Consider the following 72,089-nt stretch of genomic DNA (forward strand, 5'->3'; position numbering starts at 1 on the left):
GTCTAATACACGTATATTGTCATATCATCAATTAATATGCGCGTCCGAAACAAATTGATAAAAAAGTATTCTATATAGTAAGGATCTGAAAACATACCTGCTGTAAATTGCGCACGATAATTATTAACACAAATTGAATGCCGTATGTCAACAGTTTCCATAAGCAGTTTGAGATTTTGCTTGCAAACAAATTCACTGTATTATCCACACCGAGGGATACTTACCCTGAAGAGTATCGATTTTTCGAAATGCTAATTTGTAAATTGCCTGAATTGACTTCGTAGAGGGCGGTCTGTCTAATCCGACATAATGGGTCAGTGCTCGCGTGACCAGAGTAGCGTTCGGTGCGGGGACAACAGCACCAGGTCGACGAGAAGATCCTGGGCTATGCGCGTTGCAGAAGCTCCTAAAACATCGATGGCTATCTCCCGCTTCGACGTCATATTAACTGACAGGGAACCTTGCATTATGTGGCGTTTTCCGAAGATAATGACATCATCATCAGAAAGACTTTGTACCATTTTCAATATATTCATAAAGCAACCAGATCGCTTCTCTCGCTCTATGTGAAAGACGTATGGAAGTAACTGAATGCTTTAGTCATAAATTATGCATCGTTATGCATTCACGAATAACATGACAATACCTACACTCTGCGTACATACGTACATACATGTACATGCATGCATACAGACAGACAGACAGACAGACAGACAGACATACACACATACATACATACAACACACACACACACACACACACACACACACACGCACACATACATACATACATACATACATACATACATACATACATACATACATACATACATACATACATACATACATACATACATACATACATACATACATACATACATACATACATACATACATACATACATACATACATACATACATACATTTTGTGTACGGGGACTGACTTAAGAGCTTGTTCTGAATCAATATTATGCGTATTGCAAAATGAAATCTAAATATAGCGGAGCTTTTAGTCATTTTCGTTCTCAAATATTGTTTCATGGCAATATATTTTCGCGTGACACAGGTTTTTTTATAATTTACAAAAAGAAAAATAATGGTGAACACAGAATTTTTATAGTTTTCCTTAAATTGGATTTTTTTTCAATTTTTACTTACGAGAGTGTTGATGCATCTGCATACAGGTCATGTTACTCTCGATGTCCATTTGAATTTCTGACAATGGAGTTCTCGGTATTGGGAACTGCAAGAAAAGTATTTCAAACCAATATGAAATGTTGAAAATGTGAATACTGTATACTCGAGATACACATGATACATGCTGTATTGAATCCAACAGAGACCATAATTATTGTAACTAATGAAGTCCCTTTGCCACCATTTGCAAATTTTGATCTTGTCCCAAAGTATATTTACCTATATATCGAAATCACACATCCGCCTGGTTGATTTCGTCAGAAGCCTGATATTCTTGTCAACTAATCAAGTACAACGTGGCACCTATTACTCGTTTTCGATCAATATATACATGAATACCTCCCCGACTATGTTATTTTCCTTTCTACCATACGAGTACAATTCAGTCAGCGTTGTGTTCCATAAAAATACGAAATAAATCTAGCTCAAACGAAGTACTGCTATTAGATGTTCAAGTCGAACTCCTTCCATGCACAGATGATAACTCTCACTCTCCAGAAAAGGTTTTGATACATTAAAAATGACTTACTGTGTCGACTTTTAGCGTATCCTCTTTCAGATCTAGCTCATTTTCGACGTGATAAAAGTCTTGAGTGTATTGCCCGATGTATTTTATTGTGCTCTCTGAGTTAGCATGCATGTCGGGACGAGGTGTTTCTGCGTCTGCGAGATATTTTCGAATGCATGTTATAGATTATAATCGCTTCATTTTCATTTTGTTCTGTGTGATTATGAATCGCCATGTCGATTGCAATTTTATATTAGTCTGTACTGGTCCTCTATTACCAGAGAATTTGTTGACCAATAACACATCGAAACAAAGTTTATAAACGCACAACTGACACACGATCGCTCCCAATCCAAAATATCAGTTTGTGTTAGCAAGGGCTGCTGTCATGGTAACTTTATCTTTTAAATCGAGAGCACACAATGTGTAGACTAATAATCATCCTTCAATACATTGTTCGAATAGCTGTCAATAATGGTGTTTTATCAAAACAAACCGTTAACTGTCGTGACAATTAAAAGTAGGTTTTTGTTATTTCAATCCTTCAATTACCTTTAGTGTTTTTGGTACTCTGGCCTTCACCTGTACTCGATTCCTTTGACCCCGCGCTTCCCCTAAGAAGAAGAAGGATTTAATATTGAGTCTCGTATATGCAATACCAGTTTTAGGTATTCACACCATTACATTTCCTCACTTTATCAAGCCTAAATCATGCACAAACTAAGTATTACTTACAAACTGTATATTATATATAAAGTGAGCAACTCTACAGAGCACCTTTTTCCACTACCAGCACCATTCAAACCCCTGTCCTAAACCTCGTTCTCAGGGCTCAATTACCTGTAACGACTGATGTGTTTTCCGGTGTGTCTCTCGGTTGGTCTGCCTGTCTCAGTCAGTCCGCCTGTCCGTCTTTGTCTGTCTGTCTGTGTCTGTCTGACAGTGTCTGTCTGTATATGTGCGTGCTACCTGTAAGGTTTTTTTTTTACTTCAGCTCCTAAATTCAATGAAAATATTGTCAATACAGCATGTTTGACTATAATGTCCAATGTCTGTTTGTCTGTTTATATATGTCTGCCTGTCTGTCTGTGTATGTGCGTGCTGCCTGTAAGTTTTTTTGCACTTCAGCTCCTAAATTCATATGAAAATGCTGTCAAAACAGCATGTATGACTGTAACGTCCAATAATGTTGTTGAAAACGGACTAGAATTTAGATAAAATAAAACTAAATTTAGCTATCACACCTTTGCCAATCATCTCCTCTTGGTGCCGTGAAATGTTCCCGTATGTTGATAGTATGCGGTAATTGCAGCGAATTTTCGTAGAAAATTTCCTGTCGACAAGAAACAGTGTTCGCAGTTGAGCAGGTTCATTAATAGGAGAGTAAGGAAGACATTAATGTATCTAGCAAGATGCGCTTCACGATCATGGCGCTTCGCGTTGTAAAGCTTGCAATATTTTGATGTTAAGGATTCACTTCTTGTCACAGTTTATCTTGTAAACCCCATTTTACTCTTTGCAGTTCAACAAATTACTTACTGCCATGTATTCATTAAAACTGTTGTCTTTTCGTTCTCATGAATGGTACGTACCTTATCGAGAGACGCGTTTGCACGCGGAACCACGTGACCGTACTTGGTCTTTCGAAACAGCAGACCCTGATCGACTTGCTTGACCGTGTATATCGCCTCGTGCCCACCTGAAATACATTATATATAAGAAACAAATGAAGAAACATCCGTTTATCATTGACGCAATAATCTCGACGCAGGCGAGAATACAATAATTACAAAGTTCGACATATTGCACAACTGCTACTAACGAATTGTACCCAAAAGCGTGGCAAATTCAATGTACCCGCCTGCGGATGGTTTATTGCCATTAAATTACATCTGTGTTTGTGTTTCCGGTATTTATCTGCGGTTTAAGCATCCAAAATGAGAAAAGAGAATAAAAATTGAACAACCATGCATCATCGATCACAAATTCAGCACCCGGAGCGAGTATTGACGATGCCATTGTTGGTGAGATGGCTATTTGGCACACGTAATTGGCAGTGATAGCGTACGTTGCGCAGACGACCAAAAGTCAAGTTACATCGCTGCCATTGCGAAGCGGATTCTAAATGTTTTATTAAAAGAGCGGGTTGTTTATCAGCTTTATCCCCTTGACCCACCTGATAAAAATACAATTATGGAAAAGTAAGAGCTAACATCGTTTAAATACTCAACGTCAACAAGAGTTCAATGCAAGAACAAGGGAATAAGGACTGCCCCTTGAATTAAGCACTCAAAAAAAATCTAAATTTGAAACTGATCTTTTAATCATCTCCATGTATTTGTATTTTATACTGTTATGGAAACGCTGTAGTCCCAGCAATAACCTTTTATGCCTGCTGAGAGACTCGTTTTTGTCACAGGTTCGTTACTATGTTACCGAAACCGGCGTAATCTCTCGTGCAATGAGATCGACACATTCTAGTGGCGTACTTGACACACCGATATAATATAACCCATCGCTGAGCGAGTAAAACGAGTATTTAAATATGATAAAAGATTATAGTACTTGTAGATAGGTAGCGTTTCCAAGGACATAGTAAAGATGAAATACTCGCAAAATAATTAAAATCAAATGTTTTATATGCACTTGCTTACTTGGATAGTTGGGGAGTGAGGGTAACGGCATGTAATGTGACATTAAACTGGTCCAATAATAATTTCCATTCAAGGTAACACATTACCATGTCCTTGAGACATTTGTATTTACAACTTTAAGTAGGAACATCCTGAACCACTGATAGTTTGTGGTGGTACCAGGTGTCCGGAATAGGTAAGCGTACCCTGCTAGCATGCTACACCCGTCAGGATTGGTCCCAAAATTGTCTAAATATTGTATGAAATGATACAGTAATCACTGTAATAATCATTTGAGTGACCGAGGTGTCAAACTGTTCATATAAAGAAATTATACCACCTTCATGGCCAGTTTCATTCACTCGATAGGACCATGGTACTCCTTTGGATAGGGTGCCCTCTGTCGAATGAAGCTTGGCAGAATAGGCCCCAATGAGCAGTTTCTTCACGATGATCACCCAGGCTTGGTCATTTTCAGGATAGTAGACGGTGTGGATCTCGCCGTAGTCAGAAAGTGTGAAAGAAAACCTGTAAAAGCGACGATTGTACAGGATTAAACATTTTAATTAATATTGTTTAGAAAGTTAAATGGTGTATTTTTCATCATTTATGGATCGATCGAGACTACTTCCTGAGTACTGTAGCTGCCATAATCATTTTACCTGAAAACGGAACTCATAATATATCAACTCTATGTCAAGGGTATGACAGCATATCAAGATGGAAAATAAAAATATAAACAACAGAATATCACTATTTAAGGTAGAACGCACATCGGGGACAGACATTCGGACTCTCAAACTTTTACAATTCTCTTCTGATATACCACATGTGGGGGTTCATTTTAAAGCTCTTGGTGAAAGAAAACTTTTTCATGGCTTAGTTTTTCGAAATTCGAAATTTTTTATTTTTCTCCATAGAGTTAACACAGGGATGGCGGCCATTTTGAATTTCTAATATCGGTAAATCTTGGGTAATTTGTTTCTCTAGTACCAAAATTTGCATGGTGACCCCCTATTTTTATTCTTGATTTTGAAAGAGAATGATTGAAAGATTCCTTGAGGAAAGTTAGAGCAAAAGTTTAAGTCTTTCACTTTCGAGGTGCATACCACCTTAAAGTTGATTCCAATGTGAAAACAAGTAAGGCAGAGTTGTAGAATCATAGAAAAAGAGTTATTTAAAATTTACCCTCATGTTCTGGTATTCACGACAGGTGTTCTTAATTTACAATAAAAAAAAATCTGACATTTTATACTCACCATTTAGAAAATTCGGTTATGTTGTTATATTTTCCGAGAGTCTCTGCGAATGGATGACGCCGAAGAAAACCAAAAATTAGTATCGCTAACGTAAATAGTCTTAGATCTATACGTGCAAATGATGGCAATAGACTGATAATAGTTCGAATTGAAAATTCAAAAGCTCTAAGAGCCAAACTGTTACCTTCAAAACATACATACAAGTGTTTATTATTATCTCTACTCGTTAAGTCAAATTAGGTCACGCGTACCTTCGTCTGCATTCGGTGAATGTAGGTAATACACGATACTTCTGATGAGTAATTGACAGTGCTGTCCTCGATCTGTATCTTCTAAAAGTTTTATACCAATCTAAACAAATAAACAAACACATCAAATGAACTTATCATTAAGAAGATTCTAGAAGTACCAGTGTACGTAGTATTATCTTTAGTTGAAAGTTAAGGTTGACGGCTATTTTCCCACCGTGACAATATGTGCACATATTGATTTACATAAAAGTGAAAAAAGGAAGACTAATTGTCCAGGTAATCTCTATGACAAGTGCATATTTAGGAAAGATGTGACAACTTGCGATGGAACTCATCTCACAAAGTGAAACCATTGTTTGTAGAACAAAAGGTTTTAAATGTTGATCGGACATAGAGTTCCCGCAGATTATCAGACGTGTTCCGACAGGGATGACCATTCAGAGAGGCAATACACCCAGTGCTGAATGCATGCAACCCCCTAAATTTCTGGATTCTTCAACCAGTGTCGGCACAAAAATATCCGTGCGGCCCCACAAGTTTAGCGTAATCTTATATCGTGGTTTGTATGGGGAAATTACCATCAGCGAGCACGGTTTATCTGTGCTCTGCAAAATCTCTACATTTGTTTTTGAGAAAAACCTAAGCATACAGATCCTTACAATATAGATTTTATGGACTTAACAAATAATGCCTATCTATACCTTAGAATTTATTATTCCTCTGGATGCAATATTTCTTCAAAAGAACCATATAAAAGGTGCATTTTTATCAACACACTACATGTAAGATATGTATTTATTCCCTGTTACAATTTTATAACAGCAGTAGATGAAACATTTTTAGCCATAAAAGATGGTACATATCCATAAACGACGTAACCCGTTTGAAGCTGTTACCGATTGTAATGGGAAACTGTTTTATTTAAAGTGTATCCATGGTTTTTTAGTGATATTCATCATATTGTTGATAATCTTTCATGCGTCGAGAACATTGCATGAAAGGAAACGAATCACAGTACGAAATCCGCAAAGTCTGTTATAATGGGCTTTGCGGCTTATTCGCAGAAGTCTTATTGCAAACAGTGGCTATTCATTTCAAACATCAAAGCTACCGTAAAGTCGAGTCTTGAAAATATGTGTCTTGTCACGATTCTCACGGTCTAACCATGGAAATGTTTAACTCTATTTTTTTGTTTTCTTATCAGTTATCTTCCATGGTTTCTTAGTTACATGTAAATAAACCGAACACAACAATTGATAAAAGTTAATACGATTATACAAACTGAATGCAGATGACAGGTGCAAAACATATTTGGAGCATTTTTCTGTCTACCTAAATATGAGAAATGATAATAAATCTACATTATCTGATTATACCCGGATATTTCAATCATCATTGCGGTACACAGGCCTTGGCAACTTCCTTATCTGGCAAGTTTCCATCGTTCTGTTTGCTTTAAAACAATGGACATATTCGTGCATCGCGGACACCAAGATATGCCCGGTTAAAATGGAATTGTTTTCATTGTAAGAGAAGATCCCAGGCGTCCAATAATTGTCATTAATATTGATAAAGCATCGATTGAACGCCTGGCTGGGGTAAAACAAATAAACAAAACCTATTAAAATATCACGCATAGAAGATTCCACTTTAGATTCTGGAGGCGAAGATAAATAATTTTAGTTACATATTGATACAGTCAATGCTTCCAAACACAATGGAAGGGCTGAGGGATGAGGCTTTGGGTGACAATCCCTATATTTTTGAATGCGCATTTTGAACACTACACGTACTTAAACTGAAAGCAATAATTTACATCCTTAGAAAATGGTAGAAATTTAAGTCCTCCAGCCGATATGAGAGGTCTTTTCCACTGCACTGTAGGTCGACATTTATGTGACAAGATTATTGTATTTCTTACTCAACACTTACAATAGTTCGTCGACTGTTCTCTACAGCCTTTAATTTGATACAATGTGTCAAATTGTGTGTAGAAAACAAAAGAATGTCGAAACAACGTTGTGAAGATCATATGTGATCACTTATCATCCAAAGGCACAGTGTGTAATATCACACTGTCGAAGAAACATACATTCAAATAGGTTCAATTTTTTTTCACATAGAAGAATATTTTTTCAAAATATTTCATACATTCTTTTGTATACTGCACACTTCCTGAATTTCGTTTTATTCGAATTCGATTTCAAGGTGACTGTAAAGGTTGAGTATTGCTCAAGACATTAATTTTGGCCCCTTCCCACAATACCTTCAACTGATATCGGGGTCGACAAAATCAGTGAACATACATATATAGTGATTTCTTTCGAGACCTAAGTATTGTGGAGGAAAAATTAAAAATTGATGTGATGTGATGGAAACCATGAAATTATGTTTTAGTATTCAAGCGCTATCTTTGACAGTGTACCGTGTTCCTCCAGGGAAAAATGGAAAACAGCTCAAGTATACATATTAATCGTTGTTGCCATGATATTGGAGGATGAAAAATGAGTTTTAGTGTAGAGTTAGATTTTAATAATACTGTTTTGTATTTGATCTTTACGAAGATTGGAATTAACAAGTCTTTGCAAATCATCACGATGATGCATGCAGTGGTAACATCTTAAGGCGCCGCGATTTCAGTGCCTTGTTTGAAAAATGTCACAAAATCCGACTGCCACATGAAGCGACATTGTCATGTGATGCTTATAATGATCAATATAATCAATAAACATTCCTCCCCAGGCATCGCTTGGCACATATCCAACACACTATTGTTGTGTTGATAGGTTACTTGATGTACCACTTTGTGTTTGGTACCGTACCACGAACCTTCATTTTCGTTTATACCATCACTACAGGTGAACTGTGAGAACCCTGTTGATGTTATCAGCAACATTCAGCAGAAAATCAACTACATGTTTCAAGATGTGTCCTTTTATCTCTAAGTCATAAGCTAGGACCCTGGGGAATGTAGAATAAGTCCACAGGGAAACAACCTCAAATATAGAGAAAACAACAAAGAACAGTCGCATTCATCCACGGTTTTTCGATTTGACTAATGATCGGTGTTGCGCAAGTTAACTGTCAAGTGGTAATGCCCTTTTTCATAACTTCTTACATATCTTTTTTGATGCCAACAGTCGATGTCTGACCTTGAAATTATGCGTGGATCGTGACCTTGTAGGGAAAAGAGCGCACCCCTAAGATGCAAAGTTTCAGGTCTAGAGACGACGGATTGTAAAGGACCTGACCGAGGGTGTGTCTCGTATCGAATAATTTGTCCATATTCCCTATCTAAGATTACAATAGTGCAAATGACAAACGTTCGATCTTCGAATCGAAACCCGAAATTCAGTTAGCAAGAACAATGCAAATGCTCTGTGAAGTCAATATTCTTTCGGGCCACTCATGAATGAAAAGTGAAATTCAATCATATTAATAAAATGAAGTGTTTAAAATATGTGACAAAAGACAATTCCACGTGTGATTTTTCAAATAGTGTAAATAAGACTGATCAAATGTATAATAAAATGAATGTTTTAATATTTAGTTACACGGATGCAATTGATGGGTGATCAACTAGCTATATCTAGCGCATAATACTCTTGAGAAACTGGCAAATATATTCTTGTAAACATAAATTTCCTAAAAAGCTGAAGTAGCGGCTTACATACTAGATATTGATTTCTATAATTTTGAAGAGTGTTTAAGTGTGTCATCTATATATATACAATGAATATCTCATAGTACAAGATCTTATTCTGGATGCAAAACTTAGAGATTGGAATTTGTGTTTCTGACTTATGCAGACGGTTATCATGTCGCAGCAATGATTTGGCTACATGCCCGTAGATCGATACATGTCCTTATATCCAAAGTTTACATTCCGATTTATGGGTAAAGAATATGTTCAAGGACAGTAGGTATGAACAAAGGTACTTAAAATATGGTTGGATCGATACTTATGTTACAAAGTGCTGGTGATTTGAGCCCAGTATCGATTTCTCATTTATCGTATCTATTACAATACTAAATGTCTAGATATAGGAAATACTATCTTTTGTTATCTTTTGTTATCTGTTATCTTGTTTTACGCGTTTCTGTACACGGAATACTTCATAGGTATTTTTCAAAAGATAAATCAGACGAGATCATGATCAGGATACCAGGCTGAGTGTTCTAAACAGCAGCAAGTTTCATCGCCAGGATGACTGAGTCAACTGTGCTGCTGAATACAGCAGATGAGAATCCAGAGAACTAAATGTATAAAGTCACTGCCAGTAGTATTATTACCCATTGTCCTTTGACGTATAACAACAGTGACGGAAAGGAAACTGAGGCAATACTGTCTGCTGTTTATGTTTCCTTATACGGCTATTCAGTGAATCACCACCTATATCATAGTAGGATTAATTGAATCCCTTGACAAATTATCACCCTTTAATTTGTCCAGCAAGTTCATTATAGGGATAATGGTTCAAAGTTGTCGTAATCACTATCTCTATTTTGGTTGTCTTTGTGTGCGTTGTAATTTAACTGTGATCCGATGATTTCATTTCACGCTTATGACATCATGATTTTGAAAAAACAACAACTTTACTTATACGTAATGAAAGTAACGGTACCCCACGAGACTCGTCATATTCTCAAAACTATGTAATCGTGTTTGATGATGAGTAAGAAGGGGTCATCACTTTGTGATATCAGATTGTCACTGACACCGTGACTACGTCAGTTACTTCAACAAGTCAAAATAGGTACGTATGGTTGCAATTAAGGTAGTCTACATCTCGAAAGTGCAAGACTTAAACTTTTGCTCAAACTTTCTCAACGAAGCTGTCAACTATTATCTTACCGAATAATGAATAAAAATCAGAGGTCACTGTCAAACGTTTTACACCAGAGAAACAAATTACCTAAGATATACCAATATTTGAAAGTCCAAAATGGCCACCATCCCTGTCTTAACTCTATGGGAAAACATAATTATAAATTTTCGAAAGTATATAGGGCATAATTGTCTCTTATTTCAAGAGCTTTAGAATTAACTCCCAGAAGCAGTATAAAGGAAGAGTTGTAAACATTTGAGAGTCTGAACATTTGTCCCCGAGTCGCATGCTACGTTTGAGTACTATCATATTTTTTTATTCTAAATGCAGCATTAATAAAGGTATATCTCCAACTTTGGACAGATGAGACTCGATCGATTGCGAAAAAAGTTTGGCTTAAAATATATACTTAACAATAAAAAATGCGCAATTATCTTAACCTTTTAATGCATTGTCGCACAGATCATCCATTGTCTAAAAAGGTGAACGCCATGGACATGTCAGGTCTATGTCAAGCACATAACACCAGAATATCAAAGATTGTATTCATTGTAAAGAGTTCAGTTCGTCCCCTTGTTACAATAATCAAATTTTACCGGGTAGTGTCGAATTTGTCAGCATTAAGTCAAGACGCGTGGCGAGTAGTCTCTTATTAACTTTATTTAACATCGATCTTCAACGTGGCGTTCAGAGTTGGAGCATTTTAAGTTCTAATTTTGCTACGCTTCAGGGTCACCTTTATTACTTTCAGGTACCAACAACTTAAACTTGATGGCTTACTTACCAAAATGTTAATATTACATTACCTCAGCCTTCACAGAGATAACTCCAGCTTTCTCGATGGCGGTTCTTGCTTTGTATTCATACTTGTACACGACGCCTGGCTTAAAACGTACCAGGTTTGAAGCGGCATGTTGTGGAGTAGCGACTATGGCGATCAGAAGGAAAAACAGAAGTGTTTCGGTCTTTGCCATGTTTCTTCTACAAGTCTTGCCGAAGACCCTCCAGATGGGCCACAAATACCCTTGTTTATATAGACTTTTGCAAAAATTGTCAGGTGTTGACAGCTAAATTAAAAGGCGGGGCCTCGTTAGAATAATCCATTCACTTTGGGTGAGTCCGTTGGCATTTAAGTCACTTTTCGGACGGTCGGGTTTGAGACCTGCTATAAGACTGAATTTCTAAAAGCGGTTTCTGGGATTAAATTTAATCATCTGCGAATTTAATTAATAATAAGACTATTCACTGTTGTCTTTCAAGTATTACGAATTTAGCCAGTTTGACAGATGAAATGGTTACAGCCACGATCGTCATCTTGTTTTCCTGATATACGTAATGACTGACCAATAGAAAAAGGCTGTCGAAAATGTCTTGAGTACATGTACAACCTTAAACCGCTTGCCTAAGTCAAACAATTTAGTTTCTGCATGTAGAAGAACGAAAGGTAAGTTGAGCAAAGTATGATCACGTTTTTCACTCACACATCCTGTCGCTGCCTAAAACGTGAAAGGTGACCCGTATCCCGCGAAGTAGGTTCTCCCTGTAAACAACCAAAATTTAGTTAAATATGAAACGAGAATGATAAGCTCTTGCGTAAATTGCACTTATACGACAGCATTGCGTAGAATTTTTGTATGCTACCTTGATACGAAAATTCCATAATTCGTGAATATTTCACTCAAAGAACGATATTTTTTCGCAATCAAAAAAATTAGGGAAAGCAGTGCAAATGTGAATAAGAGAAGAAATATTGGCTAAAATTTAAAGTACTGAATATTTAATGATACATTGCCACAATTGGTTGTGTAAAGAGATTTTTATAGTGGAAAGAGAAACGTTTTCTCTACTGATTTAAAATGTGTTCCACACAAGATATCCTGGCGAACATTTAAAGATCAGTCCGACACTCAGTCTCATAGGTGAATTCTGCCTTGATCATCGCAGTGAAATGTAGCACTCTAATTTCTGACATTCGTAGCAACGATTATGATTAAAGACAGGGCAGAGATAGCACGGAAGCAGACATCGTATTCTTGAAGCAATAAATTATTCTTACCGATGCGAGGAGATCACCATTTGGCTAATAACAATTTTTCTTTATCGATGGAAGCACTCTATTTGCAGACGTTCGTAGCAACGATTACGATAAGACAGGGCAGAGACAGCGCGGTAGCATAGATCGTTATCTTGAAGCAATAAATCATTCTAACCGATGTGTTGAGATGACCATTTTGTGAACAGCGTTTCTTTGACGATAGAAGCACTGTTTAACGGTCCGATAAAATTTCCCTTCAAACTAAATATTTCAGATTGAAAGTGTTTTAGTAAAATCATCTTAATCTCAGACAACAATTGAGACGTCACTGTTGTCTGAGGTGTAGTTACTAAAAAAAAGGTGGTTTATTTTGTGCAAGATAATACGTCAAGCTTACCTGATAAAAGTTAAACACAGACATCGGTTGTCATGTAGCAGCTGTAAACTCAAGGTGAGATGTAAAGCTTAGCAGAGCGGGCATTCCTCCTGCCAATGAAAATCTAAACTAGTAAACAAATCAGCTGGGTAGTAGAAATATGCAAACAGAATGCAGTGTCCAGGGGCGAAGAAATAATTACCGACGTGTTCATGCAGTTAGATGTGCATTTGGCTATCGCGTGTCTCAGGTTGACGCATGGTACTGTGCATATTACAAACAATGCTATGGAAGTAAATGAGGATATGAATAGGTGCATTGAATTTCTTAAATTACAGATGTAGTACTCTTTTGACCAAGACTTTTAATCGTGATAATAAACTTTGGTCGGGAGTTGAGTTTAAGATTATTGTTATTGGTGATTAGGAGCGAGGTCGTTCTAGCTTAAGGTATGCTGGTCATGTCAGTAGACAAATTGTGTCTCCAGAGTAGTTTGAATTGTGCAGTTCTGACAGTTAAAGTACTTATTTTACATATCAACGTTTGATTTTCCTTCCGGCAAAAATGCTATGTACGAATGTTTCCAAAACTTTGTGAACTTTCGCCATCACTTATAAAGTCTTAGAGAAGGTAGCATTAGCAAACCCGTAAAACATCAACGGTAGGGTCGTGCCTGTGGAAAGCACTGAGATGGGGTTGGAAGTTCTTTATTCAGATTCATTTCCATATTTAGTAATTTAGAGATAACTATTTCCAAAGTGCTCAATGAAATACATCAATGTAGGGATTCTCTGCGGATTATTAAAGAATGAGGGCCTTATGTAAATATTTGGTCCAAGAAAAGGATGACTTAATGTGACCAGCTTAAATTATACTGCTTTGGACATACATCGTGTGGGTACACTTTCAACAACGTTCTCCTTGATTTGATTTGCTTAATTAGACGTAATTTACTTTGTTAATACTTTGCGTTCTTTAACATAATTTACTTTGTTAATACTTTGCGTTCTGTAACAAATATGTGACAGTATGTTTCCCAATCTCTAAAATGGATGGTCCATATATTATATACTATTGCCTGAATACGTACTATTAGGTTTATGTGCCCTAGAGCAGGTGAAAATTTGCCCTGCGACTGGAGGGCAAATTGTCTCCTCTTGCGAGGGCACATAAACCCATGTATTCAGGCAATAATATGTTTATTACATGCCTCTTTTTAGTTAAGGCTATATGATATTTGGTTACTTTCAGGGCATTCTTCTGATTCTTAAACAATTTTAAGATTATCGACAAGCATTAATAAACATATTTAATAGTGCGCGCATGGATATTTTACATCTAGCGTTATTCGTCTACTTTGAACGCCGAAGGCCTTCGCCGGACCGGGCCATGACAGCCCTGCGCCCACATAGAACTTGGCGGGATGCAAACCGTCGATTTGACCCAGAAACGACGTTCTGCAACCCGTCTATTAGTTATGCGTAGTTTACTTTACTACTTTAATAGAAGATGCGCTTGGCTGTTCCAATTATACGGTTCCCGCCCGACAACGCCACTGTAGTCGACCACTGTCAACCTAATTACATATTTACGACATCACGTGGCTGTAGGGCTACATGAATCTTTGTGTGGGAATTGGAATGTATCTTTTTATTTTTTGTGTGTTCTGGTGTCAAGAATTTGTTTCTTGTTATATTCTTTGGCCCTGGAAAATGACTAGATTAAGATACATTTATCTCCTGAGTCGAAATTTCATGTGAAAATCCGAATTTCGGCAAGGAATTCGACTATTTCATGTTGTGTTCCATAAAGGATCATGAAAATGTCGTCTCTGAATCTGTACCCGAGAGCTATTTGTGTCTCGTACTGTTGGATGATTTTCCTTTCTAGAGCGTAGAATGTAATATCGGCTATTTCTGGGGATGATTGGGAGCCCATTGAGCCGCAAATTTGTTGATAGAAATTGTTGTCGATCGGAATTTGAATGTTTTCCCTTCGAGTATGTGTGTTTGCTTAGATAACATATACTCCGTGGGTGGCTTTTTTATTTTGGAAATTTGTTGTCTTTCATGTAATTATAAGGCTTTGCAGACGAGTTTAATTGCTTCATCGTGCATAGTGTTTGTGCACATAGACACAACGTCAAGTGCGACGAGAATTGTGTTGTTCGGAACTCGGACAGTTTCTGTTATCCGTATAAGGTCGGTTGAATCCCGTAGGTATGTTTTTTGTTTAGCGACGATCGGTTTAATGTAGTAGTTTATGAATTCAGAGATGTAAGTTGTGTGTAGGACTTGAACAACCGCTAATGATTGGTCTTCCTACATATGTTGCACTGGACGGGGGAGTTTTGTGTACTTTAGGTAATAAATACCACTGTGGTATTCGTGTAGTTTTATTTGTAGGATCAAGGTATTTGTATGTATCGAGATCAATGTATTCTTTATCGAACAATTCTGAAGCCAGATTGTGTACTTCCATTATGATGTTATCTTTCGTCGACGATGGCAATGCCTCTATCCTTGTGGAATGGTTTAGTCGTTATTTGTTTATTTTCGGGTAGCGTGCGGAGCGCTATTGTTTTAGACTTGCTCCAAGTCTATGGGCGTATTAATTTATCAAAAAATAATAAATTGAAGGACTGAACTTCAGCAGACTGTCGCACTAAATGGTAGGCTGTTTTGTAGATCGTTGGGTGAACGCCTTTGCCCAGCCAGTAACTCAGCTGCCGAGAAAAGCCAGGCGACTGGGGGCAGTCTACTATTGTTTCATCGCGTGATATGTTTCGTTCCCTGTTATTGACGGGAAGATTAACGATTGCTAGTTTTGTTGCTTCGAGATATTTTGGTGTTGTATGATGTTATTGGTTTCCAGTTTGATTTCAATTTCAATGTGTATGTTGTTTGGACTGTTTGTGTCTCATAATTTATCGAAGTCTAATTTTCCGTATGAAGCCGTTGATATCCCTCAGTGAGTATTTTTTGTTTGGACGTTGTGGTGCTGGAATGAATTTCAAGCCTTTGTTCAGAGCTCATATCTCTATGTGTGATGGGAGGTTCTTAACGAAAATTAAGTTTTTGTTAGCCTCTAGATCAATTTTTCGTGTCAGTTTAATTCGGGTGCGACTTTTTTCTGCTTCTTTGATTTCTCTGTTTTTGTCTTTTTATTGAACTTCCTTTTTCTGTAATTTATTTGACTACTCTTAAATAACTAAAATCACAGCACAAGGAGCAATACAAAATTATCGGAAGAGCCCTTTAAACCATCCACGTACAAGTTTCCAGAAAGGCATCAAGTACATCGGACTGAACCCACATGTGTGGAAAAACATCGGGAACAATAGAATTAGTTGACGGGCCATAATCCAAAACTGGTCAATTTTTGTATGGGCACAGGGCTGGAATAGTAACTATTAAAACCGGTCAGTAGATCGTTTACACGGCCCGCAAACTCCCCGGATGTTCCTATTCAAATCAATGCACTGATTCGCACTCACATCGAGGCATGCAATAATCTATGTCCCTTCTCTATATTGGCAAACACTGATCCTATTAATTTCCACACGATTGAATCTAATTTGGGATAATTGGATAGTAAAGTAATGTCTGTTTAATCTGCAAATGTAAGCTCATCTGCTTTTTCTTTAACATTATACACTTTATTTTATGAGTAATTTATAATATTGCAACAATCGGCTATACGGCACCCAACATTGTTGAAAAAAAAAATAAATAAAAATATGAAAATCCAATTATCCCAGATTAGTTCCAGTCGTGTTTTTTTCATCCAGCATCTTCAACGGCACGGATTAATTTCCAGTTCAGTGTAGTATTCACTTCACATTTGACTTTCCGATATAATAACAACAACGTTTGCTGGGTGTTTAGAAGATGTCAAAATACCATCTGTTCCCAGCATACCACAACTGGCATTTGTGCAGCTTTAAATCATAGACCGTAGCATAAGCTTTTCCTTCCTGTGTCATATCGCCATGAGCATTCTTTGTTCTGCGTCAGACGCAAGACGAAGTCGAGAGTCTAATTACATAGCACAAATGACGCTAATTCTGATATGCATATGTGATGCAATGAAGATTTGAATGTAGGTAATAATCGATAATGTGCCATGCCTAGAATTTTACAGGGCAGCCAGTTATATATTAATCGCACCTTAAACCCGTCCGTTTTGAAGTCCGTAACGCGGAATTGAGATTAATGTGTTTATACTGACTATTGCCATGTCAACGAGGGAAACACCACCAAAACACTGACAAGAGGTCACACCATGCATTCTCCCTCTTTGTGTAAGGGTTAAGACAAGAGGACTTTGCCCGAGGCTCTTCTTCGATGTCCATCCATCCATCTTTCGTCGCATGTGCTAAAAGTTAAAAATACTTTACCGGAATTACCGTTTGATACCAATCACTCCCTATCTAATTATGATACCAATCACGTCCCATCCAACTTCATATTTGTGTAGATGACACTGTAGATAAGGCAGACTATTTAAATCGAATACGCCTATACTAGGAGTATTTGGCGGATGTATCTACACCTACACACTGAACTATCTATGCTGATATTTTCTGGTGAACGTCACCATGATTCAGCAGCATGAGCACTGGTAAATGATAAACGTACACCAGGATATTGTTGACGGAAACAACATGATATTTACATATCTGGAGTCTTAATGCTTGTCGTAAGCTTTAAAAAATTGTTAATCTTTGGTGGAAAGGCACAATGAAGACTCATAAGACAAACAAAAGAAGGCTCTGTACACGTCAATAAATGATGTCTCTGGGTTCTACAAGTATGACAGTTTTACGCAGTGCATAAATCATAAGTGAAACAAAAGCTCATCCTTTTGAGAAAGTCTAATATTCAGTTTCATCTTCGCAGAGCCCGGAACAACCACAACCACGACACGTCGACGGGTGTGAGTGTCATGAAGGCCACGGTGCTGTCGCAGGCAGCCATCGGCACTATATTGTGCTTCACTTACTTTTTCATTTTACCTGCAGCAAATGCTCAAGAGTGAGTAGTTCCATGACTTTTCTTGACAAACGATTTGGATGACGCTGAATTTACTTTCACTTCACAGCTGTCCTACAAGGGACATTAGGTATTTGTAAGTCGTTCGCACCACGGGCAGTACATCCATCTTTATGATACAGGGTTGGTGAGGCCTAACAAAAAACATTTTGCAGCTGTTCCGATAACCCGACCTACCCTATTTTTTTACCTGCCGAACCTTAATTTTTCAGAGCTACGTAAACGCGGAAGTAAAAATCAAAGAAAGAAAAAACCGTTAAACCACACGTTCGTTACTTGGCATTTTATCTTTGCTTGAACGAGGATTTCTTTTATGGTTTTTTTATGTATGGTACATTTTTCTGGAAATGTTGTGGCCAGTGTTTGACCGCCCTGAACCCCTGATTAAAATTAATAAACACAACATATTCCATATGGTGTATTTTAACATAATACTGTACATTTGAAGGCTGTTGAAAACATATATACTGTAAACTTAATATTTTTGGACTAAAGATGCTATAACAGACCAAGCTGAGTGGGTGAAAATACGTCATGTTTTGGCTCAATACCGTTTTTTACTGACTTGGCTGACGGGGAAGTGATACAGTCTTGCAGGAAAAGGGTTAATGGATGTTTAAGAAAGAGGTATGCCTTATGTTTTGACTTCCGGCTAATTTTACTGCAAACTGCCATCGCAAAAGTGTGTATTAGGAGCATACGAATATTGTTCAAATATGAGTGCACTGAGTGCTCATATTTTCGGACAATACTATATTAAAAGGGAGAATTTACAATCCTGATTAAATTTTGCTATCTTCCACAGACCAGACTTGTGCCCTCTAAGACGTGACGTGTACGTGTCTTATCGCGTGTACTACATGGAGGCGGTAAGAGAGAAATACTATACAGACTGTGGATTTTGGTCATGGAAAGCCTGCACGGCTTACAGGTAAATGTAAATGCATAGTGGACCGTAAGCATTACAGACATCCAATAAAATTTGTCAACTTCAAGGACAACATATTTTTTTCAATTTTACCAGTAGCCAAGCTTACAGAAAGTTTTTAGGTATATTATCTAACTTGGAATACTTAAAAGTTTGGAAAATGCACAGTTTGAAAAAAGTTTTTGTATAACACAAAAGCGCTAACTATGAAAATGATATGTTAGTCAGAGATGATTTGTTCCGTTTGCGCACGTAGATGTCTCTTCATAATTTTCGTTTTTTGTTCCTTTTGTTTGTTTAAGTTGTTATACAACAATACCAAAAACTGGTTATTAGCTCACGTGTGTAAACACGTGGGCTAATGTCATAGCGATGTCTGTCTGTTTGTCCGTGTGTGTGTGTGTATGTTAGTGTATGTGTGTGTGTGTGTGTGTGTGTGTGTGTGTGTGTGTGTGTGTGTGTGTCTGTCTGTCTGACTGTTTACACGATAACTCAAAAACACCTGAACGGATTCAAGTCAGATTTGGTACACAGGTACCATATGCTACTTGCAAGAACTGATTAGATTTTGCTTAGTGTGGCTTGCATATTAATGAACTTATGCAATATCTTTTTTTTTCGTACAATGGTTTCCCTATGGAGACGGTAATGACAGTGTAGACATATATCAAGAAATACTGCACAAATTTCATGAAACTTTTCACAGATGACAGTCTCAGAACATTATGATGATACTGTGAGTGCCATGTCAATTATCTTCTCATTTGCATATTTAACGAACTTTTGTAATTAGTGAGATAACTCTGAAATTCCTGCACCAAACTTGATGACACTTGCAACAAATATTGATCTGATATATCTTAATGTACTTAGAAGCATCTGGCAGTGTCAAGTTAACAAATAGCTCATTTGCATATGTTATGAAGTTTTGTAATTAGTCATATAGCCCCGATATAACTTCACCAAATGTGATGAAATCTGCTGCAGATATTGATCTGACTGATATCTAACTGTAGTGTAAAGCATTTAGTAGTGTGAAATTAATTAAGGGTTCACTTGCATATCTCATGAACTTTGTAAATAGTGATATTACTCCAAAATTACAGCGGTAAATTTGATAAAACTTGCTACAGATGTTGATTTGATAAATATCAAATTGTACCGAGAAGCATTTGGCAGTGTCAAGTTAACAATAAGCTCATTTGCATATATTTCATGAAGTTTTATAATTAGTCATATAACTCCGAAATAACTGCATCAAACGTCATGAAAACTGCTGCATATACTGATCCGACAGATATCTAACTGTGTTGTAAAGCATTTAGTAGTGTAAAGTTAATTAAGGGTTCATTTGCATATTTAATAAAGTTTGTAATTAGGTATATAACTCTGAAATTACGTCACTAAATTTTGTGAAACGTGCGACAGAAATTGATTTGATAAATATTTAATTGTGCTATGAATCATTGAACAGTGTCAAGTTAATTAAGGGTTTATTTGCATATTTAATGAACTTTGTAATTAGTGACATTACTCTAAAATTACAGCACTAAATTAAATAAAACGTGCTACAAATGTTGATCTGATGGATATCTAATTGTCCCATGAAGCATTGAGCAGTGTCAAGTTAATTAACAGCTCATTTGCATATTAAATAAAGTTTTGTAATTAGTGATTAAACTCTTAGAGTACTGTGCGAAGTTGAAAAAACCTGCTACATTTAGTGATAACATATATCTTATTGTTCTGTGAAGGGATTAATGAACCTGTTGTAAAACACGTGAGCATATTCAGTTCATGTCTGGTATTACTCTATTGGAGTGCTCCCTGTAGGCACACGTGATCTTGAAAACTACCTTAAAGGTACCTCTCGTGCTGGTGACATGTGAAATATCACTGCGGCAGGACAATGTGGACGCAATTAATGTGTCGGTCATTTCCACGGTTGCTGCCTACGATATTTAAGGTATAATATTTATGAGAGATATTTTTCCAGTAAAGACAATCCAGAACGCATATCAACTAGCTGGTGACCTGTTCAGACAAAAATAAGTTACACATTACAAATGTACCAGACATAGCAAATGACAAACCTATAAGTGTGAGAATTCGATCCCCTTGTGCAAATTAAAATATTCCATACTCGTAGACATGAGGTTAACAATACGTATTATTATAAAAGGCATTTTTTGTTTGCAGATGGGGTTACAGAATCGCATCAAGATGGCAGTACCGTCTTGAAACGACTTACTATTTAGGCACATGTGAAGTTTTCTGTGACAGCGGGGGACCTGAATGTGGTAAGTAACCAGTGAGTTATGCGAATTTCGATGTTGATCGCAGCGTGGTTGCAGAAAAGAATTATGTGTAAAAATGCTCATTGGGATACGCTTCTGATAAACATCAGTTCATAATCGTTGTAATCATGTATATTGGTTGGCAAAATAGTCCAGTCTACATTTGTTTTCTGACTTGAAGACTGCAGCGAGCTTCCAAACTGTGACACGGGTCAACGACGTTGCACATCAAAGGACGATCAGTACTGTCTTAAATGTGAACATGACTATGGTGGCGATATGAAGGCATACGCTTTGCTCCCCCGAAACCAGAATGTGTATCCTTACATCGTCGAAGACGGTGTCTGTCAACGTAAGTGTTTTCTTTATACCGTTTGATTAATGTAAGAGTATATACGAGCATGGCTATGGTACCATATACCAATTCTGATTTCATTAACTCGCACTCTAATAGAGTGTTGTGAAGAAATATTACAGAATAGCAGCCCCAGTAAAGGTGATCGCATATATATCATATTATTCATACCAGAAGGTCAGAGAAACAGGCAAGCGAAAACTTGAAACATTTGTGAAATCCATGTATTTGACTGTTAGGTTTCATGAATATTAGCCAGTTATCTTTGGCCTTATCTCAGTCTCATTGACCCTATCCATAATGTCACACGGTACTATCTCGACTAAAATATTTTGTGATAGTTAGTCAAATCCTTCCCAAAATATTTGATTGCACGTTGAGAAAATCAATTTATATTGAAAAAAGGAATCTTCAAATCCTCTGGTCATGAGAAAACACACGATGATGATGTTAATCCATTATGTTTCATATCGTTTTCTGTGTACTTAACTAAACGCTGTGTTTGGTTAATGTCTTAGTTTTCGAAATATTAAATTTCATGTTATAAGCTCGATGCTCATGGATTTCGAGTGATGTATACTGTTATCCCGGAGAATGTCACCCAGATGGTCCTCCCAGCACGTGTAACTGTACTACTGGGTTTTCGGGCGACGGCTGTTTGACAAGTATGTAAAATCCTAAGATAAGATGTCACAAACGTTTTAGTTAATCTTTATTGCATATTTTCCGAACGAAAGGAGGTCCAACTCATTCATCGACGGTTTCGCCGTTGCTGATTAACAACAATGTACAATACAAACTCAGTGGGCCTCTGACATAAATGACTTTGCACGACACTTATGCACAGGACATATACCTTGGTAAAGGCACGTAGATAGAGAAAGAGAGAAAGAGGGACACAAGAGGTGGTCACAAGAGTTTAATTCGTGTTTGTCCGAAGCTATCTATTGTGTTTTATCTATCGTGTAAATAGGGTTAATTACACTCATCTAATAACTATTTCATTTCAAAAATCTGTTTTCCAGTTGACAATTACGCAGTTCCCCTCGAATGCTTCGCACAAGTCCAGCGCGTGGATGGAGAAAATGTCATCGACAGAGTAGAAGCCGAATGTATGAAATTACACGAGGAAACACAGTATGTGAACGACCCGGGCATGAATCGCATAAAAGTTGAGTGGACTACATACTTTCGTGGCGCGGAGCGTTATCCAACGATGCCTGTGTATGTACAAGATTTTAAAGTCGGGGTTATCTACTCGATGACGACCTTCCACTTGTTTTCTTCTGGTGAGTAAGGCTTAGTGTGTTTTCAATGTATTTCGGTAGTGCGATATTTCAATTTAGGTTTAGGCCAAGAAAAATTAAGAGTTTGTTTCTCATCCATGCGCGCGTCAATTCAGACCCGCCGCGTCAACCGTTTTTCTGCTCATGAGGAAATAAAATCGCAAAATACGCGACTATAGTGCATAACACAGTGCTCTTTAAAACAGAGGTGTAAACAAAATAACTGACACTAACATTCAGAATTGTGTACACATATGTCACTGTTATATTAGGCTATCAAAGCTGTGCATTGTTGCACTGTTGCTATACAAAAATACTAAAGCAACACTGTTGTGCATTTATCTCTGCGTGCATTGCTATGTTGTATTGCCCGTCCTTGTTGTTTGAAGAATTAAAAAATTGAGAAGAATAAAAAAGCCGCGTCATCGCATCATTTTTGCAATGTGTCTAGAACGAGAAACAAACTTAGTATTTTTCTTTGCCTTATAAGTAAAGCATAAATCATCTGATTATTCTAGAGCAAAAACTTTGTCTTAAAAGTATCTCGCTTTCTGTTCATTTGCAATGTAGTCGTAAATGGGAACACCTCACTCACCAACGGGAGTTTCTCAGCGACACAAAGGTGCAGAGCTTTAATGAACAATTCTGCTGATAACCCGTCGGTTGCAATCCCTGTGGATTGTCTGTTCTCTGAAGATACCGGATATCCATTCCAGAATGGAGATGTGTAAGTACTTCTTGTCAAATAATTCCCAAGTATCCAAAATACCATTCATTACCCTCTACAGAGCATGCGCGATGTTTTCATTTATTTTCAAACATGCAAGCCTATTTAACCGCATTGCAATTTTTAACCTCAAAGGTACTTTAACTCGATATGAGAAACCGATTGTGATACAAAAGGGCTGACAAAGATTTTACCAGTCGCATGCCGTACTTTAAGCACGCATTCTGAATTCGCTGTTTATATTCAACTGTGTTTTTATGTCTCCGTTGATTTCTTATATAGACCGCTTCGCTTTAAACGCAGCGGCGGTCGGTCGGTTTTTTACAAATCATATATCGGAACTTCATTTCAATCGATTGTTTAAAATATTTATCCGTGGAAAGAAGCAACAAAAATCTTTCTATGCAGTTTATTTACTTTGAAATAAAAAAGAATGAGCTAACGGGATAAGTAGCTTTTAATATTCCAGTACCTCACTAACTTGAAATTTATGATGAGATTGTCTGTGCATAATATAACAAGCCCTCCTTTGGTGACCCTCGGAAAGGCCGGCTGTGCAAGAGGGGTACGTAGAGTCAGGAAAGGCCGAAGGGCGTACTGTATCCGTACTAGTATAGTGCGCGCATAGACGAATTCCTTATATTTATCTGCGGGCCAAGCGAAGTGGTTAATTTTAGATACCAAAGGAAGCGTTTGCTTGAATGTGAAATTATGCGAAATTTGACGAGAAGAAAGAAAATTAATTCTTCATTGCCAAATTTTCCGTTGCAAATAACCGCCTACGTGCCATTAATCTCTACACTAATATTTAACCTTATGAAGAGATCAATTTCGTCTTTCAAAAATACTCTATCACCATAAAACATTTAACAGAACATTAAATATATTGTACGGACCAATGCTTACGGCTGGATTGCTTTTGGGTTCATCGATAGTTATTGGTAATTAGTTTAGGCTTCGCAGAGTCCGTGATGCCTCAAACTACATTGCGACACTCACAGGCTGCTTCACTGAAGAGGTCGGTGATTTTTGTAACGCGCTGCATTCTTCTCCGTTATTTGCAGTATATTGATCTGTTGAGGTGACGTTTCAGCAGTCGGTTTCTACAAAGATATATTAAATTGGTTCATATTGCAGCGTTACTCACTCAGTCTAAATCCCAAAGATAATTTCATCGTATTCACTTCTCGTCGTCATCCTGGTCTGTTCAATACTTGCTGTTCGTCTTAGTGGAGTTTGCTTGTACCGGTCAGATTCTTCCACAACGTATTACAATGTCGTTTGAAGTTCAAGGCCACACTTTCTGACATTGAACCGCATGTCTGTCTTCGCACTTTCGCTCGATTGCGCCTTTTCCAATTCAGAGCTTTCTTCTCTATACCCGGATTCTCTTCCATGTATTACAGTTCACTTCCGTCTTCCATCCAGATATTGCCATGCGAGAGGTAGAGGGATTGATATCCGGATGCTCAACCATGTATTACAATTCACAGTATTATCTTCCCTCGGGATGTTGCCATGTGAGAGCTCGAGGTCGCTAGGATACATGAACAGAGAAGGAGCTCTTGGCCTTTAAAGTTAACACCCATGCATTTCACACGCATAGAATTTACATGTCGTCTGGGATAGAGGTAGCGGTGACCTCTCTCTATCCCCCATGCTCATACTTGTGCTGCCCAAGGTCACTTTTTTTCGAAAATTGTTTTATACAAACCAATAAAAGGCGTGGTTTCGATCAAACGATAGATATGAATTAAGTATTACAAAACAAGACGTCCAATCACAGACATCAATGAAGCTGTTGTCTTTAACAGCAATGATAGTTAAACCTTATTATGACTCTTTTGCGAACTGATCACATGAAATACTCATTTTCCCTAATTAAGTGTTAATTATTTTCATCTTAATATCATTCCAACATGTGTTGTGACCAAACCTCAAAAACAGCCTTGTAAAAGGGAATTAAGTTCTTTTGACATTTACCAATAATATCGTGTTTGTCTATTTGCATGCTAATTAGTTAATAATTGAACTCTCGTTAGTTTAATGTATAATTTTACTGGTAACGATGACCACTTTGTCCATTAACCTTTGTGTGAGATAAACTACTTTTGTAATACTATATACCAACTGAACATTACTTAACTGTATTAGCCCTGTGTATCAACATACGGTATAGTAATCGAACGACTCTTCCTCTTCCAGACTCGTATTCAATATATCAATCAAGAACGGTGGTTACTTAGATACGGTAGGGTACCCTGATGTCAACCAGACTGATCGCACATACTACGAGGGACTGATATTTAACACCAGTGCTTCGTTCACCTTCGATTTTGAGGAACCGTATCACTGCTCTTTGGAAACTTCTTGTGATGCTTCCAGTCTCCTTGAACGAGGCCCACCATATACAAAAGAGGTAAAACCTAGCAAGAAATTCACCAATGTGTTACAAAGTTTACTATCTGTTAGATGTGCGATATATGCAGGCCAGTTATGGACGAAAATTTAATGCCTTTAAATATTACTAGAAAGCTACACGAAATACCCTATTGACATCGTAATCTGTTATTTTTTAGTGAATTTATATCTTATAACGCAACTTTACAGTTCATTGCGACGTAACATGACTCTTTTGATCGCATGTATGTGTGGTATTCGAGGAGAAAATGCAATATTTCATTAAAATTACGCTTTTTAGCCAACTATAGACATTTCTTGGTCTGGCTGGCTGGATGACATATCACAAGTCCACCATTACGAAATTCATGTACTACCAACTCAGTCCAACAATGGGCTATTGGCGTGCTCTGAGGACAGAGCCCTTGCAGAAAAATGGGAGAGCTTCGCGCCTGCGTCGAACTGTTCTGTGAATATCTCTGACCCTGGTGAGTATACTGATTACGAATTTCAGAGTTTAATGTCGACGGATCTCAACTAAGGCTAAGGATGCACTCCTCAAAGTTCGCTAATATATACTTTGGTGATATGTGAATTCTCTGAGCGGCTTTGCTATATTTAATGTTTGATGTGAATATTTACCAAGTCCTTGTCTAAGTGTAACTTGAATCTAACAAGATGAAATGTCCAGCTTCGACTGATTGTTTTATACGTTGGTTATATTTTTGGCTGATATGTTTTAGGAAATGGTTTAAATTTTGATATAACCTAGAAACACAACTCAACTAAAGAACTGATTAAAAAGTTGACTGGTTTTGTTATCACAATGCAATTTTAGGAGTATACTGTGTTCTCCTGACGGTGACAGATAAGGCGGGAAACCACGATAATGCGATGAGATACCTTATGTTTGACAACGTCAACACACCTCACATTGACGACACTGGTCACTATCCTATGAGAGTGGAATCGGCAGCTGAGAACACTAGCTACACATGGATTACTAGCGCTGAGTCAAAGGTATATGGTAGTATAAATTGTAAATTCGTGTTTTGCCCCGTAGAGACAATACATTCCTCACAAATATTTATAAAAACATCAAATTGTCGTTTGGTGCCTTTAGGGTAAGAGAGTGGGCAAACTGCCGTTGGATCGTATTGTCCTCAGATTTTATATGATTATGCGAAATATTTTACATTCATGCAGTTTGCTAAATGGTACATACGAAACTTTCATTATCACAGATTTATCTTCACGTTCCCTGAGAGCAACCTCATCTATTACAACAAATCTATACTCTGCCTACAGGATTTTTTTAGCCAAGCTTAACCATTGTCGGCTAAATTTATTTTAAAAGGTTGTATAAATTGCGTTACTTGTACATACCAGTATCACGTGCGTCAAAAGTACTGAAAGTGGTAGCCCAATGAGCATTCATTTATCGACATTGTTGATGAATTTACGGGAAAATATTTTTTTCTGTGTGGAATGACAAAAGTCAAAGAAATTCTTTTATGCAAACTGAGTTTTGTTTGGGCATAGAGTGTGGATCCTCAATTCCACATGTGAGGGAAATTGACACAAGAAAAATTTATCCACCGCCAATGGGTTCAAAAGCAATACGTCACACTCCTTAAGTAACCTCTATACATGCATCTTACGAGCTTGAGTATGAAACAATAACCTTCGACCTACGAATAGCAGTTTAGCTCCGTATAACGTACCTAGTAAAATTCAGCCGAGTCCAAGAGTCTCTTTACTGTTGAATAGATGACAGAAAATCTGTGTTCTCATGATCAGTCAACAAAACTGTTTCCGTCCGATTCTATTTGAGATCAGCAAGGTATTTGTATGAGCAATTAATCTTTTTTCACTGTTGTTATCAGTGTATTTTACTGACTACTGTTCACTTTGTTCGTAGGTCCAAGTCCAATGGTATCAACACTTTCAAAACGAGTTTCACAAAGTTAATGGCAAACTGGATGCAATTGGTGATTACTCTCTTGATATATTACCGGCATATGACGAGCTGACGGGTCAGCCACCAGATACTAGGTCACGTGAAGCTATACCAAACGCCCATGGAATCGTCAAATTCGAGGTTGCTTTCGGGGTTGACCAAGAGGGAGGGGAATCATTGACGGGTGCAACAACATGGTCAGTTGTGGACGATGTTGAGGTAGGACATTTTTACCAAGAAGTGCAGTATTTAAATAAAGAGACCCAATGTTAAAACATTATGAATACGTCAATTTGACAAAACACAGTGCTGGTATCATTAATAATCTAGCTTTTTCACTGCACCCTCTGTACAGGCAGAAAAGGTCGATCTGGAAATTTCTCATCAAGACGGCGATACTATCAGAATCTGGATAAACGGCTATGATGTAATGGGAAACACCGTTATAGATAATGTCACCGTACACTCAGATTCTACCCCGCCTGAAATTGGTGAGATGTACCTGACTCGAGATGGAGTTGACTACCTCGCAGTACACAATTCAGAAGATCTGTATGAAATGACGTAAGTGTACATGTCTTTTTAGGTCTATGGTATATTTCATAGACTGTGACAGTGCTGTCGAATTGGTTTGACGTTTATAGTTTCTCCACACGTAATACTGGATCTTTTCACTGCAAAGTCGTCTTGTTATTTCGTGTTTGAGTAAGTGTTCGTTCATTCTGTACAGACACATCTATGTCTGTTTCTCATTAATTGGCGTGGTTGGCGATGTTCAAGTGTGCTCTTCAAGATGAATCTATACCCAATTAATCCTGTAATAATTTGGATTTTGTTTGCTACAGAGTGGTGTTCGACTCCTTTGATGATCACAGTGGTCTCTCACTTGTCCACTGGGAGTTATTCGACATGGATGACACCACGTTGATACATGGTGAAGGACACCTACCTGTTGTCAGGCCGGTAAGCATATTCACACACGACACTCTTTAGATTTGCCAATCACATACAGTTTATTTCGCCAAATTGAGTTAAAATGGCCACACTTTCATTATGCCGGAAGAGCTGAATCCAAAAAGGATTACGCTGGATTCATTTTTTGATTATATTAAAATACTTAGGAATCCTGGGGGAATCCATTATGCATTCTAGTGCTGGATTCCCAGTTCTGGATGTTGAGGGACTCCTCATGGATTCTACTGTATATTGGACGAGTCCATTTCAATGGATTCTGCGATAGATCTGTGGATACAGAATATTTCAAATGGTGTTTGTGGGCGCGGAATGTTGTAGCAGAGTGAATAAGATAAGAACGTACCTTTTTTGCCATTTATAGTTACCATTTGTTTCAAAGTCGATAATAGTGTAGAAGACGAAGAATTCCCCTTGTCTTAATGCAACTCATAAGGTGCACATTGAATAAGCCTGATTCTGCAATTATAGATATCTCAAATACATTTATTTTTTAAATAATCTATATGATATCGTTTAAGGAAGCGAACGACTGCAACCCTCCTGAATGTTCATGCATTCCCATGGGTGAGTGTTACTACAGAAATTTCACCATCGAAATGAACAAAGAACTGATGTCCATACCGACTGGAACGCATGACTATGATTATATATTTTCGGTAACTGTGACCAATAGGGCGATGTTGAAGACAACTCGTCAGTTCCAGGTATGTCACGGAAAATAAGCACAAATACATCAACATCATATGAAAGTAATAGATATCTTCGCGATCGATTGTTACCACAGTTTACTTTCATTCATTTTAAGTCTAACCACATTTTCGATCTCACTTACACTTGTTTTCCCCAGGGGCATATGTAGACACACTTTGTATAGATAAAAAACAATTTCAAACCTATACAAAGACAAGCTCTCCTTTGGCCAAAGACTCTCAAAGGCAAGAAGAAATTATAGAAATTACCTTACTCAAGAGTCATAGCAGAGATAATATTACAACCATGACAACTCAATATTGCCACCTTCTATATGCTTGGTTACCTTTATCAGCATGAAAACGCTGCGTCGTATCATCTTGTTTCAGATAACAGTCGACAACAGCCCGCCTCATGAGGGCAGTGTTCATGACAGTTTACCAAATTATCCAGATATAGACTTCCAACAAAGTTTTGAGATATTTGCATCATGGGACGGCTTCTTTGACAGAGAGAGTGGCATAATGTTATACGTCTACTACTTTGGAACTGACTGCTTATATGACAACGAACTCATGTTTCCGGTCCAAGAACCAGTAAGTAGTTACAGCTCGAATATTTTGATCATTGCACTGTCTTCAAGTTAGCAATCCAGTCCTAGCTTGTGTATAGCAAAATGTTCACGACAAACTTTGTCAATGTTAACCCCTTTACGTCTCCCAGTTTAAAATGATCCATGTTTATAGTATATTTTTCCTCGACAGTTGCTATGAAACCCATGTCAGAGGTCACGATGACATTAATATTCAAAGGGGTCAATGGTCTTTGCTATTATTTTTACCTCCATTGGTATTTGTAAGGAATTGCAAGCGCATCATTATTCATCTATTTATTGATTTATTTATTTATTTCACAATTCAACAGGCTCTGGGGACAATGTCAAACTTTGACAAATACACACAAGACAAAAAAACAAACAAAACATTGTCACTGATATGAGTTCAATTAAATAGCTACATGAGATGGGAACGTTATGCACTGAATATTGCAACATCGACAAAATTTCAAGCCACTGATTTTGGACAATCGGTGGAGGTTACCATTGTAAACATTCAAACTGTCAGTTTTATTTCTCGAATAATAAATAATTGATTCATAAACGTGCTATTGATGATACTACTTTTGAGATAATAATTACATCTACAAAAGTCAGCAGCAATGACTTTATGCAAGCTTTCCAACAGCAATGTTGCTTATTCAGAGAGTCACGTAAGTGAACATGATTTGCATACCTAAAATTTACTAACATACGTGCCCCCCGACAAAGTAATCATCATAACTTGATTAATTTCCAGTTATTCACTACCACATCAACGCAAGCTGATTGGACAGCGCCCTCTCCGGGTCGGTATCACTGCACGGTTATCGCCTACAACCGAGCGATGGCGCCCTCTAATCCTGTATGTTCGGACGGAGTGACCGTCGATGTCAGCGAACCATTCGTCACTGACGTTGTTATTGATGATGTATACGTACGGCCTGGGTTAGTGAATGACGGTGATGGCACAGTCTGGTTTATTGATGAAAACAGGTACAGACAGGAAGTACAGAATGCATCACAGGCTTGCATGTAAGTTAAACTGAACTATTCCGACATTTAATTGGCTTCAAACGACAATTAAATTGTAATAAACTAAAACAGCAAAGAATAAGAATTGTGCAGCACTATAGTTTTACTGTATAGTAAACACACATCTCAAACTAAATGTAGAAATAATATCATGATAAATGCCTTTCTGTCTCTATATCCATTTTCAACATCTTCACTTTCTTGTTTAAAGGAATGCGTCGCGGTTTGCAGCTGACTTTGAGTTGTATCCACGTTCAGAAGAAAATCCTTCCACAACTCTTGATGATTCTGAATGTTTATTAATTGGACCTTTATCTACTCATGCGTTTTTGAGAAAAGAAAATCACGTAAGTGATGAAGCCTTACATACTGTGAACATCAAATGTCTTGAAATATGTTCTCTACTACTCAACAATGTACTCTACGAATATTTCTTAGTAACAAATAAGGCACATACTTTTCATTTATCCTTTTCAAATATAACCAGCTCTGCCAAAACACTCACTTATTCTTTCAGTTAACTTTAAAATGGCACGGCGAGGACGCAGAAAGTGGTATCTTCGATTATGAAGTTGGTCTGAGTAGTGCGCCCTCAGGGTTGATTCCTGATATCCTACCATTCACATCAACCAAGTCCCACCCTGCTTTTCTGACGTATCATCCCAATCTTGGAGAAGGGGTTGAATTCTATGTCGTCATCAAAGCCATCAATAGAGCAGAATTAGTCGCAAACGAGGTAAATACTACCGCGATATGAAGATAAAAATCAGCTCCGGTAGAAGATTAATAATAATTATAAGGGGAATGCGGTTATATCCGCACCCGAGCTTCGGTCATGTTAAAACTATTTTAAATTTACAATTGGCCACCGACCATCAGGTCAGGAAACGGAAACTGCGGTTTCTATGAGAAACAGCGGTATCTTGGATCTAGTGGCGAAACATTTTAATCATAACAAGAAAATATCATAATATATTCCGAGGAATTTGGATTAAGTTATGTTACATTTACCAAGTGCATTGATTTTCGTGGAAGAAACCATTGTCGAGGGGAATAATAAAAAATACTAAATGCACACATTTATGACAAGATGCTTGCAATAAACCACTGCAGTATCCTAAGTTCACTTATCGATTAAACAAGAATTAAATACTGGAAAATACAACAAATTAATAAATGGCTATGGCTAATGGAGTTCTTTGATGGTATACTTTAAACTAGTTCGTAGGACCTTTGATTGTCGAAGTGACGCCACCTGAGTTCGATGGTGAAATCACAGTAACATTAGAAGACGATGGTCACGGAAAGAGTAACCTAGTTGCTCGTTGGAGCCAAGACGCTTTTTATGATGACGATGATTTAGATCCATTGGAGGATTATCAAGTTGCCGTTGGTAGGTTGCTATAACTGTTTCGATGCAAATTTTTATGTCTACTATGTCTTCCTGATGAAACACAACATGTGTTCCGTAGCGGAATTTTCTGTGCTGCTAAATGGTCTCCGACCGTTAAAAGGCAATGTTAGAATGCCTCTTGCAATTTGAACAAGGGTCCGTGGGTCAGATGAGCCAGGCATTTCTCGTATTAACATATTTCCCAAGGTGCAATGCGAAATGCAGTTACCTGCATTGTCACGGATCGTCATTCTGAAATTGACAAGTTAGCTTGTGCCGTTAAAACAGCAAGGCATCCATTTTTTACATGGAGAAAATAATATTTCAGAGAACACCAGTTTTCAAACGGGGCTCTGAAACATTAGCAATCCTTAAACTCGTAATCTTAATATTAGGATGAGCTATCGGTCTTGCTATGAATTAAGTCCCCACGTGCAGGGATATTGACGCATTGCTGGATTTAAAGCATCGGCAATTAGTGGTGCTACAAGGCTTAGGGAGGATTACATGGTTAGCTATCCTCATTACTCCTCACTTTTGAAATGTCAGCAATTACGTTGCGAAACCTGTCTGACAAGCACTGCGTTTTATCCTTGCCTTTTTCCAGTGACAACTTGATCATTTAATGCATGTTGACTGGTCTCGGAGAAAAATGACAAAAATTTTATTTTCTTATTTCAGGAGATGCCCCGGGTGATACATCGATGATGTCATACGTACCTCTGTCAACACTTGATAGTGATCATGACATTTGTGAAGTAACAGTCCCTCCAAGTTGCGTAGCTGTACCGACGGATATGTTAGATTGGCATCTGCACGGCGAACAAACCTATTACATTTCAATCAAAGTCACCAATGTAGCTGGCCTTAGCGTGGTTGCATCATCCCTTCCATACAAACATGTCGTTCTGTTACCGAGAGAGGGGGTTGTATACGATATCGTCTCACCTGATGAACGTGGCATTTCATTCAAGGTTACTTAGTGTACAATCATTTAACAGTTGGGAACACAGACTATAATAAGCAGAATATCCATGAAAGTGTGATAGATTAGGATGACTTCAGTGGTTTGCATTGAACTGAACTGAGATCATTGTTACTGAGGTAAAACCAGCTTCTGCGTTCCCCTTGTTCATATATTTCCGCAGTGTTAATAGCTATATTATAGAGCTTCTCGACAAATGCAAACAGGAATATCATGTACATTCTTTGTTTCAAAGAGGCTATTCCCTATAATGATGATCCTCTTGACACTGGTCTAATTCAATTATCCCATCTTGCATGTTGTAGAATTTTGAAGATATCGACTTCCAGACGAGCGTAACAGATTTCCACTGTTGGTGGACGGGATTCTCCCATCCTGACCAGGATGTTCAATACCGAGTGGCGCTCGGAACTCTACAAGGCTCAGACAACGTTGTCGCTTTTACTGATGTAGATTCATCAGTATCATCGTATTCCTTCGAAGGACTATCACTGAACGTATATCAAGTAAGTTACTATATGGGTAGAGTGACACAGACTGAAAGAGACCGAGACATACATAGATACATACATACATACATACATACATACATACATACATACATACATACATACATACATACATACATACATACATACATAGAAAGAGGGTGAGAGAGAGTCGTGCATGTATACATGTAGGCAGGCAACTTTCCAATTTATAGGACATCAAGAACTCTCCATAATAAACGATTCGTTTTGGTGTTATCACTCCAGTATAGTTCCTAAGTGTAATCACTAAATATGTACCTGGTCACGTCTTTTTCACGTTTTCTAATGGTTGTACTTTAACTTTTATGACAGAGATATTTTGTGACTGTAGAAGCAGAGAGTGAGCTTGGATCAGTGTCTGTAAGTTCGGACGGAGTAATGGTCATCTCTGATGGAGATTCACTGACAGATACTTACGTGTATGACGGTCTTTCCTGTTATGAACTAATAGGTGAGTATAAAAGCTTCCAACCATAATGGTGACAGTAGGCTAATATACACATAATACATTTTTCCTTATGCAATAACAGTTCGGTTGCATCTTCTCACAAGATTTCTGTCAACGTGTGCAGGCACTGAGGAAACTGCATTTATTTGTCACAATGTACATTAATGGTGTCTTCGCCATTTTTCTATAATTGCAGAAACAGTGAGTCTAAAGTGCTGGAAATATAGAAACAGTGAAAGTTTATCCCAGAAAAGATGAGGGAGCATTTCTACTTGATATTGATTGCAACGCAGTTATTTTCTTCTTAACATTTTGCCAAAATCGTTATCCTCATTTTGCGTAAACTTTTTTTTATTTCTAGGTTCAAATTACACTGCTATTGGTGACAGTATTCATCATGACTACGATAGAAGGAAGGCATGTTTAGATGACATAAATTTCCAGGCCTCAGTCACCACGGTCAACGCTCATTGGACTATCTCCGAGAACATGACTGATTACATCACTGAATTGAAATGGGCGTTACAAAGTGAGCTTATTCAAAACAGGTAAAAAGTCAAAAGTGGCAGTAGAGTTGAGAGGTTTCTACATGATTTAAACACGAGCACCTGGTTTGTCAAATGCGGAGAGTTTAATAAGCCACAGATGAATTCGGGTTATTTCAAGAATATCTGTGTTTAAAGTAACTTACTAAATTGATTTTCTTTATTTCATGCTTCTTTGAAATTGTAATAGTGTTGAAGTTTGGGATTACGTCGTCGATTACAAACCTGTGCATAGAGAGAGTGACATCCGGGTAACGGGTATGAAGTTGAGACCAGGCAGCCGTTACCGTTCAATCATAAAATTTTGTCATCCAGCCGGATGTTTCCAACCTATTGCGAGCAGTGGATTCTGGGTAACTCCGTACCCACCGGTATCATTTGGAATTGATGAAGTCATCTATGAAAGGTAAAGTAATGTAGTAATCTTTGTATGGAATGAATTGATCTGCTTGCGATAGTATAGCGGCGTTTATGGACCGTGATTTTGTCATTTTATATGAAAATTGTTTTCTTCGAGACTGCATCAATTTACGCTTCAATTATTTTCTGCAGTGCCATGAGAGAACTGAGCTTTACGTGGAAATCTTTCAAACAAGAAGAGTTAGACGATGGTGTTACTGAGGATGCAATTGATTACTATGAATGGAGCATTAATGTTGCAACATCTGATGAAGAAACACCGGACGGTCACCTGATATTACCATGGGAACGGATTAATGCAACGCCCATGTCGGATCAAGTACGTTTTTATTTATTATATGAAGAAACTTAGTCGTATGGGTCGATGCTTTTGACAGTTAAAATGTTTGATATCGCACATTGATGATATATAAATTGACAGCGACAAAGAATCCCTAGGGCAGTGTTTCTGGGGTATGGATTATAATCATCGTATAATTAGGTGGTTGGAACATGAGTGCCCTAGGTTTGATTTTGCAATAGAACACCGCCAACAAGACGAGCAAGAATACTTGTGACAGTATGTACTTCCATTTTAGCTACATCCGTCCGGACGCAAATGGGAGTTTATTGTCTTCAGTATTATTTAAGGCTAATTTTGTCTAGTTTTGTCTATAAAACTTACGCTGGGAGTTCCAGAATATATGTATGTCACACATTCGTTTGTTGTAATTCCTTATTAAAAGTTACACTACGCCACAACACTCGCGGCAGAACTTGACTTCAGCGATTGTCTCCGACTTGGATTGCGTGGATACAACAAGGCGGGACTCAGCTCTACAGTTCACAAAGAGATAAAAGATTGCAGTGTGGTTGGTCACATCACAAAGAACGTTGTTATCGACGCTGTAGGAGAATACGACGATGAAATCGACGATGTTAGGTATTTTTGAGTCATAAACGTTTCTAACAATTAAAATAAGGAATTGTAAAATCCAGGGTGAACGCTGCACAATTCCTTAAAATCATTGAAGTTATCACTGAATTGTCTTCACTACCACTGACATTTTCTTGTTGTTTCTTTTGTTCACAATTAATTACCATTCTCACTATCTCCATTCCTAATCGACAATCATTACTATGTCTTATTGCCATCAAACGACTTTGCTGTTGTTTGTTGTTAAACAGGGATGTGGAACTCTTAGAAGATTCAGAATGGAAAAGTTCAGATGCTGAGTACACCCGTTCAAAGCACAAGCTTTCTGCAGTGTGGCCAAGCCTTGGACATGGAAATTTCAGCTGGAAAGTCATCTCTGATCAAACTTTGGACCGTTACGCATATCAGAAGCCGGAGCAACACATAGATTACGACTCTTACGAATGCTCTTCGCCGGATGTGGAGGCCTGTGGTGAAACAAATGTGAGTGAACTATTGTATTTTGACTCAGTAGCAATATGACAGAAATTTATTCCTGAGAAATAAATTGTCATCAAATTGTAATGGTCTGTTTTTTTCCTATTCATACAGTCGCAGTATGTTAATGTCGATGGCCTTCAACTACAACATGGCTGGCGTTACTACATCTGCATGTATGCAAATGAAACAGTGACGTATCGTGGCAACATCAAAGTTATTCTACCGGAAGAATCAGCCTGCTCGGATGGAATCGTCGCTGACCATACCCCGCCCACTATTGGTGCAGTGAGAATTGGCAGAGAGAATCAGTTATATCAGGTAGTTTATAAGCCAATTTCTTACGATCTATATAAAATCTGAAAGTCGTGCAAATAACGTCTGAAGGCACCCAACATAGACTACGTAATTTTATGTTTCCTAACGAAATAGAATTGAATATGAACTCAACATGATTATGAATTTAAGCGCAACTTGACTTTTCTATTTTGTGCAATATGATGTCATCTGTTCTTACTTAACGTTTTTCATTTCGCATCTAAAGACTTCGAGTTCTGAACTTATCGTTCACTGGGAAGGATTCTACGATGTTGAGGAACACGGGAGGACATCTCACGGCACCGGAATTAAGAAATACGAAATCGCACTAGGTACGATATTGCCTTGAATTGTAGTTGAATGAAAATTCTACTAACAAAATAGCGGTATTATTAAAATTGCTCTGATACTTCAGTTTTTGCATTAACCTGTCTCAACATATTGCATAAAATACCAGTTGCTGATTCTTACATTGATGGTGGAACGTTTGTAATTACCTGGTATAATTTTCTATGGTAGGTTCATTTCCCGGTGGCGTGGACGTGCAAGATTACCAATCCGTTGGAATACTGAACTGGATTGTAGTTACCGGTCTTAATCTTCAAGGAGGCCTCGCATACTATGCCACTGTCAGAGGTTTGCTTGATTCCATTGTAATGTCGACTGCATAATTTATGACCATAAATCCATACTTGACTGGAAAAAACTGATTGGTACATTGAAACATTGAAAACTTCTTTTTGAAAATTATTAAATCATTGAAGGATACGTGAATACACCTTAACATAGATCAAATAATAACTTAAAAACGTACATGTAACATAGCAGAGACGTTAGTCACTTGTGAAATAGTGATCACGCACATGTATCATTTCACGTCAAAACGAATGGCCATTTTACATCTGATATAGTGGCGGACATTTTACATTGTTCTAATCTTAATCTTAATCTTTATTTCTGATATAGCACATTATATTAAACATAATCTCAGTGCGCTTTACACTTCGATACAGCTACGGACTACGTTGGGTTGACATCCGAAGCTGTTTCCGTCGGCATTACGGTTGACGTCTCTCCACCCGTGATGTCAGACAAATCAATAGACCTGGGCGGTCACTTCCTTACCTCCACGTCATCCATAGCGGCAACATGGATGGGTTTGTTTACTGATGACGAAAGCGGTATGCCTTTCTACCATATTTAAACTAGAGATTTTCTTTGTTGCATTTGATAAACCAGTAATCAAATGGTTAAGAAAACAGTAATACAATTACTACACGCATGAAATATCATGGTCATGCTTGACATGTGTAGATATAGTCATAATTGTCGAATGTTCTGTTGCTTAATTTTTGACGGTACATTTGTAATGAAATAAGTAATGTGAAAAACCACAACGACAAAGTTAGACACTTATGCTCTGCGAGTAGATTGTACCAACGACGACACACTGACTGATGCAAATGGTAATAGGCCTATGAGACATTTAATTGTTGAGTTTCCATTATGTGAAGGGATTTTTGAGTACGAATGGTGTGTAGGTTCAAATCCTTACCATTCGGACGTGTATCCATGTACAAGTACGGAACAACAGCCAAGCGGCCAATCAAGACGAGGATCTTGAACTAATTGAAGGTCACGTTTACTATGTAATGGTCAAGGTATGTTGACAAAAGAGAGTTTTCCCGGAGATGAATATTGGTAATTCATGCACAGGTAGTTTGCGTAGTTTTTTAAAGAATAATATAAATAGATCTCTGAGAATGAAGTGATTTATTCGGTGAACTTCTGTAACGGAAGTCATTTTACAACTTAAAAACACCATGATCCATATGCCACGCTTAGAGGAACAAAACAATGCATGTGTATTATATTATATAAGTCGCCATTGCAATTATATGATAGTGATAAAGTCCATATCGTAGGATTGTGGTTGAATTATTTTGTACATTTGTCAACCAGTTTTTCGAATGCATAGCAATTCGTTTTATACTTAAGTCCGTTAACAGGGATTAGATGTCAATACGCCACTCTTTCAGTAGGTAGACGGAATAATTTCGGTAAAGAAAATAAAAGCAAATCATTTCGCCATGACTTACTATGCTCGGTAATATTGTGACCTCCCTCATCATTATCTGAATTACTCTGGGATATTATCATGTATAAAAGTGCAAATGACTGTTATATATTTGATATAAAGGCCTACAATGGAGCTGGGCTTTCGACCGCTGCCGTATCATGGGGTGTGTTGGTCGATGCATCGCCACCTTACGATGGTTTAGTGTATGACGGAGATGAGAAGAAAATAGATAAGGATTACCAGGTACGTCGTCGTTTCAAGTAGACAATAGTAAAATGTTGTGATATATGGTATTTTAAGTGGCAAGTCATCAAATGACTATGGCGTATTACTACTCAAAAACTCAGGGGAAGTATGATTGACAGTAACAATCATTTCGTACACAAGTTGTAATATCTGCCAGAAAGCTAAATATTGCGGCATAGATATATTTGCATAGGAAAAGGTTTGCTTATGGAAGAAATCAATCACAACTTCGAGATATATATATATATATAATTGTCATAGCGCTATGCATCTGAATCAATACTAAAATTTCAAAATATTGATAAGTGATGACAATACAGCAAAGGTGAGTTCTCAGCCTGTTAATTGTATGCTAGATCACTCATTTACGACCATACTTTCTATACATCTACTGTGTATGATATCTTTGGTTTGCTCCACTAATTGTTAACACTTAAAGTAGAAAAACTGTTCCTTGCATTGTTAATTTTTCATACACATTGACTTTTTGACTTTTCGCCAGACTCACTTGGACTACCTTGCAGTACACTGGGGTGGTTTCTACGATCCACATTCTTCCATCACTGGATATTCATTGCAAATCGGAACTTGTTTGAATTGTGACGATGTCATGAAAGAAGAAGACGTTGGGTATTCTTTCGGTAAAAGCGGCAAATTAACTAGCATTGATAACTGTAAATCGTTATTGCCAAAACTTGTTTCAGATGAGGCTGAAGTAATACTTCGTTTATTATAGAATTAACAAATTTGATCCAGGGCAAAGGCTGTAAAAGCTGTATGTACATGTCAAACTTAAATGAAAGGTCTATATATCTGTACATCAGAATATTTGCCATCATGAAAGTGTATAATTTTTGCCTAATATAATAAATGTACATATTTCTGAAAAAATCCACTTTTGACTACACTTTTAGAAATGAGAATCTCAAACCTCAACTTGGAACCTGGTTCGAGGTACTATGCAACAGTCACTGCATGTAACGCTGCTGGACTGTGTACGACTGTAACGTCTGATGGTATCATACCAGATAACTCTCCACCCATTGCTGGCAAAGTGTACGACGGAGTGAGTCACGGAGACCAGGATTTCCAGTTTTCAAGGTATATAAGCAAAGACGCTTCACGTCCATGATCTCCGTTTAGAAGGCGATGATGATTCCACAAGTTAACATGAAAAAACATTTACTTTTAAGCAAAAGATGCCGTTATTTTGATCGTATTGAACATATTGGTGTCTACATTTATATTGTTTGTTATTCCTGTGTTGTGCCAATTCATAAGTCTCTGCCTGGCGCTTCAATGACAGGAAATTCAGCCATTATGTACAATGAACACACAATATGGTTTCTCGATTTATATAAACATAATAACATGAATGTGGATACATCTTTTCATAAGTTTGCTTTTTCTCAAAATAATATGCAATCAACTTTGCTTGATTCTAGGACATCACTGTCGGCTCACTGGTATAATTTTCACGATCCTCATTCTCAACTTTCACACTACGAGCTTCGTGCAGGAACGACACTCGGCGGTGACGATACTTTACCAAGGACTAGACTTCACCTGACAGAGAAGGCATTTACATCGAAGTTACCCAGCCAGCTACAAGTAGCCACTCCGATTTATGTGACCGTTACAGCATACAATAAAGCAGGTACATAGGCCGATGTCTTATCACAGTGGTTTGCGTTGACCGGTCGGCATAATGAACCAGACATAATGTCAAAACAGAAGTGTTGTCAACACTGACAGCCGTAATTATCAGCTAAGCGGTGTTATCAGTCAGTTACAAAGAAATCAACTCTGCAAAAGTGGAAACATTGTCTAGCATGTGGCTAGACAAATGTCGGTATTTTGATTCAATTAAAAGGGAAAATGTGTCCTTGCCCAGATCATCTAGCAGCTGGACAAAAACTCGGAAATGTTACAGTACACATTCTTCAATTACATTACAATATCAGGCAGCTATTCAGTCACATTAACCATACTTACTTTCTCAGCTGACTTAGAAGAATATGGTTCATACTAAGTGATCGCATTTGCTAAAACGATTCGAAAAAAATGTAGTTAATCAATTTAGCATTCCTTAATCATTTGATGTGACGTTTTGTAATAGCTCTTTGTCGGACCTGTCCTTTTAGTACATTTTATAAACAGTATATACGTCTTATGTATTGGTCGTATTTTTTTTCTGCGGTGTTTTTTTCTGATGAATTGCGCATCATTACGATAGCGGCGGCGACGATGACGATAATGATGATGACGATGGCAACGTCATAAACACTTTTCGTAACATTTCGTACATCGTCGAACGTAGCTACTAGTAACTTACAACGGCCGATAACTAAACATACAATAAACCTGTTACAACGGCCGATAACTAACATACAATAATCTGTCATTTGATTTCAGGCCTTTTTACTGAACAGTCGTCTAATGGGGTTATCGTCGACGTCACTCCGCCTACGCTGATTAAGAAGCCAAAATTTGATAGCACCATGGGATCAATATTCAATGGAACTCAGGTACAACATGCATCGTGGCCATATTTTGTTTTCAAGAACTACTGTCTAGTTATTAGATGAGAATTTATTTATTTTCAATGTTTATCTAAAGTTTGTAGTCGATAGAGTTGTGAGGCAGTTGATGTACTAACTGAAGGGAGTATACACAAGTGTAATTATCAAAGACTGGAACTGCGTGTGCAAGTTTGAAGTCAAAGATAATAAGGGTGAAATCTTACGGTGAATGTATGCTCATGAACCATTCCAGAAAAACATGTTGTTATCCATTTCAACACTTGAGACTGCATTTACTGCAATTGGACGTTATATATATATATCTGTTTCGTATGTAATATATCCTGTTTTTGAGGACAGCAGTCAATTTAAAACGAAATTTAACAGTAAAATAATTACTTTCTTATTCCGTCACAAATTAAGGTGTTGCAATGCATCAAATTTCGTTACACAAGAAGAAGCTTCGCGGGTAGAATTCACAGCATGTCTGAGAAAGTTGTGAGATATGTTGAAGTCACTGAATTAAATTTAGATTCAGCTCGTCGGTCTTTAATCACTGTCTCAGTTAAATCTACCATATTGACCTCTCTGTATATATACAATAGGTATGGGTTTCGCTACTCACGGTATCATGGGAGTTTTACGATCCTGACAGTCCGATAGAAACTCAGCTGCTGTCTGTCTCCACTCATCGCCAGTCTGATATTACTGTGCCTTCAGTAAAGGTAACACCTTAGTTTTTTAACACTGCATTCCGAGGTTTACATCTTTCATCCAAAATGTATGCTGTGAAAAGGTTTTAATTTGTCATCGCACAGCGGAAAAACCAATTTATATGATCAAAGTCCGTCATATTCCTCTCCCAATCTTGCGTATTATTGTGAATGTAAATGAGAAAAATTGCAAGTAGGTTTTGTCCGACTTATGCTGTAAAAAAGCCGACATCACGATGCCAGGTAATTTATGTGTACTGTAGGGATTTTCTCAACATCGCTTGCTGGTCAAGACACCCGTCAAGGTGTTACTAACCAACATGTGTAATATTTGCATATATGAAAGAAAAACTAAGCAATCGTTCTATGCGCAGATTTTGAGTAATGACAGGACAAAATACACCAGCCCCTCTTGGCCTGTGTAGGCACATTTGACTACATTCTGATTATACACAGGTACAAGGCAATCTTCATCAGTACACGTTCACCAACCTGTCACTGCAAGCTGGTAACACCTACTATGTCCACGTGATAGCATGCAATGCAGCTAAACTGTGTACATCCAGCGACACGGACGACATCTTGGTAAGACGATCTTTTAATTGATACTTCATAATACGTCAGTATGTATCACGTACTGTCTTTAACGGTTTAGTAGCAAAGGGTGGTAGAATTGTCAGTGCAAAGCAGCGTTTACCTGACTATAATAGCTATAAGCATTCTTAACTTCATTTCCAGGTTGATTCAAGCCCTCCAACTGTTGGCACCTTCGCTGTAGAGACCGACCACGCGGCTGGTTTAACGCGTCATCAGGAAGGCTGGATGACGTATCATCAAAGTCAGGGCCAAAACTCAGCAAATGTTAAACTAGCTTGGTTAGGATTTGCTGATATTCACACAGGAATAAGACATTACCATGTTGGAATAGGCAGTAGATATGCTTCATGGGATATGACTGGGGTAAGTGAGGCATCGGTGTATTAATTTGGTCGTGAAACACACATTGCTTCTTGCAGTATTTGAATCAATGCAAAACTCTTTCTGTCACATTTTAAAATCACTCTTTTATCATGTGGTATGCGACCTTCTGGTATGCTACCTGATATGATTATATATTGCAATTTCAACTGTCCGTAATGTGAATCATAGCATAATGGTGAAGCAAAAATTTTGATTGGATGTGTCCGTCGACATGTGTTTTGCCTTTTCCAAGTCTGTTGACGTCAAATCTCTCAAAAGGAAGCCTTTCACATCTTTGTACGTCTCTCTAAATATACTCTGTCTACCAAAGCCACTCGCTCTGATATACTTAATTCTGACATGCCTCGTTGCGGCTTAAATGATAAACTCGAAGTGACTTTGTGCAATATCTTGACCAATGACAAATTAATGTTGAGATAGGGGTGTTATTTGATTATTACATAAGGCCATAGCAAAAGTAACTATAGTGTTCCTAGAAGGTTATTGATACTCAGGATGAGGGGGCAACATGGACACAAGGCGTTTGATATGTGGCATTAACATACTTCTCAATCGTGTCATTGCCATGCAGCATATTACAGTACAAGTCCCTCACTCCAATGGGACTTCCCATTTCGACGAAGGTAGCGTACAAACGGCGATTATTGATATCAACAGAGACCTTGTTCCTGGAGAACACATTTATTGTACACTTTGGGCTGTCAATGAGGTAATTAGAATATATTCACTGAGACGATGTAAAGGACTTTTGCTCTCTATTTCTTTTTATCTATCAAATAAATCCTTTATCAAAGCGAATTTGTAATCTGAGAGTTCCTCACTTAATCTGGTACTTTGGTAAACAATACATATAAATCCATGTCACACTGTGAATCAATGAAGCAAGAAACTGATTGGATTCATTGGCAACAATCAAATTTTTTCAGTCGACTACCATTTCTGATGATTTTTCGAAGTGTCCGTTTATGATGGGTGATATGCTCCATATGATCTTTTGACAACATTTCAAAAAGTGTTCATTCGATCTTCGTTTCGATATCCACTTTTTCGTTCATATTACACAGGTTGGGTTACGGAGCTATGAAGCCCATGAAACATTTGTGGTGACAAAGTCTAATGACCATAGCGGGATTCTGTCATTACTAAGGCGATGTGAGATACAGACATGTCAGGGCGACTGCACATGCGCACCACAAAACCAACCATGCGACTATACTCCCGATGAATGCTTTGACGTCAAAGGTGGGATTGTATCAAGTCTTATACGCACTGCTAAGTTTTGTGATTAGAGTGATGAAGTATCGACGCCACGTTTAATAATTAAATCTCACAGTATGGCCGCTTTACCCTACTGCCTCACTCCATGATTACGTAACTTCCATTGACAGGAAATGGTCAGTACCAACAGGTTGAAATCTTCGATGTGATGGACTATAGAGACAAAGATTTGATGGGCGATGTCTACCAAGACGTCAACTTCACAGCTTCAAGATGTGCTGTAGCTGCGAGATGGAGAACATTGAATGACGGTAGGAAATCAACTGATGATCATGATGATGATGATGATGATGATGATGATGATGATGATGATATTGATGCTAACGATGATGATGATGATGATGATGATGACTGTTGTTGTTGTTGTTGTTATTGCTGTTGTTAATCTTGTTGCGTCCTTTATGGAATGATTGTATGAATCAAAGGTCACTCTGCAGATAGGCAAAGAGGGCCAAATAGACGGACTAATCGAGCCATGATTTTGTGATTATAGTATTATAGAATAATATATGAACAAAAGGCTACTTTGTTCATAACAGAGGCCATCGATTTCTTCTGACAGTGCAATTTATTCGATAGATAAAAACACATAAATCAATGATGTGTGATAGATATATTTAACTTGTTCGCCCTTCATAGGTACACCTATTCAACGTTATGAGTGGAGTGCTGGTAGCAAAGGCACGGCGCCCGGAACAGGGTTGTTAGATCCCGCGTTCGACAGAGTATGGCACGACGCTGGTCTTAACACCTTTGATGTGTTTACTGTTAAAGATAGTAAGTAAATCATAACTTTGCCTCATAGAACAATTTTTCATCGATCTTGAATCTATTTACAATGAAGGAGCAGGCAGAAATTCAGGTCAAAATATAATGTTCTCTATGTATTTCAGTATATCTGAATTCGAACTTGGAGTACGTTTTCTACGTCAAAACATGGTACGACGATATGAGGTACGCCATATTTACATCAGACGGAATAAAACCAGACAATACTCCGCCAGCGATATCAACGTCACGTAAGGTAGGAGTTGGATGATTCTAAAGAATGGTTGTATTTTGATTATTGGTCTGTTGTTTTAATCTTCATCTCAGCTGTATGTACTACTCGTTTCTTTCTTGATTTTCTTAACTGTGAATAGGTAAAGGATGTACTCGACCTCGATAACCTGATTGATGTCGACTTTTCGTCATCAAAAACATATATCGGAATATCATGGAGAAACGTCTTCTCAGATAGGGATTCTGATATCAGAGAATTCTCGGTGTCAATTGGAACACATGTTGGAGGTAGGTGCCACTTTATGACCATCAGATCTAGACCATATGATTTTCTTTCGTTTCGGATGTTGACGTCTGAATGAGGTATACAGGTAGATATTGTGAAACAACGCTTCCTACCCATACATGTATTTCAAGACAAATGCTCATGTTAGATCTATCCACCATTCTGTATTTCAGGTGAAGATGTCATATCTTACAGTACAAATACGCACCCACCAGATGAATACAAAGTGATGTTGACAAAGTTAAATCTTCAGCCAAGATTCAAGTACTACTCCAACGTCAAGGCTGTAAATAATGCTGGACTTACATCGATTGCATCGTCTGATGGATTCATGGTGAGAATATAATATTTTTATGTATTTTCTAACTTGTTGATAGTGTTCAGTGATTTTAGATCAGAATCATTGCGCTACATCATGATGGGTACAGTTATGTGCAAGTGCAGTTGCATTTAAAAAAATCTTGTTGATAAATATGATAACCTGTTACCTCTCTAGATTGATACAGCGCCACCAGAGGTCGGCGTGGTGCATGATGGTCTCGGAATTCACGACTCAGGATATCAAAACTCCAGTACTATTGTAGCTGCGTCGTGGCATGGTTTCTCTGACTTGCAGTCATCAATTCATCATTACATGTGGTGTGTTGGTACCACGCCTGGAGCTGAAGATATTCTTGCATGTAAAAACGTTGGACTTCATCTTTCAATGATGACACCGATTGAGCACAGATTAAACTCAGGTGATGAAATGTTTTGATTAAAGTTAAGTGGTTGTTCTCCGCCGTGTATTAGCTGAACCGTGATTCAAAAGTTATTGCCTTTACGGTTGTCTTCGCCTTGGTGTGTTTTCAAGGTTATTGTATTTTAACATTTGTGTGTGTGCCAATTTCGTGTAGACTGAGATTGGAAAAACTATATTAAACACAACCGTTCTAGTTTACGCAAAAAAAAGATTTTGCACAAGTATCGAAAATGCTGCGAGAGAACACGTAGAAATGTGAAATATTGCATTGAAACCAAGCGAAAACTGGTATGTAATGTCCCTAAAAACCAAATCAAACATTCCCACTGCCATGGATGCGGAAATTCATTTTGTTGGGTAAAACGTTTCGTTACTTAACGGTAACATAATTATCGAGTTATTTTTCTGACTTACAGGTCAAAGTTACTTTTCAAAGGTCACTGCTGTCGATGCTGCCGGCCTCCAGTCCGAACCATCCTTTTCAAATGGTATCACCGTGGATACGACAGCACCAGAGGCAGAGGAAACAGTCCTCGATGGGACGAACTTAATCAGTAATCCTTCCTTCGAAGAATTTGAAACAGGCGATAGTCAAATTGGCAACGACACAGATTGCAATGATCCAGAAATACTGATCTGTCTGCCAACAGCATGGCAGGTGCAAGGAACAGGACATGTTTTCACTGGTACTGATGCGAATGCAAACTCTGGTAATGCCTTTATGAACATCTATGGCAGCGTATCGCAGACGGTCGTAACCACAGTTGGCGGAAAGTACAAAATTTCATTCTATGCAAGTCATTTGCCCGGATCGACCACTTCACTTCTGTCACAAGAAGGATACATTCGCGTTCCCGGCGTTGATCGAGTGTTCAAATTATTTCAAAAAAGTGCCAGGACTCAGAGTCAGCTGGACTGGTATGAACATGTTTATTACTTCATTGCTACGTCAGAGATTTCAAGTGTTACTATCGGATCCTTTGGAGAAAAAAGTGGTAAGTAAATCTACTTTTGAATTGATTATCTCTGAAGAGCCTTGCTTAACAAAAACTATTTTTTGAATACACTAAAACTGAGATACTTGTAAAATCTTACGATTCATCGCACATGTGTTTTTAAAAGCTTGATACGCATATACACATATAGGTGCTTGCATTGGAAATCACTTTAGGTACAGGATTATATCAAATATCTGAGATGCATAATTAGCTGAATTTCGGTCTTTTGTCGAATTTCTTCAATTGTTTAAAGTTACAATTTGGTGTCATACGGCAGCTTTTCCATAATATTATGTTTCCACACAATATATTTTCAATGATGCTGACAGCAGTGAACTACATGTCGACCATCCACGCTAAAATCAATTATTTTTTATTCCCCTTCAGGTATTTCACTAGATGACGTATACCTTTATCTCTTGCACTCAACCTCTAAACAAGAGAGTAGCGAATCACCCGATCCCGTCCATGTGCATCTGCGTACAGATGGAAAGGAATTTTCCATGCATGCAAGCTGGGATATCACAGATCCAGAGAGCCCTGTAGTAGACTATATGGTCGCTATAGGTACTATTAAAGGTAATACAGCAAAACCAGCAGTGTGCTACTGTTCATATGAACATTCGTATAGCTCAACTCTTTAACAACAATAATAACATTCCAACCCAAGTCTCCAAATGTTGTAAAAATCTTACCATGGTAGTACAAGAAAACCTATATGTGTACCGTATAATTGCGAGATGTTAATGAATTTCCTAACTGCTATGAAGTTTATAAAACATTTCTAGCAAACAAATCATTGGTCCTTTAGTATTAATAAACCTAATATTTGTTTCAAACATTAATTCTTGTTTTTCAATTGTTTTAGGAGGAACACAATTGCAAGAATTTCGATCTGTAGGTCGGTCGTCCCAAGTATCTGTCAATGACCTTTCATTGACCCATGGTTTACCACTTTACGTCACTGTGATGGCAAAGAATGCCGCTGATCTGACTGCAGTGTTCTACTCTGAACCTATCATGGTTGACACCACACCTCCAGACATTTGCTGTATAGGGGTAAGTTGGCTCAGCTTCATGGTGCAAGCAGCGAAAGGTTACAGCCTCTATTGATAATTAGAAAAAAAGGAGATAGTAAGATATTTTAGGATGAAAAGTACGTGTATACAACATTATGAAGATAATAAACATAAATTGGGATGATAAGACAAATATATAACTTTTGGGTCATTAACGACATTAAAGGACAGATATCAAACCGATTGCAGTTAAAACTGTGTACATTTGTCGTACGATGTACCCTGTGTGTACTTCAAGATGTATTATTGCTGTGAATTAATATTTTTGAGCCAGGCATTGCATACGTTGAACTCTTAATGAGTGTGTATAAAACTTAACAGGATGGTCCTAACCAGGATGAAGATCTCACTCACCAAACATCATCTGTGATCTCAGTGCATTGGAGAGTTAGTGACCCTGAGAGTGGAATTGAGTATTGTGAATGGGCTGTAGGTGAGTACCACATAAGATGAGCTTAACGTTTCACATAATGGCAAACACTTGTTTTGGATAGGAATATGCGCAGTTTCAGTGAGGAACATTTAACATCTCTTGCAAATGCAAAAACTCCTCGATGGTGAAAGGTGGTAATGATGATGGAAAAATCGCATCAGCACGACAGCTTTGTGGACCCTCATTTCGTTTAGCAAAGAATTAGAAGATCACCAAAAGTCCTCAAGTGCTTTCAAAGGCGACTATTTTGGTGATTTAATTAAAAAAAATACAATTTCGTATCTTGCGTCCCTCACCTGTAATGATCGGATGCCACCAACCTAAAGTTATTTGGAGTATGGTGTAAGGTATGACCTCTTTCTGAGTTGCACTGATGTTTTTCAAACAATAGAGGATGTCTTGCTACCTGCAGATTACATCCTGTTGCAAAGACCAAGATCTTCAGGAATAAAGTTTAACAGTTGACGATTTGCACAAGTAATTCGGAGATATTGAGACAAAAATAGACAACGGCATATTGCTTTCGTGTGATGTCATTCGCACTATAAAAACTGAAAATACATTATAGATAAAACATTGTATCTTTTATGAATGACATTACGAAATTTAACGTGCAGACAATTATCTTCACATTTCAACTCCGGCAGTACAGGATACAGGATACACGTAGTCATACAATCTACAATCCGACCTACAAATTTCCAAAATTCCTGCACTTCTGAGCACCAGCCATAACATGAATCAGAGAGTTGGTATAAAAGTTATATTGGAACTCCGTGTTGATACAAGCTCTACCAGAGTGGATCTTATTCAACATCAATGAAATGCCCATACTTTGAATAATATGGCTAAAATCTATCTGGAAAAATGCTATTCTACAAAGGGAATGGGGGTAATGATAGAAGGGAAAATGAGTCTAGGTGCGTGTGTATGTGTCTGTCTATATCTATCTTTATGTCTGTCTGTCTGCCTGCCTGACTGACTGACAGTCAGACAGTCACTCAGTTGTATGTCTGTGACTGTTGTGAGTGTTCGTATATGTGTCCCCTTTCAGTTCACATTTTGATGGGTATCTGTACCATGTTTTACAGGAAGAGCGCCATCATCTTCCACCCTGTCTCCCTTCACAAGAACAGAAACTTTGCATTCTGCTTCAGTAGATCTTGAAAATCTCATACATCATGCGGAGACTGTGTACTGCACCGTGCGATGTAAAAACTTTGTAGGGCTTTTCAGTGAGATGGTATCCAGTGGAGTCACCATCGTCAAGGAGGCACCTCACTCCCATGATGCAACGCTTCGTGTCGTTATTTCCTCCCCAACCATGTACGATGCACGGGAAAGCCATCAAACGGATGTGAATAGTATAAGTATTGCATGGGATGGATTTTCAGACTTGTCCGGCATATCCCTCTACGAGGTAAGAACTAACAGACATGATGATTTCTTGTTTTCTACATTACAAATTATAGAGTACGGAATGGAAGTAATTTAAACTCTGTATTTACAAAATGCTTTGTATGGAATTGTCCCTCCGAGCAGGTCATCGTGAGTCAACAAATGTAAACCTATTTTTCACTCCGTGTATTTCTTCCTCTCCAGAGTAATTTGGTGACGGATAAAGGAAGCACGTCACTGGGTTCCAGGATCGTCGGGGACAGAGGTGAAAACACTGCAGTGTTGACGGGTCTGGTTTTAAAATCCTACAAATCCTATCAAATACAATTACTGGCTGTTAACTACGGTGGATTTAAGAGTGAACCGGTCATATCAGATGTCACCATAGAAACGTGTCCACCGTATCTTACAGGTAATAACGAGTACAATGCATCCATTAAGGGAATGAAAACACTACGAAATATTATTAAGGGACGATTTTGTTTGGAGGCGGTGTGCAGATCATACTTGTTCGCTAACTTACAGTGACTTAATTTACTGATGTGATCGGTAAGAATTGCATAAACTATTTGAAAGATAGATAATGTATGGACTGGATTCATAAATCATGGAGCAGCGCGAGTCTAATGTTTGTGTCTAACAGAATAAGCAACTTTGATGCTCTTCTGAGAAATCAGATAAACAGCCTGAGACAAAGACTTTTGAAAAGTAGCAATGCAATTGTACGAAATGTATGTAAATCATTGTATTTCAACTCAGAGATGGTAAAGCACTGGAATAAGTTACTCTATGTTTAAATGTCTGTTTAAAAAGAAACCCATTGGATTATGTATGTAGATATAATCAATTTTTCTATCTTTTCAACCATAATTTAATTTTGTAACTGAATTTTCATACTATAGCCTTATTTGACTATTATATGGACGCTCAAGTCCGAAATAAAGATACAATAATAATAATAATAATAATAAATGATTCCGTTTTGTTAGTTAGGTGTTTAACGTAATTTTGACAACTAACATTATAAGCATGTTACAGATGCATATTCGCTAAAGTCATGATTGTTTCTAATTTTACCGTCCTCGTTAATCAGGTCACGACGTACACTATTCCTGGCCGGGCGAGGGCGCAGTACATGTAGACTGGACCAAACTGTTCATCAGCAACTCTTCTCTAACCTATGAGCTGTCAATCAGTTCGATACCTGGAGGAAGTAACATTTTGAAATGGTTTGAAACTCGCAGTCCGATTTATCAATTGACTGATGTAGATCCGTCGTTAAGATACTACCTTACTATTGTTGCTGCGAACGAGGCTGGGCTGTTTGAAATCTACAACACTGATTTTTCGTACTCATGAAGTTCCCCTCTAACTTGAGAAATATGCATAAAGAGTATAGCTGTCTCAAAGTTCACTTTTAAAAGTGGCCATCTACCCAAAATATGAGTTTTACGACAGAAACGACATTCATTTTCACATTCTTTGTTCGCTCACTTGTTCTTGTCATATTTTCTCGCTTTAAAACTGTATCCTGCTGATAAATGCTGTCTGGCAGTGCGCCTTCGAGCATATACATATATGCTAATTTTAAAGATGTTAGCTTTTGCTACAAAATTATTTTTTTCAGTTCTAGGTTTCCCGGAATTCTGATACTTTATCAACGGCAAACAGTGCATCTCATTTCGCAACAACTTTATACAAGTTGAAACCGTAAAAGCTATCACATTATATGACAATGGCAACGAAAACATTGTTATGTAGAATCACACCATGTAAGATAAAGCGTTTATCTATTTGTAGTGAATCTCAATTAGATAAAGCATAGGCTTATTTTTATTGAAATGCTCATGGATTTATAGTATAATGATATAAATTTGCTCATGTTATATTCATTTCGTCATGATGCATCCATAGAGGATCAGTATTCTCATATAGCCCAGTCAGATTTTTTACTTAAACGAGATTTAATGATCCCTTTGACTCTCAACTTTCTTTGTAATACTTCAATATGCATGCTAATGCTGTATAACGTGCATTTTAGTCGCTTCAGTACTTATGCTATTTTAGTAAATGGCGTCTTTTAAGTACAGGGAAGGATACATTTACGAAAATTGGAATTATTCTGTATGTTTATTCTTGCATTTCTCTCTGTCTCTCTCTGTGTCTCTGTGTCTCTCCGTCTTTCTCTCTCATATATTTACTTACAAACGCCACTCCATTCCTATTTTGACAGGAAACACGGCTATAGCTTTTTATAGTTTGTTTACACAAATCAGCGTACATTGTAGCAGTGATCATATTTTTAGGAATAAACCGTCCATTTGTGCTTTATAGATAGTCAATTAAACAAGGATACACCCCAAAATAAAAAAGTCTTTGTTTTAATTATCCTGTTGAATGCTCAGATTCAGTGGAGTCTCTTTATTTTATAAATAACGAGATATATAGGTTGATTGCAATTTACTCGTTATCTCCATGATACCACATCCTTGATATTGATGTGAAGACCCTGCAATACTGGACAGTTTAGGCGCAGTGTGCGGCAGGCATTTAGTTCATTGCTAGAAATCGATACCTTTCTAATAGTGTTACAAACAATACGAACCACGAACTCACGATTTGAGAAGTAAGAATATTTCATTACCTTTAGTCCTGGCACATTTAATGCCAGGAAATATCAACCGTTGTCATGAATAATATGTTGCATCGTGTAAACAATGTGTATGGCAGTTGATCTGCTGAGTTTCGTTTGATAAAACGTGGCTAACGGCCGATGTGGATAACTTGTGCACAGTGTCAAATAGTACATGAAGGGTGTCTCATTCATGATTTATTTTGAGTGATAAGCACAAATATATTTTTAAAAATTACATTACGTCATATACGCATATTTTTCATCGATGTAAGAAAAATGAAATCAAAACATTTATATGATATCCATTGTTAAATCTTCAATTGTTGTTTGCATATCTTAAATTGGCATCTTATGCGCATATTCCATGTGTCTGTGGCGTGTGAGGGCTGCTCGGCCTGTTTTACATGCTTGTCTTGTTGTCAATCCGAGATATTGCAGTGCACTTTGTCAAGACCAAGGTATAATGATGCAATGCTCCATTTTAAGTCATGTCAACATGAAATAAGAAATTAGAAACTGTCGGTCAAGCCAATACTTTGATGAGAAATCCAAGAAAATGTTGTCTTTATAAAAACCCCGTATGTAATAGACCTAAAATTGAAGTTTGCAAATTATTATAACAACTATGCTCTCGTCCATGTCGGGTTATTCGGGATTAAAGATGTTTCTCAATTGATTTTGAAGTTCGGTGAAAATAATATCAAGTTTTATTATCATAAAAACCATTGAACAACTTTCAAGTTAGTAGTGCTGCTGTGAGACCAACGTTGGTCAAACGTATCCTTAGGTGCGTTCACTTAAAAGTTTCGACCGGCCTGCATATATTCTAACGTGTTTCAATAATATAATTCTGTATTTTTGGTATTGATATCTAGTCTAACATTTAAAGGTTACCCAAGAAATTAGTGTCCTTTAACGCAATTATTGCCGCACATTTCTACTCGATTTGGACTATAACAATATGGTTGGTAGAAATACCAGCATTTGATCTACAACAAGGCTGAACTCGTTCACACAGATAAAATTCTAGCATTTGTATCCGGCATAGTTACGATACTCTATAAACGGCGAGACTCTTAGCATCAGTCTCTCACTCTAAGCAATGATAGACTCACTCTCAAAGATGTATTAGCGGCTGGGTCGTTAGGTCTAGCCATATGGTTACGTATTGAACAAGCTCCAGTTCTACATTATAACTCGTCAGTTCGAATGTTGCCTTTTTTTAGATTATCTATGACATGGTGGAGAATCCGCGCATCGATCCACTTTGTTCGCTTGAAATTTCAATATGTAAGTAAGTTTCAATACGACGGAGGTTAGAGAATATAATTGAACTTGGGTTTTCTGTGCGGATGAAATCACGAATATCTTGCATAAAGTGTTTAGATGCCCCAGTCACTTTCTTGAATTTCATGGGAATGCAAAACACCTGGCATTCCAGTTACACCAATACATTCCTTCTCAGCATTGAAAACACTATGAAACCTTGACCTAGATTCAAATTCTTACATGACCATGCAATAACGAGAGCAAATTAGGTAAAATAAATAAAAACGCATCATTTACGTTTTGTATTCTTCCAAAGTGTTGGATATATCCCCTTGTGATTATACGACTCTGAAATAAATATGCGATTATAAGGTGATGAGTATTTTTGTTGTTTAATTTTGTTTTATGTAGGGAATAGATTTCGTGATGATGTCGCCAGGGAAACATATCATATATTTTACAATTACTAATTCATTGAACAAGGCTCTGAATTGGGAAGTATCCATAGATGAAATTTTCAGATTAAACCCATCTTCCTCTCACATGAAGCTGGTAGAAGCAACATTGAGATGCAAGTATCATTACGTAATCATTGAAGCAGATTAAATAATAGCACTCATAGCTTTACAGATTTTACCTCTACTTTCGTAGGGTAACTTTCAACGTACATCTTAACTCTCCATTACCAAGAGAGAATGAGCAATTGAAAATGAAAAGTCCACTTTTGCTTAGATCTATACTGTTATATTGTAAATCAGCACAACTTGTATTTACACTTTCATGTAACACAAAAGTAATTATTTTACTAGTAAAAGCTTAACTAAAAATGCAAACTGTTTTACTATCCGAGTCAAGGCTACCCTCTCAGCATTTCAATTGTATTGACCTATGAAATACGATGTCTTCAAAGTTTACTCATCTGAATACGCTATCGTAACGTTTCTCTTGTATTTGAATCGGCTGAAATTGATCAGGGAAATATTTAATAATTCGTGCTTATTTTTCATAGGCACTTGTTTCTGGGTGTTCTTCATAGCATTCTCCTTTCTGATACATGTGTTTGAGTTTAAACAATAACTGAACACCCTGGATTTGACAGGTAAAACGCCTCACAGATAGAACAATCCCTAGGCCTGTCGCTAACAGAGAAGGCACCTACGATTCTCCCATGGAACGTCGCGAATCCTTTGCGAATCTGTTACCACACCCTTCACATCTATAAACACGTATAACAAGATGTTTGCTACTCACAAATTCTATTGGCAGATGTTTTGTCACTTTATCTTCAAACAGGTTGATAAACTGAACACAATTTGCAAAGGAGAACAAAATACGGAATCATATAAACAGTCAATGTCAACAAGCACTAATTCGCGAATCAGGGATCGAGGATCTTGAGCTCGACAAATAACGACAACTTTATCACACATTCAAAAATGTCAGGCTGGTAAGAACTTTGTACCCAGTTATACCCCTGTGTCTTCATGGTGAAATGAGTATCATTATAAATACAGCACTGCATACTGTTTGAAGGCAAAATTCAACGTTTTTTTTTAGTATGGATCATGTTCAATTTCATGACTCGGGAAATATGTAAACAGTGTCATTCATAAACATGTGTTCGGTTTGGCTGTCAACTAGATGCAGGTGAACGACTGGAGGGTGAGGCGTGGCGGATAGTACACACCGTAGAGAACTTTGGGACGCGTGCACGTGGGCAGTTCTATTTATTCAAAGAATAGAGAAAGGTCATCAGATCAAATATTTACCGTAAATCATTATTGGCTACTATATCGAAATTATACTGCCAAAAAAATCCGGACGGCAGTAAGCAATATCATGTACCTATCATTGATTTCTTTATTAGACGTATCTGTTCATCGTTTTACCTAGTGATATCTTTGTATTCGGAATCGCGCTAAACGCAGTCGAGGATCTGTAGCAGAAGGAGACTATCGTGTAGAGCGTCCCGTGATTTCTGCAGTACACGTATTGTAAGAGGTAAGTTAGCTGTCACGGTAATGTTGTTGTCTGTTCAGATTTCGACTGTATGCGACTCAAGAATTTTAGTATTACCATTTAAATATAATTCACTTGTCAAAAATGTTCATACGGGTTAGTGAACGCAGTCATTAAGAATATACTGTACCCATAACTTAAAGATCTGACAATGCTACTTAAAAGCATGGGACATGCGCCACATTGTCTTGCCAGGAAATTTACTCATTAGATTACAATTTCAATGGAAAACAAAAGGCTATCACGCCTCCATAATCCTCTTGCAGAGTAGAACAAACTCGATCACTGGGATCGAGTCCCCTACCTTTAATCTGTGTCAATTATTCACCCGGCGTAAAACTCCAGCCGGACAACACCTTCTTAGTGAATTTTAGGGCCAATAGGAGAGCCAGCTTTGTGAGGCTAGAGATTACAGTCTAAGACAAAAAGGTTGTCGGAGTTTCAATTAAAAATTAAGTCATGAATTGAGAATTAAATTAACGATTGGAATAAAATGTCAAAATATAGCTGAAAATAATCTGCCTCTTTAAGGATTTTAAACCGTGTTGGTCAGTCTCCTATTGTTCATGCCGAGATCTTGAGGTAGTGTGCGCCTCGAAACTGATATACAAAAACTTTTTTATCAAACTTTCCTCCAGTAAACTTTCAATCATTCTCTTACTGAATAATTAACAGAGATTAGGGTCACAGTGAAATTCTTGGAATCAGAGAAACAATTACATAACTATTAATCGAAGTATCACTATTGTTAAACAATTCGGCACCTAAATTACACCAAACCGCTCTAATCTATTTACTTGATACTTTAATTCGAGCACCCTGCAGCTGATTACTTACCCACACACTGCTGTCTGTCCGCAAACATAAATGAACCAAAGAATGACCGTCGATAAAAATAGTTCTTAAACAGGAACTTCCCCTATAAAGGCCGAACTATCGTAAATCCATGCAAGTGTGAAAAAGCCACGCTACTGATTGGACGTGCCGTGTTTGGTCCCAGAATTCCACAATTTTGCCATGTCAGGCTTTCATTGTCATTGAATCGTGCATATTATGTCTGTGAATATACAGCGACTAAACTTGGGTCGAAAATAAACTGAGAAAATGTTCCGTTTCTTTTCGGAAAACGCTTATGTTTCAAAATGTGTTCCCTGTACGACCATTTGACCTCTCTTTGCATATTTCAAGAAAGTGCCCATTATGATTATTCAAATTTATCATATGGTCAAAGCAATGCTATGAGAATTTAAAAACTCCCGGCTGTATGCAAATAGCTGCGTCATCGGTAATCCCCCTATTGTGTGCCCACGGTCCTGTAACTTCCCTTTTAAGTGGAAATCTCGCAGATATTGTCAAAATGATTTATGAATATCCTCATTTTCGTACAGGTCTCTGGGAGATTTATCAGAGGAAATTATGTTTTATAAATAATACATTTATCGACCCAATTTAATGTTGTTCCTGTTGACTTTGTGAGACAATACAAAATCGCTGACAAGTTGAAAGGTTGCTTTGGATAAGAGATAATCGGTGTGATATATTGTGATATCTTTACACGTTCTACAAGCAATAGAGATCCCAAAGCAAAGGAAAGATAACGATGTGGATTACTGTATAATCCGTTTTCAAGGAAGTAAATCATACTTCACTAAAAAGTATATGTACGTTGGAATGTTCATATTAGACCATATACTGGGACTAGCTTCTTTCCAAATGACACTGAATAATGAAGAAATTATACATCGTTCACATGTCCTAAACAGGCAAGCTTTATTGTTTTTTTTATTCGAAAATTGAATTTAATGGTTACCTTTCTAGTAGACTGTACGACAAGAGAGATTAACATTAGTTTCCAATACCTAGACAGCAACATTTCACTCTTTCAATCCGATAGGTATACATATCTCAGCTTATGAGATATATGAAAGCCTTTAGTTCACATGTTGATATTTCAGAGAGATACGGCCATCTCCATTGCAAACCTATAAATCAGAGTTACACAGTACCATCATGGCTTGTCTCTATATTCAAAAATATTTTGGCAGCTGGATGTCATGGGCTCGTAGATAAGTATGATTGGTCTCTTAGAACGATTATCGCTGATTGAATTACTGATTACAGTACATTAGTGGTGTTAGTCTTTAGATTGTGACCACTTCCTATTTTGACTTACAATTTGGTATATGACAGGGGTAACCTGTGGGACAGTATGCGCTTGCAGTGTAAACCATTTCGAATCACCTGCCATTACTTCAGCGTTGTTGTTTCTTTTCTACCAGAGTTCCTATATCTTTATTTCACGAATTTGACTGCGTTATGTGCTTGCACTTTGTCCAATTATGTTGTCTGTGCTGTCCTGTCCTGTCCTATAGTGTACTGTGTTTGCCATGACCATGGAATGAGACTTTTGACAGTGATATTTGAATGACAGACTGGTATGCTTGCTATAGTAACCGGCAGGAATGCATAAACCCTTTTATAAAAATGATAATGTATAAGCTAAACTCATACATTGTTATTGCGAGCAAAGCTGGCCTGTTTCAAATCAACAACACTGACTTTTTGTATGCATGAAATTCCTCTCTGTCTTCAACAGTAAATGCCTAAAGAGGTTTGCAACTTGCTTTCCAATTCGCTTAAAGATGTGGATATCCGACCGAAACACTAGAGTTGAAATGCAAGTGATACTCATTTTACGTCATACGTTTGCTGACTATAGTAATTTATGTTTGTTAGAAAGAAATTCAGTGAGTAATATAATTCTTATTAAAGAATATCCCTGCTATCAGACCGCTTTTTGCGTTATATAGCAATGGCAATAGAAACAACATTATGAAAAATCAGATGCGTAAGAGCGTAAGATTGAATTCTTTCGTATTGTCGAATTGGAAATATGATATTTTTATTTAATTCCTATTCATCTCAGATTGATGTGAATTTATGAATCAGGATGCAAAGAGAGGTTGAATCTTACAAGTATTAGAGATGCCGTATGCCTAACGTCGATTTTGAGCTTACAGTGATATGGCAAAATAGCTTGGAATTACAACGTGCTTAGGTGATAAGAAAAACGTTTATGGCGATAGAAAACGAGCCAACTGCATTCTCTCTCTCTCTCTCTCTCTCTCTCTCTCTCTCTCTCTCTCTCTCTCTCTCTCTCTCTCTCTCTCTCTCTCTCTCTCTCTCTCTCTCTCTCTCTCTCTCTCTCTCTCTCTCTCTCTCCTTTCGAACACCACGGAATACTCATTTCAACAAAATCATAACTATAACTGCGAATATAGTTTGTTAGACGTAAGCAAGCGTGGCAGTAACTTCAGGAAATCCTATATACATTTGTTCTTAATTGGCAATACAACCAATTTAAACAGAGAATTAAGATACACATGCCGTGTTTTTGCGAGGTATACCCGAAAATTTAAAATTCTTCCTTCAAAATTATTATGGTAAACGCTTAAAGTGAGACCATACTACACACGCCAAGCCGGAACTTCACACCAAAAACACTGACACGGAATCTCTCTACCTTTAGGATATAATTGTTGACGTGAATTTACATTCTGTCTTGCACCTTTTTCGGGAAGAACAAGGCCTTCGATTAGCATTACTGATTTATAGGACCAGATTCATTTTCCACTGGACTAAAAACTACATCTTAAAACGTTAGGTGAACAGTCATGAATGTGGAAGGAGCGTCCTGTGATGGTAAGCGGCAGTGACCGGGCTTGGAGCTCAAGGCGCCACCAGCTGTAAAATGGAAGGGAATGAAAGATCAATTATTGGAGTGTGCAGTCAATATATTTACTTATTCTGCACCGTTACGGGAAAGCTCCATTAACTTAGGAATACCCCACTTCCTTACTTAGTTATCAGAGGATCAATTTCACAGACCTGCCTTTCCTACAATGGCAATACAATGGCACAAGCTGGATAAGATAAACATAACAATGGAACATTAACACCTTGGGGGATTAAAAGTCTTCAGTTTGTCACCCGAAAAGACTCGGGTATCAGGTACCATGCAGTCTTTCCCTAGTGCGCAGTTTTATACAAACGAATATAATCTTTGTCATATACAGAAATATATGGGAGAGGGTTATATTATGCAGCTACCGTCGATCAGTATCGAAGTATTCATTTGTTTTGCTTTTTGTTTTTGCTTCTGTTTTTTATCTCGCCCTGTGTGACATTTATTCACCACTGCCTATGAGTGCATTGCTTTAAAATTTCAGTAATTTGTGTCATTCTGCTTTTACTCTCTGGTCCACGATTGTTTGTTGCCAAACCTCTCGTTCTGTCTACTTGTCTGTATTAGTAATTTTGGTCTTTCGCGCACAGCCCTACGCGTACGTCTTACCCTCCCTCGTTCTACCACAGGCGATCCCGTTCAATGCCAGGTAGCCTTTAGGCAGCTTACCAGACAATAATGTACGTCAGCCGACCTTTCGCGTAGAGGTCATGGAGTTACGTTTTCCGCAAATCGATCAGAGGAAAAATTTGTGACGGATATTTTTGATGCGGGCTTGAAAGATATCGGAAACAGGATGCACTGACCAAATGTTGTAAAATTTATTAGTCTTTGTTGTGGAGAGAGAGAAAAGAAACGTGCTTCTTTGGAGGCGAGCAAGAAAATGTCACCAGTAATTGAAAGCTATAGGCCTATAGTTTATTATTATTAGGGGTCTCAGCAGCAACCACTTGAGGCCGTGGTATTTACGAGCATTACAACAGCTTATGGTTTCATGATACCGCACGTCGTGAGTAAGGCCTAAAACAACTAATGAGAATGTCATTGCATTCAGTCATTCCATCGGGTTTTGCTGGCAACCGTTGTGTCAGCTTACCTCACGGGAGTGATAAAACTTGAAATGTGCAAATATTTAGAACATGCTCATTGAATGTAATTAAAATTACTAGACCACGAAGAAATATAATCCAAACTACAGTGCTATTTTGTCTCCTTGCTTGTATCTCCACGCTTACTATGAACCCTGACCCTGGTCTGCAAATCATGTGTTGAGTAAATGAAAACTATTTCACCCCGAGACTGAGCGACTCCCATGTTTAAATCCCAAAAGTTGCTTGCTATGTCATTAGTGTGTGCTAGAAATGAAACTTCAACCAAATTTTAACCGCATTAAAATATCAGGTGTATATGTACTTTATTGATCAATCAATGCGGTTTGCCTAGACTTGAAAGGTCAAACATCTATTTTCTTTACTGACGAGGCCGACAATGTCCCATTGTGATTTCAGTTGTCACGGTATCAGTTTATTATAACCTTTTACCAGGGACCCTCACATTCTAAGCAAACGCTTGATTGTGTACCGTCAAGCACTAATCAAAATCGCAAGGACATATTTTATAGTTTCAATGCTGGTCGGAATACAATTGGGTGAGTACAGACAGATTTACTTCGCAACTGAGATCGTATTTTACTCATTGACGCACAAAGGTAGAATTTCGTTGATTCCTTGTTCATAATCCAAAGGGTTTATATCAGTTTTTAATTCCGAGCATTGTTTTTATGCATGATGGTGATACAAAATCGTTTCTTTTTATTATATACGACATTGCTTATTCGCGATGCAAGAGATATTTTCTTGTACATTCTCAAAATCGACATATTTTACTTGTGTACTGGCTTTCTCTTTAGAAAATTTCGATAAGGTGTAATTCGCATCACACAATAGAATGCTTATCGTAGATCAAAGTTTCATTGACACTCTAACAGGGACAAAGCCTCGTACAAGTCACCAAGTCGCCATTCATGACGAAACGAGCACTGGGTCGGGCTAGCAATTGAATAATAAATCTTTTATATTGAACATTTTTATATCTCAAGCCTTGCCTGTGTCAGTGAGTGTCTAAAGCTACCTAAGCCCAAATATCTTTGGATAGTATTTCAAAGAGCATGTTCATGTCCTTTTGCTGCTCACCATTTTGCCCCATCATATATTTCCACCGATTGCCATCGTGATACTATACAGACATAGTTAGGAGCGTAGCTGCAGGCACACACTGACACAGGTAATGCTTATGTTATGAAAACTTCTTTGTGATAGATATTGATTTCGCATCATAATTATAAATCAATGTTCAGCATTGTTTGCTGGACCCTGTGGTAAAGGTTAAGTTGACATTGTTACAATGGTTGGTAACAGGATAATGTCATCAGAAACTAATCAACAGGGATGTATTGACGAATTTATACAGCGTCATTTACGTAGTTTTAGTTTACACGGAAAGATTGTTTTCATTTATGTGCATTCTTTATTTATGGACGTCCATAATTTAATCTAAAGTGACAACAGACAAACAACTCCAGTGATCATTAAAATGGGGATAAGCTCACTTATTTAATAGTGTTCCAGTGGAGTATTGCAACAGATTATGGACACGAGACAAATGCTGACCAATCAGTGGCTTGCAGTTTCATAACCCAATGGCGTTGGTCGATTTGGAATGGCAATATGCTTCGATAATCATTGACATTTTAACAGTACCTCTTTAAAACGTCACTTCTTTCATCCTTATGGATGTACTTTTTGTGTATTTTTATTGTATTTATCATTTTTAGATACTTGTATTTTTATCCCATTTTTTCACAAATCAACTCGTTTGTAAATGGCAGCCGTCAGGCAATGTCGACAAAAATGAACAAAAATAAAATAATTTAAATAAAATGAGACATTTAGATATTGCCAACCTATCACATGCACAAGCTAAGAATTCGTTATTTTCGGCAAAGTAAAAGAAGTTTTCGCAGACGATTCCGCGTTTAAACTTTTAAATCACTTTAGCAATAATATCAATACGCCGTTCGCAAGTTGTTAATCATTTCCAGTCGTCCGTCGCGTGAGCGAGGAACACGGCGTTCACGTTCGTTCGTGTATGGAGCAAATGCCAGACGACCTCTCGGTCTACACGTACCTTCCACAAAGTTATACACTATTTCGAAGATAGCATAGGCCTAGAAATTTCGACGGTGTGAACACCGTAAACGCCGCGCCTGACCCTGATTGCCATGCTTAAGGAACCCACGGTAACGCGACCAGCTTCGAGTTCGTTGTTTCCGAAAATTATTCACATACATAATTCCTTAATAATATACAGGCGGTACACTCTTGTGTTTACATTGTTAGGATTATTATTGTCATAGCCTGAAAAAATATCGATTTCATTACATGACTTTTGGAGGCCTGGACACCGCACTTGACCCCCCCCCCCCCAGGGCAGTGGAAATCCTATGTCCACCGCATAAAAGTACGCAGTGCTTCGAAAGTTCAGGCGTCGCCGGGGTCTATACGAATACGAACCCCCATGCATATTGGCGACAAAATTAAAACACGAGGACTCAAAAATTTGCCTAGTTGATGTATTTTGTCAGACTCTAATAATCGTGACTAATGTTTACGATATTTTCACGTCAGACACATTTTGATCGTGGGAGAAATACCGGCCGTCATGCTGTTTGTTTACATTGACGAGCACACCGAAGATCGACGCAAAAAAGCCCGACGCGCCAAAATGATGACATAGACGCGGTGTGTCGTGACGTAGAACGACCAGAGAATAAATCACGTATTTCTTGTTCGGAGACTACAAACTTGGCTTGTGAATGTGGTAATATATAGTTATGTCGTGACGTGAAAGGGGCTCGAAAGTATAGGATTATAAATTATCAGATTCATGAGATATGTTAAAGCTTTTAGGGTACGGGAAGTTCTACCTAAGCAAATTGATAACAATGATAATGCAAAGGCGCAAGTGATTGATATGTGTTACTGTGTTTAGATCTTGACGGCGCTACGTATTTTCAATACAATGGTGAAATTGCAAAGGCACGCAATAGGTGAGTCAGGCACGTATCATTGGTAGCTTGAATACAAAGGGAGCTTTCATGACATCTGACATTTGACCTCTGAACCACCCAAAATACATGGCGTTATCTGAAATGGGACGCTCCAGTAAGTCCGCGTTTGTACTTGTAACATTCCAATGCTAAGAATCAGTTGCTGGATGAATATGTACAAACGTACCATTTTCATAGCATTTCGATGAAAACAAACCGATAGATTATGATGCAATTTAAAGAGGCACTCCCACTTGGTAACATTTTTAAAACACAATTTTTTAATGCCAACGGTCGATGTTTGATGTGGCAACTGCGCACGGATCGCGAGATATCGATAAAAACATGTCATTTCCCGAGCGTATTTTTCACATCCAAAAGTTTCTGATGATGACCCGAAATCCCCCGAAGGTTTGTTGTTGTGTTGATGGACGATATTCTAGGGAGTCCAAAAACGTTCGAATGACGCAATTAATTTACCTCCCACTGCGAAGACTTTATATACATTACTATGCCCTAACCTCAGGTAATTTTTTTTTAAAAGTTCTCCTTAGTTCTTGTCGTTTTCATTATTCTCAATCTGTTATATTAGATTTTTAACCAATACCACGCAGATATCAGTTTTTATGTGTAAAATATTAGCCGCCTCTGATGACTACATTTTGTCGTCTGCCACACAGTTACGCGTGGTTCGATACATAGCGGCCGCCAAGTGGTATGCGTCTGGATATTGGCCGGAGACCATAAGTACTGAATAAACTGAATTGAAGTGGTAAGCATCTGCATACCACGCGGCGACCGCTGTGTATCAACCGAACGTAACTGTGCTGGTCACCTATGCGAATTCTGGTGGAATCAGCAAACTTTGTTGTTCGTTTTTTTGCCGAGTCAGTAAGACTTGGCTTTATCCCACGGGACATGACCGATCACCGACGCGAGTGGTACAGCAGCGTACTCGTACTCCATAGCTTAGTTGACAATGGCCCCAGTGCCGAACGTTCGATATTCGGAAGCTGAATTTAGGTGGGCCACCGGAATTCAAACTTTTACTTTTTTGAGCACATGTTTTTATCGATATCTCGCGATCCACGCGCAGTCCCCACGTCAAATATCGACCGTTGACATTAAAAAATGTGTTTTAAAAATGTTACCAAGTCGGAGTGCCACTTTAAGAAGGCCACCCATAATGTTTTCAGCAATATTTGATGCGTATTCCCCGACAGGTTAACAGGGTAGAATTCTGTTTTTATGAAGAATCAGCGTTATCATGTCCTTACGTTGATACAATTCTCAAAGGAGACTAAATGGTCCAAACGATCCAGCCGGCTGGCACATCCCTTTGGAATCTCTCGAGGTAATGATCACTCTGAAAGGAAATGGCATAATAGTCGCTTCAGTATTAAAAAGACACATGCGGTAAATTTTTAATTCACATCATATGTGTATGTTTTAGCTCATTCTTTCACACGGCACATTACAATAGAGCATATGATACTGGCAGTTTATTGCTGTCCAGGACAAAGAGCGCACTCAATATGCTGCTGTTAAAATACTTCAGAGCAGCAAAGCTTTGTTGCAGTTTAGTTTCCAATGTTATATTCGGTGTGTCTTGTAAAATGATGCTCGCTTCTTTCTTAAGATAATGTCCATCTGTGAATTTTCAAATCATTATCATGAATTGGCTGTAATAAACATAAAAATTGTATCATATTTGATATAAATCATTTATCATTGGTGCTTCTCAATTATTGTACTTTTTTTCTCAGATCTACTTTCATGTTTTTGTCACGGTTGGAAAGCAAATAGCATATATATAAAAATTTAACACTTCGTTTTACCAAATCTAAACGGCGACTTAGACTGAAAGATTCAGTCGTGTGCGGGCGCTCCGGTGCACTGCGACCTACGACCCTTTACTACAAGAGTCGTAGGTCGCAGTGCGCCGGATCGCCCGCACACGACTGAATCTCTCAGTCTAAACTGGGGCTTTGCTTAGAGGAACTGCATCACACAAAACAATAAATACATTTAGACTTAAGGTTAGGTATATATTTAGAGTTGTTATTGATTAAAATGTGGTACATCCTATCTAAAGAAGGTTTGGGAGGAGTCGTGAGGAGATCTTTCCTTTGAAATATAAATGTAAATACCAAATATTTTATTCATAAGTGGGGAAGATGAAAACATGCAAAGGCAAAGTTATAAACAAATGATAAGGGATTGTTGAGTTAGTTTTTATGATCCGCTGTAAAATGGAGTAACCAGAAAAATGTTAAAAGTTCACTTCAGCATTCGATCGTAAGTATTTTCAGAGCGCGGGTACAGTGCATTTGCCAAACTAAACACTCTATGCACAGGTCGTCATAGTAATATTAAATCTGAATACTCGTATTTGAAAGCTATTCATCTTGCAGTATGAACTCGCACCTAAGTTGAGGGAATGGCATACTTTCCCGTCTTTGATATGATGTTAACCTACATCTGATGAAAGTTAAGGAACTCGAATCACATTGAATAACATCCCGGTACACATACCATTTTAAAGAAAACGTTTAATTACTCTCCAAAGATTAAAATTATCTTTTTGGTTATCTTAAGAATGTAAGAAATTATCTTCATTGACAGTTAGAATGAAGATACTACTATAGGATAAAAACGAAACTTCTTACTTTTGGGAAAATTGCATAGCACACGAAGATAATGCATAATTTTAGTGATTCTTCATCATAATTCGTAATTGCTTTTAACAAGGCAAGCTTTTGAGTAATATCCAGACCGGAAGCCAATATTCTTTTACTGCCTTGATATATACATTCCAATATCAATTAGGGGAAGTATGATGTCAAAATTTTAAGACTCCCAAACCCTTCCGGTAGTAAGTGTTCAGAATGGTTAGGCAAAAAGACGAGTAAAAAGTAGACATATTTCGAAAATAACAGTGATGTGGGATAATATTTTTCGGTTTTTAAGTTCAATAAAATTGATACATTTGCTTCCTTCTCTAATGAAAGTTGGTTGAAAATGTATTAGCCTTGTCAACAAAGCATGTTGTAAGCTATATCGTAATGTTCTTTTCTTGAAACTAATCAAGTTTGTATTTAAAATTCAGTTTTTATCAACACCGATTGGACACGCGGGCATACATGTAGGTCGTGTCATTAAGTTGGTCGATAGCCTATCGAGCGCTATAGGCATTTTAAGATTTTTAAGATTGTATCGGCGACGGACCTGTACAGTGTAAACAGAACAGAGCTACTCGAAACCAATCAAATGTTACACCTTGTAGCACTCTGAAGAAAAAGAACACAGTAGTCACGTGAACGCTCGTTAGTAACGAACGTGACACGATGGCGATACTGTCATGAATATAAGAAATTGTACGACTAAAGTCTTACACCTGAACAAAGTGTAATTCGGGCGGATAGTCTTTTTTATAACCTTGAAAATTTAGTCATCTTCACGTCAGAGAAAAATTTGCTCCCACGGAGGCGAACTGAAAAATGCTGCTAACTACTCAAAGAAAATGCAGCCAGCTATATTATTATTGTGGTCTTTGGAACTATTACCTACGCGACGACTGGAGTATTTGAATTATGCCACCTATGACACTTGCTGACTTTAAGGTTATCACTTAGTTGTGATAAAATAAAAAAAATGTTGTGAACAAGCTGACTGCGAACTCTGACCCCGCTCTTGTTTCTGACCGGCTGACAATGTCCCATTGTGATTTCATGACACCCGTTTAATCTTTGACCGGAAAAATACCTGGCGTTTGAAGCTACTGCACCGCTGGATTGTCAACCGTGCAAGCACCGCTCAAAATTGCAATGACATATTTTACAGTTTCAAGGCAGACTGGAACACAATCTACGCATACGACGGCGTGAGTTTTGCGACTAAGGCATCGTGTTGTCCAAAGTAGTGTAGATATGAGACGTAAAGGTAGGATATCATTAATTCCTTGTTTATAATATAGCGGGTATGTGTTGGTGTTAAGCACAAAGCATTGTTTTACACTGTTTCAAAGTGACACAAATAAAGCCGTTTCGCCGTACAATTCAAATGTGACAAAAAATATTAACCCTTTGGATCGACGTAATACCTTCCGTACGTGTGTACTGCTAGTCTCTTTACGAAAATATGATAAGGCATAATTGACATTTGCACAATAGAATGTCTACCTCATTATTCAGAACACAGCCCTTGTATACGTCATCAAGCCACCATTCATGGCGTATACGAGCACGTGATCCAGTAAACAATAATTGATTTTTAATGATAAAAATAACATTACGTATTCAACGTCTGTAACAAGGGCCTTACCTTTGTACGTTAATTGTGCTTATAGCTTCCATGCCGAACTATCTCTGGAATTGTTTTCAGAAAAGAGTCAGTAAATGTTAATTGCGCTCCTCTATTTCCTCCACAGTTCAACCAATCACATACGTGATAAAATACAGAGATCGATGGGGAGTAGCTATCGGCACACACCGCAGTTTTTTTCATACATGATATTTATTTATCATAATTAAAAATTACCAGTATAATCACAGTTACTATAGGGTCGTAAACAGGGGAACATATTCTTAAAAATAATACAGAGGGACTCGTGCAAAATGATGGTTATAAATAGTGGCATTTTACGTTATGATATTATTTATAGTGTATTCGCACAGAGCACAATCTTTCAGGCGATTTCCCATGGATACAACAAGATTAATGTCCCCTGTCTCTGTAACAGCGTAAGTATTTTATCTGAACCTAATTTGAGGACATTAATAGAAGTAGAGCCAGGAGGCATGCTATGGCATTCTTTACGGAAATAGAGAATACAAACAAGACAACTTTATGAATAGTCAGCAGGGTTTTTTTTGGAGAAGGCTAGTAACCGACCATGTATCTTGTCGAAAGATAATAAGGTATAGGGGCCAATGCACATGCCGGATGGTCTTCGCTAAAGACTGTTTTATCAGTCTGATTGCCCATTGCATACAACATGGACGAAATCTTCGCTAGTACTTGTTAACATACATCATACCCCGTATAAATTATATTCCTCTTTGTGAAGGATCGTACGGCTGAATTTTGAAATTGATATAGGGGAGCTTCGTGAAAAGGAAATTTAGACTCAGTACGTACGAATAAATCCATGAAAAGGTAAAAATGCATTTTCACCTCAATTGAAATATTCAATATTGTCAATGAGGATTTCCGAATTAAGCAATAACCCACGCCGCAGGAGGGTATACACGAGATTTTGGTACAATGCGCGACATATAGCACGAGCCGATAGGCGAGTGCTATATGGAGCGAATTGTACCAAAATCGAGTGTATACCCGACTGTGAAGGGGGTTATTGCTATTATATTATATCAACTTGTGTGTCTTTGTTGTCTTGTTTGAGTATTTTCGTCACTTTAAGCCCCAAATGCAGAAAATGGACGTGTGAGAGATTGATCGTCGGAAATTCTGCGCCCTAGACCGAGCATTTTTATGTTGGGATTACGTACACGCACACAGTATCGTACAATAAATACGCATACGTTCATCAACATTGCATTTTATTCGCATGCAACGCACGCGAAGACTATCATTAAAATACCTGCTGCAGACTCAGAAAACAGGTCAAGAGTTCAAATCAAAAGAAAAAGTAACAATTTTTTCGTAAATTTACATATGAACAATAGTCCTGGGGTTTTTTTGGCATACTAAAAATAGATTTGTCTCATTTTCTACCGCTTATACGCGTATACGGTATACGTCGACCGTCGCGACATTCAGAGGTGGTACAGTGAAGTTACAGGATGTATTTTTGATGGATAATTCGGACGTACCAGAAAACATGCAGTTTTGAAATTATCCAGACGTACGATGACTGCAACTGTTATGAACAGATGTACAGTGTGTGTTGCCCGATGCAGCGAGAGCTGGACGCTGATATTGTTCGTAGCATTTGATGTCAAATTTTGTCGCAGTCGCCAGGAGTCGTCCCATTGTTATTTTGAACTTCTTGGTCTACATCGTTAGGACACCCTGGTCTGTTGCAGCCCAAACTTTGGTAAAGAATATCTGACATACCGTTACTGTGAGGAAGTGTCAATTTATTAGTGTGTGAACGAAAACTAGCTTCACTTTCAAAGAGCGGTAGGATATATCACGTCTCGATTCCCGCAATATCAAGAAAAGTGCACGGTGCGCTGTCGCCTCAATGCAATAATTCGTCTACATCACACTCAAATGTGCTGCTTCAGAGATGTATTTTATCATCGATCCCAACTTATTTTCACCAAGAGGTGAGTTACAGACCCACACTTTATCTGTGTATCAAAATTCGGTATTCTTTCTTTGAAACAAAGCGGACCGTTTCGGTTTTTCGCGAGGGTTTATGGTTTAGATAGGTACGTTCAAATGCAGCGAGTGGGAAATTTTCGAAAATGCTGGTTTAGGGGCCCGTTTTACCACTGCTATCAGTGCTAAAACAGTATTTTAGCATCGGTGGAATGAGCTCTCGTCCAATCAGAATGGCGCATGGTAGCATGATATAATATAATGGATTTTTTAACCTGTTTCAAAAACGGTTTGAATTAAGTGTTAATCACCAGAAAACGATTTAACCTGGAAAATGAAGAAATCGAATGCTGTTTCAGTATACGGGGATTACTTGACATCTTGGAAATCTGCAAATAAAATCTGGAAGTGAAGCCAGTGATGATAATTGAAAAGAATTTGAGATAAAACAAATATACACAGGTGATCATAGATTTCAAACATGATTTAGTTACCTATTATAACCGAACTTGACAGCAATCGGACACGTCATATATCAGTACAATGTGTAAGTAAATGAAAGAATAGCTAAAGGGAGGATAACAATTACTCATGGTCAGCGTTTAACACTACTCGCAATACAAAAGAGACAAAAGTGAGCTGTTACTTTATGTGAAATTTTTTCATTACTTTTATTGGGAAAAACATTTAATAACATCTTCTTCTTCTTTGAAATTAGGTCAAATTGGAAAGTAATCAATGCCTCGCAAAAAAAGGTACGCCTAGTTTGGAGCATTCAATGCTAGTTTTGCCAAATTAATTCAAGCCAAAGTCCAGACCAAAACTAACGTATCAACAATATCACCG

At 37.8% G+C, this 72,089-nt stretch overlaps 3 protein-coding genes and 1 long non-coding RNA gene across 4 annotated transcripts in view; 3 read left to right on the plus strand and 1 right to left on the minus strand.

Annotated features, from left to right (window-relative positions):
- The window catches only part of LOC139146242 (uncharacterized), a 22,077-nt gene extending 10,427 nt beyond the window's left edge, over nt 1-11,650 (minus strand). The window contains exons 1-7 of the mRNA XM_070717649.1: nt 11,483-11,650; nt 5,848-5,947; nt 5,597-5,639; nt 4,675-4,865; nt 3,297-3,403; nt 1,158-1,242; nt 225-431 (exon numbers count right to left, since the gene is read on the minus strand). Of these exons, the coding sequence (XP_070573750.1) occupies nt 225-431; nt 1,158-1,242; nt 3,297-3,403; nt 4,675-4,865; nt 5,597-5,639; nt 5,848-5,947; nt 11,483-11,650 (901 nt within the window). The remainder of the gene's footprint in view (nt 1-224; nt 432-1,157; nt 1,243-3,296; nt 3,404-4,674; nt 4,866-5,596; nt 5,640-5,847; nt 5,948-11,482) is intronic.
- A 6,342-nt stretch (nt 11,651-17,992) lies between these two features.
- Nucleotides 17,993-31,393, plus strand: LOC139146243 (uncharacterized). The gene is made up of 16 exons (XM_070717651.1): nt 17,993-18,123; nt 18,947-19,072; nt 21,269-21,369; nt 21,548-21,718; nt 22,270-22,386; nt 22,747-23,010; nt 23,578-23,734; nt 25,940-26,153; nt 26,436-26,622; nt 26,973-27,154; nt 28,056-28,313; nt 28,450-28,658; nt 28,940-29,057; nt 29,588-29,773; nt 30,149-30,355; nt 31,115-31,393. The coding sequence occupies exons 1-16, from the start codon at nt 18,035-18,037 to the stop codon at nt 31,391-31,393; spliced, it is 2,865 nt and encodes a 954-aa protein (XP_070573752.1). The 5' UTR covers nt 17,993-18,034.
- A 213-nt stretch (nt 31,394-31,606) lies between these two features.
- LOC139146155 (uncharacterized) lies at nt 31,607-32,771 on the plus strand. The gene is made up of 3 exons (XR_011555102.1): nt 31,607-31,736; nt 31,907-32,125; nt 32,611-32,771. It is a non-coding gene; the product is annotated as an uncharacterized lncRNA (long non-coding RNA).
- A 6,228-nt stretch (nt 32,772-38,999) lies between these two features.
- On the plus strand, nt 39,000-55,459 carry LOC139145547 (uncharacterized). The gene is made up of 24 exons (XM_070716776.1): nt 39,000-39,082; nt 39,622-39,744; nt 40,250-40,388; nt 40,662-40,848; nt 41,193-41,404; nt 42,163-42,275; nt 42,875-42,994; nt 43,439-43,567; nt 43,721-43,942; nt 44,535-44,672; nt 45,028-45,205; nt 45,352-45,492; nt 45,881-46,018; nt 46,135-46,265; nt 46,384-46,531; nt 46,703-46,863; nt 47,026-47,269; nt 47,688-48,266; nt 48,657-48,848; nt 49,138-49,328; nt 49,670-49,781; nt 50,873-51,201; nt 51,384-51,591; nt 52,273-55,459. The coding sequence occupies exons 1-24, from the start codon at nt 39,074-39,076 to the stop codon at nt 52,536-52,538; spliced, it is 4,410 nt and encodes a 1,469-aa protein (XP_070572877.1). The 5' UTR covers nt 39,000-39,073; the 3' UTR covers nt 52,539-55,459.
- Nucleotides 55,460-72,089: the final 16,630 nt, after the last annotated feature.

The sequence above is a fragment of the Ptychodera flava genome, chromosome 12, assembly GCF_041260155.1.
Source record: "Ptychodera flava strain L36383 chromosome 12, AS_Pfla_20210202, whole genome shotgun sequence".
In the NCBI taxonomy this organism is placed as follows: domain Eukaryota; kingdom Metazoa; phylum Hemichordata; class Enteropneusta; family Ptychoderidae; genus Ptychodera; species Ptychodera flava.

What these genes read in the sequence shown, in the direction of transcription:
- LOC139146243 (XM_070717651.1), top strand. Translation starts at nt 18,035, where the DNA reads ATGAAGGCCACGGTGCTGTCGCAGGCAGCCATCGGCACTATATTGTGC. An exon ending in CCTGCAGCAAATGCTCAAGA is followed by an intron (nt 18,124 to 18,946) that starts GTGAGTAGTTCC and finishes TATCTTCCACAG; the next exon opens with ACCAGACTTGTGCCCTCTAA. An exon ending in TGTTTCCGGTCCAAGAACCA is followed by an intron (nt 30,356 to 31,114) that starts GTAAGTAGTTAC and finishes ATTAATTTCCAG; the next exon opens with TTATTCACTACCACATCAAC.
- LOC139145547 (XM_070716776.1), top strand. An exon ending in CAGACATTTGCTGTATAGGG is followed by an intron (nt 49,329 to 49,669) that starts GTAAGTTGGCTC and finishes AAAACTTAACAG; the next exon opens with GATGGTCCTAACCAGGATGA. An exon ending in GTATTGTGAATGGGCTGTAG is followed by an intron (nt 49,782 to 50,872) that starts GTGAGTACCACA and finishes CATGTTTTACAG; the next exon opens with GAAGAGCGCCATCATCTTCC.